A 60,708-nucleotide genomic window follows, 5' to 3' on the forward strand; every position below is an offset into this window, starting at 1 on the left:
CATTTTATCGGTGTTTCTCTGCTCTAAAAGTGCCTTTTTTTATTGCGCAGCAGGATTATTAACCTGAGCACACTTTACTACCGGACATCATAGCATTTATCTAATCTGATCTAATCTGATCTGATCTCCTGCAATTGACGCTCCTCGCCCTGAAAGCACCGTGCCTGCAGCAGCTCAATGACACCGGCTCTCCCCGGTCACACCAGCGGAAGCAGCCACGTTTTTCTCCATTTTCTGTAGTAAAACAGACATGTATCCGTAATTAATGCACCTGCACCACCTGCAAGGCTACAAGGAAGGGTTTGCCGAGGAGAAAGCGATCATGAAGGTAAGACATTCTGTATTTTAAAGTCAAAATGTAGTTGTTTAATATTCTTCCTTGCAAGTTAAACTGCATGTTGTGTCATTCATCCATGCTGCACGTTGTTTCGCCTGTAGCAGTGCAGCAGCTGCTACATTTATAAGCAGCCAGTCAGATTTGCCTGACTGTGTGTGTGTGTGTGTGTGTGTGTGTGTGTGTGTGTGTGTGTGTGTGTGTGTGTGTGTGTGTGTGTGTGTGTGTGTGTGTGTGTGTGTGTGTGCGTGTGTATATATGTGTGTGTCTGTCTGTGAGTATTATTCCCTCTCTCTCCTCTCTCCTCTCTCTACATCACCACAGAGCATCAGTATCCAAACATCCCGTCAGCCGTGCACATCGCCTCACTTTCTCTGGTGCACTCACACTGCTTTGCATCCAACACACACACACACGTACACACACATTGCTCTTTAAAACAGCTGCTATTTATTTAAGTGCATGATTATCAGTTAACCTCAGTCGGGTCGATGTATATAGACGCATTCAAACGGATCCTCTTTGAAAGGCTCAACTGCTTGAAGAGAATGTGTGTGTGTCAGCGCCAGGGCAGGTCAGTACTATTTTACCCTAAATATGAGGAAACATGAGAATCTGTTGTTTGTAACCCAAGTGTGTGTGTGAGAGTGAGAGACAGAGTGTGTGTGCATGTAAACTGGTCAGTGTGTGTGGAGGAGAGATGAGGGTTTGTGATGATGGAAGCAGAGATATGGAGATAAAGTCATTCTGTCATGAACTTTTACCTGTTTAAGTGTGTGTGTGTGTGTGTGTGTGTGTGTGTGTGTGTGTGTGTGTGTGTGTGTGTGTGTGTGTGTGTGTGTGTGTGTGTGTGTTTTCAAGCTTTGAGGTTTGTCGACTAATCGATAAGCCGACCAACAGGAAAACCCCCAACTATTTTGTGAATTTTAAGTCGTATTTTTCATGCAGAAATGTCAGAAAATGCTGTTTTTAAGGCAACGAATATGAAGTTTTTTTTGCAGATTTCTACTTTAAATCATGTATTTTATATGTTGGTTTATGACTGATACAACAAGACATTTAAAGACAACACCTTGGATTTTGAGAAACATGGATGGTCATTTTTACTATTTTATGACATTTAATCAACCAAACGTTAAAAAGAGAATAATTAGCAGATTTATCTTGAATGATAAAAGCCCTTGAGTGTGTGGACACACATTATAGGTTTAAAAAGTTGATTGAGACCTCCTGCTGCTGAAATCGTCTTAATGAAATGCAAACTCAAGCCCATCCTCTATGCACCTGCTCCCACGTTGCCGTGAGAAACAGACTGACTTGCAAAAAAAACGTTCTCTGTGGTTCACGGTCAGGTGTGTGTGCAGGCATGTGTGTAACATGCCTTGCAGCTCTCTGTGTATGCTGTGTGTGTTGTTAAGGGTGTGTCCCTGCTCGAGACAGGGAGCTTGTTTTGAAGTGATGGAGGCTTGACCCTGACACTATAGTGTGCATTTCTGTGGACTTGGAGAGCGCTGAAGGTTATGCTGTGATAATGAATCATTAAAATGTTGAAAGGGAAGGAGAGGCATGTTTGCTTTTCCTCTGCTCAGCACCTGTTTTGCACTCTAACTAAGCAAAACCTTTTTCAGAGTCATTCTGTGTTCGCTTGTCGTCCTTTGAATCCACTTTTCTTCCCAAGTTTGGAGCGGCAGTAAGTGGAAATGCATGTATCTACACGACTCACTGCTGAGCGTGCAGTGAGGAGCATCTCTTCTCCCGCTGTCTGTCGTAGTAATGCAGATCACCTGGGAGCTGTTGATTGTCTAATTATGTACCTCCTGTGTCCTTCAGCCTCATGCATATTAATGCTGCTGTTTTAAGGTGTGGTGGAAATTAAGTGAGAGTGTGAGTGTGTGTGTGGTTCTGTGTGCGTGTGTGCATGGCAGTTTACCCTTGACAGGGCTGCCGGCGCCCATCTGTGGTCCACACCTTTGCTCCCAGCCACTGCATTTGGATTCTGCAGTTGTAGCACGCTCTATTCTTAGTTCATGTGGAGTCTGGCATCGTAGTCAGCAAAAACAAAGGATGTACGATGATTCAATATGCTCAATTATCAGATTTTATTGAATAATATCATGAGGAATCGAGATGCAATGATATTTCTGTAGGCTGACGTGAAGAAGGAAACGCAAGGGCTCCTCAACAAAAAGCCAATTGGATTTTTCCATTGGATTTTGGATTAAGATCTGTGTCAAACACGTTTATAATACCTACACGTTTTGTTCAGCAGGATAATCTCCACATATTAACTAAACTTTAGGATTTTTGAAGTAAACAGCTAACATTGGGCTTTAAAGGAACTACAGCACGGTCACATGACTCCACGTCACCAGCGCTAAGCTAAAGGAGGCTAATGTTGGGCTATAAAGGAACTACAGCACGGTCACATGACTCCACGTCACCACCGCTAAGCTAAAGGAGGCTAATGTTGGGCTATAAAGGAACTACAGCACAGTCACATGACTTCACGTCACCACCGCTAAGCTAAAGGAGGCTAATGTTGGGCTATAAAGGAACTACAGCACGGTCACATGACTTCACGTCACCACCGCTAAGCTAAAGGCGGCTAATGTTGGTCGACGATTTTTAAATTCACCAGTAGGATATATACTGACGTATTTAATGTCGTAGAATACAGATCTCTTCAGTTTGTGTTAACTTTAGACCTTATTTCACGTTAACAACCAAAAACACATTCAAAAAACATTGACTTTGAAATGAAGGGACTGGAAATGCCTAATTGCTGACTCGTATCCGGGTGTAGGACTCATTCCTGAACAAGCAAATAAGAAAAATCTGATTTAACTCAAAAATCTACCAAACTAATGTCTTAATCTGATTACTTGTTATTGGTGTGCATACATGTTGACAGAGTGAGTGTAAAGCTGGAAATATGTCTTTAATGTCTCCTTATGCCTCATTATGTGTTGGGACTGTAAACGATCTGTTCCATTCTTGGGAAGCCCTGGTGGGAACTTCTTCACATCTGGTACAAACGTCCACTTGGACCCAAGGATGATCTGTTAAAATTTTGGAGGTCAAATCAGAATCGTAAATACTTCATTGATCCCCGGGGGGCAGTTGGATAAATAGATGTGAAAGGTAAATGTCACCGCGACCCTCACAGCCGTCCTATTCCCAGGAACGCCTACAGGGAATTTCCTTTTTCACTCGGACAAAAGGATGAAGTGTTATTAATTGAGTTGTCAAAGGTCACTGTGACCTCGCCAAATGCCCCATAACTTAACAACTCATGAGTTAATTATGACATTTTTGGTCAATTAATTCACACAAATGTCTCGTAGGACAAAATGATGAAGTGACGACATTTGAGACATTCAGTGGCTTTAATCGTCCAAGCTTTTGAATGGATGTCAACTGCATTTACACTCTAGTTCAGAGGCATTCAACCATGAGGCGGTAAGTCATTTCTATATAATTTCCACCTTTAAACTGCTATGCTCATTTTGCACCAAAGTTCTTTATTAAATGAAGAAAAATACACATTTTAATAAAATAAATTACTTATATCCGAGTTTGGGAGGATTACTTTACAAATGTAACCTAGTACAGTTACTACATAATCAGTAACCTAATCTGAGTATCGAATTATAGTCGTAATGTAACCTGATTGATTTTGGATTACTTCAATATCAAATGCATGTGATTGGTCAGCTGCTCAGAGATGTCCCGCCCCTTAGCCTATCACGTACAATGTGTTGGAGGGCCAGCCAATAGAAGCGCGAGTGTTACATATGTGATGTCACTGTGTTCCAGAAGTAAAGAAAGGAGTCCATTGGAGGCTTTTCAGGGAGTGTGCGGGTAAGATACTCACTCTTAGCCTTTGCACTCCATTTACATGCACTAAAACCTACACTACAGGAAAGGGAAAACACATTTCTACAGGTAACATGAGTGTGATCTGTCTTTCTTCATGTAACTATAAAGGAATACAATTACCGCTCCTTTGTATCCTGATTATCCATTACATGTTATCCCGTTATCCCCCAAGCCTGAATATATCAGGGCAGAAGTTTTGGTCGTGAAAACATTCCCATGCTGGAGCCGCGCCCGTGTCCCAGCCTCCGTTCGACCAGATTCAATTTGGGTCGGTTAAGCCGCCGTTAAGTGGTTAGACTCTGACTGAGGGAGCGAATCAATAACCAATCGATGACGGCGTGTGGAGTTATAGTTTACACGCTGCCATATTTGAAATGTCAAGAAAGCGATGAATCCATGTATCCTTGAGTCAGATCTGAGGTGGACAACTGGGATCAATATCAGGTGGTGAGACAGGCAGGCAGCAGGCGGGGGTCACCTTCACCTCCCTACTGAATCAGCAGTATCTCACACACACACACACACACACACACACACACACACACACACACACTTGAAGGCCTGCTTAGGTTACAAAGCTGCGACCTCACAAAAATGCTCATTACAGCGAAGTGAACCGCCCCTCCCTTCCCCTCATGAATTAATCATTTTGTTATTACGCTTTCTTTCATAAGCTCCTGCCTCTGTGTGAATTCTACTTTTCTTATTCCATTTTCCTTACACTCTGCCGCCGGCTTTATTTACTCCATTTCTGCCTCTCATATCCGTCATCCCTGTAGAGAAGCTGTTTTAGTTCAACTGCTCTGTGTTCCTGGGGAGAGCTGGTCTGCGATCAGGTGTAATGCGTCCTGACAGTTAACTGTGAGAGGACCTGTTGTGATGCAGTCGCGTTATTAAGCAGAGCAGTGTGTACACAACATGCCCCCAGCTTTGACCTTGATCCTGTGACGTTAGAAGATCCAGTTTCCCCAAAGGGAGCATCCCTTCTCCCAGCCAGGTGTGTGTGTGTGTGTTCTTGGGTCATGACTGGATTCAAGATCCCATCTCAATTAAGGTCATGCGGTCAGTCACGCCCATAAGAGGGTAAACACGTCCTTCATTCATCCTAAATAAAAGCAATTTAAGCACAGTTGTATTTTGAACCAAACTCTCCATCCTCTATTATTAAAACAACATGAAACGCCTGATATTTATTGTTCCTTTAGTACAGCAGGTGGTCCATGAGAGTTACTGCTCCATTATGGGTTTTTTTTAAAGATAAAGGAGAACTAAGATTCATTGATCCAACATATTTTAAGGAAAGATTAAACCTTTAGCCGTCATTAATTAATAAACGACCCATTTCATTTCCACAATATTCACTGATATTGTTTATAAGATTTATCAATTCTGGCGAGAACATGAAGCCCGTATACAAGATGTCGCCACAGACGTGAACAAACAAAGCTGTTTCTGCCGTCTGACGCTCCATTTGACACCGTCTTCATATTTCTGGACTCATTAAACCGTTTCTGACCAACAGAAGTATTGTTTTCTGGCATCTCTTTAACATTTTATGGGGGGAATCTGCATTTTGGTTTGAGGGAGCAGCACCCCTGTCACCCGGTTTAGACAAAACCCTGTTGATAATAGTCTTATTGTGTGTGTGTGTGTGTGTGTGTGTGTGTGTGTGTGTGTGTGTGTGTGTGTGTGTGTGTGTGTGTGTGTGTGTGTGTGTGTGTGTGTGTGTGTGTGTGTGTGTGTGTGTGTGTGTGTGTGTGTGTGTGTGTGTGTGTGTGTGTGTGTGTGTGTGTGTGTGTGTGTGTGTGTGTGTGTGTGTGTGTGTGTGTGTGTGTGTGTGTGTGTGTGTGTGTGTGTGTGTGTGTGTGTGTGTGTGTGTGTGTGTGTGTGTGTGTGTGTGTGTGTGTGTGTGTGTGTGTGTGAGAGCTTGACATTGTTTGTTCTTACACTGAGTCCCTTTGTCTGTATTCCACACACAGCCTTAAAAACTCACACACAAACTTGTAGATTCTGACTGCAAATTGTGCACAAACTAACTTGTTAGACTCGTATTTTGTTCACATGTTTTCTTGTTTGACTCAACTTTGATCGGGTGAGCATCATTATTGTCCATTAGCAGCGATATGGAGCCACTTTATATCAAATAACATTTAGAAGACAACAAGTTGTGAATATATTGAACATTTCAAAAGATAAGAACCTTGATTTTCTTTGCATAAATCCACTAGTGTGTGTCTCAGATGCGATTCTCAACAGTATTCTAATCTTACACTAAGTCCCTGTGTTTGTATTCAACACAAACAAGAGGAGCTTTAAAATCGAGAAGTAGATTGTGGGTTTATCGATGGCGTGCAGAGTTTTGTTTTCAGAGGGAATTGTTTCTGTGCGTGTAACTCCAGCAGGACAGAGCGACGTGTTTCCATATGATTCCTTTCTTCTTTTCCTCCCCAAGCATTTAATCTTTCATTTTTAAATCTGCCGCTGCTGTGTGTTTTGTGTTGCCCTAGATTTGGAAGTGAGTGAGCATCGGGAGCTTTGCGGTGTTTTCACAGTTTGGTGTGACTGTTTGGTGGGAGAGGGTCACGGCACAGATGTCAGATAAGACGCGGGAGTCGGAGAAGCTTCCTGTGCATTTTCCCGCCCCCACATCCGTCTCTGGTCCAGATGAGGATAAGGTCAGCGGTTATTTAAGATGCCTCTCTTGTCTGACCTCCAGCTCCACCCAGGAGGATGCTGGGGGATTATGAGCAGTGTGCCACACTACAGGTCGGAGATGAGAGGAGCGTAGTGTTCGATGAGGGCCACGACAAGATCTTCATTACTTTATTTATGATACACTGCTGGGAATGCTTTAAAGTTAGATGATGTCCAATTAGATATCAGACGCATAGTGCATTTACTATTAATCTGCAGCTGTTTTGATAAATTCTGAATCATTTTAAGACATTTTTCAGGGAACTTCCAGCTTCTTAGTCGTGGGAATTTCATGGTTTTCCCTGATATCTTGGACTTCACTCATTTAGATTGATCATTCAGATGAAATCCACTCTTACTTGTCTCACAGTTTCTGCATTTAACCCATCTTCGTATGGAGTAGTGGTTATAGTGGTGTGTGGGGGTCAAGTGCCTTGCTCCTGGGCACCTCACTGCTCAAAGGGAGGGGCCAAGAGGTGATCTAGTGGCTCTTTAAGTACCAGTCCCCCCTCCGTACTTGGTCTGCTCTGGGACGTGAACCAGCAGCAACTCACAATAGACTTATTACCCAATGTCATCATTCCTTTTTGTTTTTGCTTAGTTTTGTAGTTTAACAAATATATACATTTAAACAGAATCAAGCAAAGCCTTTCAATCAGTTGTATTATTCTATGTATCATTCAGTTCTGCATTTATGTTGATAATCATTATACTGTTTCATTCAGTTTTCAGTGCAACGACTCCAGCTGGTCAAATTTGGGATTTTCATGTATGATATTTATGAAATATCTTTGATTTTGTTCTTTTAAAAACACAACAATCATCTCTCAGAAGTTGTAATGATATTTTATATCATTAACAATTCAATTAATAACTACAATCATAATCAGCTGCATTCATTTTATTGAAACGTGTCAAAAGTTGCAGCTCTAATTATAAGTATAATAACATTAAGCAGTAATTATTGACATCTGGAAACCTGAACCAGAACATATTTGGTATTCTTTCCTCCATGAATGATTCAAATGAAGACCTAATTGTCAAAAAAGTTGACAAATACAATTCTGTGGATGACCTAATGAGCAATTAGTAAAGACAAATATTTCCCCTCTAGTATTTCTCACACTGTGTATTGACAGTGACTCTCGTAAAGCTTTCCTCTGGGTATGCCGTTCACGCAGTCACTTTATTAAATCAGCATCCGTCATGCAGACTTTGGTCTGGCTCATGCAGACTTACAGAGATGCTGAGTCTCTGCAGTTGTTTATCCTCCAGCAGCCCCAACACAGAGACGCTCACATTCAGGCCGATCAATATTCTGCAAAACTCTCATTTAGGCAGAGCAACGATTCATCTTGAGCATGCAGCGAGCATGCATAACATATGAAACACGCTCACGTATATATCCAGCTCATCGTAGCTGAGCTAATTGAACAGGATCATTTCATTATCGTGGATCTCATTTAGAGCGCAAAGCGAGCGAGGGTGGCTCCGACAGATCAAACCAACAGAAGCTTTCATGATGCCGCTCCATCAGCAGGAGAGGACTCTTTAAAGTAGACCTGAACATCAGCAGGAGAAGGACTCTTTAAAGTAGAGACACTACATACTGATATACACCTGAACATCAGCAGGAGAAGGACTCTTTAAAGTAGAGACACTACATACTGATATACACCTGAAGATCAGCAGGAGAGGACTCTTTAAAGTAGAGACACTACATACTGATACACCTGAACATCAGCAGGAGAGGACTCTTTAAAGTAGAGACACTACATACTGATATACACCTGAACATCAGCAGGAGAGGACTCTTTAAAGTAGAGACGCTACATACTGATATACACCTGAACATCAGCAGGAGAGGACTCTTTAAAGTAGAGACACTACATACTGATATACACCTGAACATCAGCAGGAGAGGACTCTTTAAAGTAGAGACACTACATACTGATATACACCTGAACATCAGCAGGAGAGGACTCCTTAAAGTAGAGACTCTACATACTGATATACACCTGAACATCAGCAGGAGAGGACTCTTTAAAGTAGAGACACTACATACTGATATACACCTGAACATCAGCAGGAGAGGACTCTTTAAAGTAGAGACACTACATACTGATATACACCTGAACATCAGCAGGAGAGGACTCTTTAAAGTAGAGACGCTACATACTGATATACACCTGAACATCAGCAGGAGAGGACTCTTTAAAGTAGAGACTCTACATACTGATATACACCTGAACATCAGCAGGAGAGGACTCTTTAAAGTAGAGACGCTACATACTGATATACACCTGAACATCAGCAGGAGAGGACTCTTTAAAGTAGAGACGCTACATACTGATATACACCTGAACATCAGCAGGAGAGGACTCTTTAAAGTAGAGACACTACATACTGATATACACCTGAACATCAACAGGAGAGGACTCTTTAAAGTAGAGACTCTACATACTGATATACACCTGAACATCAGCAGGAGAGGACTCTTTAAAGTAGAGACACTACATACTGATACACCTGAACATCAGCAGGAGAGGACTCTTTAAAGTAGAGACTCTACATACTGATATACACCTGAACATCAGCAGGAGAGGACTCTTTAAAGTAGATACACTACATACTGATATACACCTGAACATCAGCAGGAGAGGACTCTTTAAAGTAGAGACTCTACATACTGATATACACCTGAACATCAGCAGGAGAGGACTCTTTAAAGTAGAGACACTACATACTGATATACACCTGAACATCAGCAGGAGAGGACTCTTTAAAGTAGAGACACTACATACTGATATACACCTGAACATCAGCAGGAGAGGACTCTTTAAAGTAGAGACACTACATACTGATATACACCTGAACATCAGCAGGAGAGGACTCTTTAAAGTAGAGACACTACATACTGATATACACCTGAACATCAGCAGGAGAGGACTCTTTAAAGTAGAGACACTACATACTGATATACACCTGAACATCAGCAGGAGAGGACTCTTTAAAGTAGAGACACTACATACTGATATACACCTGAACATCAGCAGGAGAGGACTCTTTAAAGTAGAGACACTACATACTGATATACACCTGAACATCAGCAGGAGAGGACTCTTTAAAGTAGAGACACTACATACTGATATACACCTGAACATCAGCAGGAGAGGACTCTTTAAAGTAGAGACACTACATACTGATATACACCTGAACATCAGCAGGAGAGGACTCTTTAACTCTATGATGTTTTGCATAAGGAATAGTGTTTATGAAACCTCAACCTGAGAGTAGAATCAGACCAGGGCAGAATCTGATTGTGAGAAAAGTTTCCTGTCTTTGCAGAAGTTTGGCTGTGGTCAAAGCGGATTATGTCAGAGAGCAACGGGAGGCTGAGAGACGGTTTGATGGGGATGAGGGCAGGCGTGCAGATAGACATCAGGAACATGCAGAGGATCACCAGAGCTGACAGTCACTGCTCTCACCGTCAAGCCCTCTGATGGTACTGATACAGGGGGGCGGAGGGGTATTGAGCTGCTGAAATGAAGGGGAAAGTCGGGTACTTGGTGTATTTTCATTTGAAAACCAGTGGAATTACAGGATTGATTTGATACCAAATCCAACAGACACTCTTTACCATTTACATACCAGCTGTGTTTGGAAGTTAACCCGTTAATTTCCTGTCAAATATCTATTTCAAATTCCTGTATTCTTCACCACCTGAATCAATTCAAGTTTCTCACCACAAACTTCATTTCTCGAGGTCTTTCACCCTGCTGGATAAATCTGTCAGGACCAGTTGTTGTTGTTGTTGTTGTTGTTGTTGTTGTTGTTTCCTTCTTGGCCTCTCAGGACCAATTCAATTATTACCCCGTCTTAATTGATGTGTTTTTCCTCCTTCTTCTTCTCCTTCTCCTCCAGAAGGTCTTTCAGGACGTTCTCCGCCCCAATGTCATGTGCTATTCCCTCGTGTCCTTGATTCCTCGCCTCGAGTTGACTTTGAATTATTGAGATCCCTGGCAAAGCTTGTCTGTGTAACTTTAATAAAAGATCAGCCCGGAGATCCAACCTGAAATAAGTGCTTAGCTAATGCTTCTGCTAATAAAAACGTTGAGCTGTCGGGGGGGGCGGGGGGGGGAACAGCCACAGCCACAGCCACAGCCACAGCCACAGCCACAGCCACAGCCACAGCCACAGCCACAGCCACAGCCACAGCCACAGCTTTTTTAGAGTAATCACTGGGAAGATTTAATGAACTGAAGTCTTAGCGTTCGCACCGCTGCAGTACACGTGTTAGTATATTAATATTATCACTGAGCATCAATCAGGATGTTTAAGGTGAGGCTGGAATTACAATTTGTCTCTCTTAAGCATCACCATTTATACCAGGGTGAATTGGGTTTTGTGACAGTTGATGATATAAAATAAAATATCAAATAATAATTAAAAAGTTGTATACATGTACATACGAAGTTTTGAAGAATTTGCAGTCATTTTTCTTTAAAAAAAAAGAAAACAAATATTAATATAAACCAAAAAGGTAAATGTCCATAAATAGAATAAAAACACATATATACAATAATACATAAATAAACACATATTTAAATAGAATAAAAGCATAAATACAATAATAAATAAACAAATATATACAATAATAAATAAACACATAAATAAATACATAGAATAAAAGCTAGATTGTGCAATAAGAAATAAAACAACATATATATATTTATTTATGTAAAGGTAATACATTAAACTAAAATGTCCATAAAAGACAAAATAAAATATGTAATAATAAAATACAAATATTTACATAAAGATATGACGTAAAGGTTAATTAACTTAGAACAATAAGAGTTTTCTGGATAAAACCAGCAATATTTATGCAAGTCGGGGCTCAAAGGCACAGCTGTTATACTGCACACTGACTCCTAAACGCCTTGAGCATTTGTTCTATGCTTTATAATTTAAACAAATAGGGTGAGTAAATAAAAAACAACCCCTAAGAGTAGCCCCCGGTCAACAGGATGTGCGTTTTGCTATTGACAGATTGCTGCGGTTTGAAATTACACAGAAGACTGCAGAGAAGTCAATGAAACTGGATATGTGTTGGTCAGCGCTTCCTCGACCCAAAGGTCAGAAATCTCAATAGAGACTTCTTTTTATAGGGCGAGTTATCCTTGAGACCGTATTGTGTCCTTCTCTAGAACATATAGTTATACAGCTGGCTCTTGATGATGCAGCTGGAGTGATATATCAGCTGTTTTAGCCGTAATGTTGACAGTCAGTCTTAAATATCTCAACTGTTTCCAGGCTTTTCATGAAATGATAACCAGGCATTCATGGTTCCCAGAGGATAAATCCTACTGGCTTTTATGATCCCTTGTTTTTTCTTTATCGCCTCCATGAGGCATATATTGTCACGTTGCTCTCAAGATGAATCTCTATTTCTTTATTGATGCGCTTACTTTTCATCTAGCGCCATAATCAGCTCAAACCTTGAATATTTTACGACCAAGTACCTGCAAAATGATCCCATCTGCTTCTCTTTTTGTGGAAGATAAACTAACGTTACCATGCTAAGGTTCTAAACTCAGATAGTGAAGCTTGTATACATCGTACCTGCAAAACATCAACAACGTTAGCATTGAATTAGTTGACTTATTGATTGGTCAATCGGCAGAAAGACTAGTAAGCTTTTTGTCTCACACCCTGAAGAGTTAATGTCATCGAGTTTTGGACAAACAAAACAAAACGTTTCCCCTTTTTCTGTCATTTGTACACACATTCTACGGTTCGTTGTTAAAATAATTACAATCAAGTGATTATGACAATTACCGTTAGTTGCAATTTAATGTCATAGGGATGAGAGATTCACGTTTCCTTCTGGATGAATTATTTTATGCTTGGTAAATGTTCTGTACTCATACAGCTCTTCATCATCGGGTCTTCTGGACCCCTCAAAGCACTTTACATACTACGAGTCATTCACCCATTCACACCTCATTCATGCAGAGTAGCACCACTTGCTCTAGGGAAGCTAACAATCACACACACTCACACACATCTCAGGGATCAGTATCTTACCCAAGGATACATCCACATGTTGACTGAACGGGGCTGGGATCGAACCCACGACCTTCTGGATGAATGACGATTACTCTCCCTCACAGCCACATGTCGCCCTTTCACCCCTTAGCATCATCATTGAAGTGCCCAAAACTTCCTTCAAAATGAAAGCATAAAACAACTACTACAATGAAATTAAATTACACAAAAACAAAAGCTGCTTTCAAAATAAACAAAAGCAGCAAGAATAAAGATGTTTAATGAATAAATAATAAGCAATATACAGCTCCAACATTCATTTGTCAATACTTTAATTTGTCTAATACTTTGGTTTGAGGGCAATAACCTGGAGAGCGAATGACATTTCATTAGCTTCTCTTTTTATTGATAATAAGTTAGCATGCCGACGCGCTAGGTTTAGATGAGCTTGTTAGCATCGTGTCTTACTGCAGCGTCACAGAGCTGCTTGCAATTTGAAACAGTGCAAGTTAGCTAAGAAAAGGTCATCCTGGGTGCCACTTTGAAATAAAAAAGAGCAACATGACAGCATGAATTGTTCTCAAACCGCTCTGTTTGAACACAGGAACTTTACATACAAAATGCATGCATTGCAAATGACCGGTTACTTATTAATCCACTGAATGTAATGTCTGATCTGACTCGATCCCTTTTGTCACAAGCACATTCTGGCCTCCCCATGCAGCCGCAATGGCGTTGTAGCTCTGTGTTTTGAGTGCACACAGTGAGATGTGTAGCATCAACACCAGCAGCAGCAGAGTGTGTCGGGTTGTGTCTGACAGGCCGAGGCTCATTAAAGCGCCGTCAGACGAGGGGGTCAAGACAACAGCTCGGTGACAGTCCGCATGCATGCAGACACACACACACATGCCCCGTGCAACAGAGTTTTATTTTTAGCCTTTTAATCATTCTGAGAAATCTTTAGATAAAGCATGAAGAGACTTAAAGACAGCTTATGGATCTGATGTTCAGAATGGATGGGAGTTTGTTGCGTGTGATTGGATGGAAAAAGATGCTTCTGATTGTGCGTGACACACTTAGGGCAGGCTGTGTTGCTGCAGGTGGACCGTGTTGCTGCAGAAGGCTTCACAGTCGGGGGGGTAGCCAGAGGGTTGGGGGCGTTGTTTGGCAAGGGTGAAGTGATGAACCTAATTTCAGGTGGAAATACACTAGCACTACTTGTTGTAGACCTACCCTTTTTTCATTTTTATCCCAGGGGTCCAGCATATTCAGCCAGTACAGGTATACCTATTATACTGGATTACAAATGAGTATTAACAAACATGTACCTGTTTATACTTCTTTAAATTAGCTGTGGACTCTTTGGATAGTGACAGTGTATAAACAGCTGGAAGGCACAGCATGCATTAAGCAGTACGGTTTTTGCCCTTTTCTCCTTTAAATAAATGATGGAGAGATTTCACACCAGTGAAAGCATTCTTTGAACCATAGACCACGATGATGGTCTGGGGGATTAGCTATGGTTTCACTAGAGGCTCTTTTCACTTACTATTGTAAGACTCATGAAGTGTTGAAGCTTATGCATCATAATATATATCGTTGTTTATAGGGTGCTGCACGGATGATGTATTTTTGTAGGCCAACTTGGAAGTTAGCATCAAAAGGGTTCTCCTTCGACAAAAAGCAATGGATATTTCCCATTGGATTTCAGGTAAAATTAGATCAGTGGCAAACAAACATTTATCATAATTAAAGGTTTTGTTCAGCAGGATAATCTCCACATATTAACACCCCTTCATGGTTTGTGTAGTAAAAATGCTTGGCTATAAAGGAACTACAGCACGGTCACATGACTTCACGTCAACACCGCTAAGCTAAAGGTGGCTAATGTTGGGCTATAAAGGAACTACAGCACGGTCACATGACTTCACGTCACCACCGCTAAGCTAAAGGTGGCTAATGTTGGGCTATAAAGAAACTACAGCACGGTCACATGACTTCATGTCACCACCGCTAAGCTAAAGGAGGCTAATGTTGGGCTATAAAGGAACTACAGCACGGTCACATGACTTCACGTCACCACTGCTAAGCTAAAGGAGGCTAATGTTGGGCTATAAAGGAACTACAGCACGGTCACATGACTTCACGTCACCACCGCTAAGCTAAAGGAGGCTAATGTTGGGCTATAAAGGAACTACAGCACGGTCACATGACTTCACGTCACCACCGCTAAGCTAAAGGTGGCTAATGTTGGGCTATAAAGGAACTACAGCACGGTCACATGACTTCACGTTACCACCGCTAAGCTAAAGGCGGCTAATGTTGGGCGTGATGACGTTTAGTCGTCTCATTTAGACACTTGTTAGCAACCAGGTTTTTAAATTCACCAGTGGGATATTTACTGAGGTACTTTATGTTGTGGAACAAAATCCCTTCAGCTTGTGTTAACCACATATCTTATTTCAGGCTCACGACCAAAAACACATTCAGAAAACCATTGACCTCGAAACAAGGAAACAGGAAGTGGTAAAAAGCAGACTAATTTCCAGGTTTTAGGACTCATTCCTGCACCACTCAATATTAAAGGAACTCTCCCACTCCCGTTGTTTGTTTGCTTTTCATTCAACATGTCACAACAACACCGACCTTCCCTTGGTTTCTTATCCGAGACTGAAATGGAAGTTGTGCTTTTTTTGGGTTCTCGCTGAAACTCTGACTCATGTCGCCCGAGCTGAAGGTCAAACTCGTGAGTCCTGTGCCGACCTCAGGCTGTGTGGCGCCTCTCCATCTACATCCGACCTCCTCCCTCTTTTCCTCTCAGAGTGTGGAACAAAAACACACACCCAAAATCCATCTGTATTTAGTTACAGTCTATTTCTGTTTTTCATCCTCTAATCTCCAGGGACCCCTTCTTTTTGGCTGAGCAGTAAAGAGGATCCCTGTCAGATGTGCCAGTCTGCTGTGAAAGGATTAGTTATATCCTGTCTGTCTGTCCCTCTTTAGAGCGGCTTCATTAGACCCAGAGGTGGGAAGTAGTAAAGTACAAACACAAATACAAATCTGGTGGCGTGATCATTATTATTTAGAGTCATCGGCACGTATTTCGACCAATGACAGTATAACAATTTGGAATAGAAGTTATTTAATGTTCTTCTGATGTAAAGTGAGGTCCAGTTCCAGCCTTACTCTATAAAACAGGTGGCTACTTTTTACTTAACTCCATTTTCAAAGCGCATAGTTTTTTACATTTACTTGACTAAAGATGTTCAGTCAGTACTTCAACTTACTCAAACACGGGTATCTGTACTTCTACTTGAGTGAAGGATCCAGGGCGCCCCTGCTGAAGGTGTTTGGGGCGGGGGGGACAAGGTGTTTGCAACCCCCCAAGAGGATTGCATGTTGTCGAAGTGTAACGGCTAATCTCCGGACCAGATCAGGACTGTCCATTAGGAATATTGTGTCTTAGCGTGTTTAAACCAGTCCTGAGATACTGCAGGAACATGTCTGCTTTTCCCCTTTGCAGTTCAAAAGTGTGTGTGTCTGTGTCTCTCTGTGTGTGTGTGTGTGTGTGTGTGTGTGTGTGTGTGTGTGTGTGTGTGTGTGTGTGTGTGTGTGTGTGTGTGTGTGTGTGTGTGTGTGTGTGTGTGTGTGTGTGTGTGTGTGTGTGTGTGTGTGTGTGTGTGTGTGTGTGTGTGTGTGTGTGTGTGTGTGTGTGTGTGTGTGTGTGTGTGTGTGTGTGTGTGTGTGTGTGTGTGTGTGTGTGTGTGTGTGTGTGTGTGTGTGTGTGTGTGTGTGTGTGTGTGTGTGTGTGTGTGTGTGTGTGTGTGTGTGTGTGTGTGTGTGTGTGTCAAGGTGACAGCGTTGCTTTGATAATGTCAGTGGCATCGCCCGCTCTCTCTGGACATCAGTGCTGTCACGCCACTGTCGACTCAAACAAATCTTCACCATGTCAGCCACACACACACACACACACACACACACACACTCAGCTGTTCCCTGGGACAGTAGGCAGAACATAGAGGAATCTGTCCCGGAGAATACAGTGTGGAAACAGTCTGTGTAATTATTCGTTGTCCCTGGAAAATCCTTTAAAATCTATATGAGTTTGGAAGTATACTGTGCATCGGTGTAGCTGCTCCGGCGTCGGTCTGCAGCACCTGTCGAAACGTGTGTGTGCATCCAACGACCCGTACCGTCATCGAGCGCAAACTAGATGTTCCCATGTGACTGTGGATGTGCAGGACTGTGCACTAACTCCTGTGTGTGTGTGTGTTTACATGAAAACACGGCGTCAGTGTGCAGCGAGGGAATTTATTTCTCTTGGTTGGAGAGTCCTGTTCTGTGCCGCTGTGTGTTTGCACACAACAAAGAATTAAACGGTTCCCATGTGTTTTGTTGCTGCTGACTTTTAAAGCTGCCAGAGTAAACATCCATTATGTGGAATTATTCATGACTTCAAGCCGATTCCGAACACTGCAGCGCCACAGACTTCAGACACTGACAACTGATAAAGGTTAAATCACAGAACAACCTTCACAGGGTTTTCCCTTCCATCTTGTTATGTCATTTATTTATCGACTTTTCCAAACATAGATTAATTAACAGGGGAGTACAGGTATAGTTTATGCAGAATACATATAAAAGTTACATCTAAATTAGCGAGAAATGTTGTTTCTGATGCATTTTTCAGCAGGAAGGCACTTCAATGTGTTTTCAAACAAATATAAAAAGCATTAAGACGAGGTGCATAAAACTGCATTTACAATTACACTCATTAGAAAACCAAACTAATTATTAAAGAATACTAAAATGTGAATAAAACCGGTGATGATATCAAGCGATCAGAGAGAGGAAGACACTACAGGGGAATGGCTGAAAAAAACCACTCCTGGATAGCTCCATGAAACTTCTGCAGCTGATTCCTTATATTCAAACAATCGTTTTTTGAAATGCTGTGTTTGAATGTGCCAATGAGGCATTATCTTAGTAAATATGTGCTAATTTGCATAGCTTTCCTGGGCAGAAATGTGAGCATTGCATAAAGCCAGATTGTTTCATTTGGTCGACATATTAGATTAAAAGGTTTGTACCGAGGGGGGTTTTGAATATCTGTTCATCACTCCATGAATCAGAAAATACTGCCATGAAAAGCAACTTCTGAGAGTTATTAAAGAATACTAAAACAAGATAAAGTTGAATAAGATAAGTATAGTAAAAGGCATCAGAAATATTCCAGAAAAAGGAGTGAGAGTTGCAGTATTCTATTTCTATTTACTACTTACTTTACTGTCCATGTTTTGTTTTAATACTCGTATTACAAAGTCTCTGACAGACAGGAAGCCAGTGCAAAGGGAATCTCAAACCCAGTATGTCACCTGTTCTGTAATCAACACCTTCCTGTCTGACACCTTGTGCTCCTCCTGTTTGATTTCCACCCCCCGCAGCTCCTTCGCCATGTCTAAGACGGCGGTGAAGAAGCTGCACTGGCGCTCCAAGGTGCAGGACAGCTTCGTGCCCCTGCTGGGCTCCTTGGGGGACCTGGGGGTCTCCGTCGGGGGAGGGGCGGACTATGGAGAGTTCCCGTTCGTCACGTCGGCGCCCGGCGGAGGACTCACGGTGGGTGACATCATCCTGGAGATCGGGGGCACGCCGGTGTTGGGGATGACGTTAGGGGATGTCCGTGGCGTTCTCAACTCCTGCCCACATCCCATCCGCATCAAGACCGTGGCTCCAGGTATCACAAATCACTCAAATCCTTTACTTAGTGGAAAGTAATTAAGTATATTTAGTTAAAGAGGAAATATTCTTGTCATTTTCAGGTTCATATCAGTATGTAGTGTCTCTACTGGGACATGTCTCCATGCTTCAATGTTCAGAAAGCTCTCTTATTTTAAGCTGGCCAGCTCTGTTGTGATTGCTTAGAGATTTCCCGCCCCTTAGCCTATCAAGTACAATGTGTTGGAGCGCTAGCCAATACAAGCGCAAATATTCCGTAGTGATGTCATTATGTTTCGGAAGTAAACAAAGGAGTCCAATGGAGGCGTTTCAGCTGGGGGTAACTATAAGTATACCTTATAAAATTACTTTATTTTGTATGAATAATATGGATCTGGGAAACAACCGTGACAAAAAAAAACAACAAAAACAATAATTTTTTCTTGCAATATTACCGCCTTACCCTGGCTTCTTATAATACAAATATATATATATAATAATATCAATATTTATTACAAAAGTAATAATGATAATAAAATACTTATTTTTATTATTATTTAAAATGACACAATTTAATGTAAATAAATTACAAATATTTCAATTCAAACGTTCACTCACTTCCTTTGGATTGTAGTGGAATATGTGTAAAAAGCAGCAGAAAATAGTAATACTCAAGTAAACTACAACTCCAGTTGCACTCAAACACAGCATACACCGCCAGTCGTAAATAATCTCAAATGCTAACTCATTCCAGGGTTTTAGGACTCATTCCTGCTGCATTACAGACCAAAACAACCACCAAACTCCAAAGGAGGCAGCCCTGCTTCTGTAAGTGAGACGATGAGGTCGTGTGGAAGTACTATTCCCCGCAGCCTGGCGTATTCCGATGCTGATTTGCACTCGTCAATTAGTCCGTATGAGTCAAGGCGACGGGTCGATATGTGTGTAGGAGGTCAGATTTCTGATGACACATGACAAGAGTGTGGCGATACAGATGTCTGTCACCCACCAGAGGCCTTGATGTTTAGTACGGGGGGGGCTAACGGATGTGTTTGTTGGCTCCGAACAGTGCAATATGTCAGCGGGTTGTCACCTGACCGCCACTCCCGATGGCCTTGCTTGCCAGATTGATAGCTGATTTGGCCGCGGAGGTGTGAATGGGGACCTTTGCTCCCAGTCCCTCCGCTGCTGCTGGATCTATTAACATTTCTGAAGCCCGGACCGCCCCCCCCCCCCCCCAACAGGCTGCAGGTAGTGTGGACAGTGATGGATGATCTGATGCAATGCGTTGCTGTATCACACCTCCTCCTACTCCTGCTGCTCCTACTACTGCTGCTTCATCCTCTCAAATACAGGACACCAGGCTCCCCACAGGCAGCCAGCAGTTTAAAGGTTTTAGCGTTAATACTCCGGCTCTGTGGACACATTTACAGTTTCCTAAAGTGGGTTCTGACATCATAGCCCTAGGAGCTCCTGTTTGTATTGCTATAGAGCGCTGCAGGGATGACCTCTTTTTTTCTTGGACACAGAGAGTTAGCACCACCCTCGTTCCCTCGACAAAAAGCCAATAAGATTATTTCAAAACAAAATCTCGGTGGTAAACAAACGTTCATGATACTTGGACATTTATTCAGCAGGTTAATCTACACACAGAACTTTGTGATTTTAGAAACGTAAAGGCATTTTCAAGAAGGAAATAGCTGATGTTGGGCTATAAAGGAACTACAGCACGGTCACATGACTTCACGTCACCACCGCTAAGCTAAAGGCGGCTAATGTTGGGCTATAAAGGAACTACAGCACGGTCACATGACTTCACGTCACCACTGCTTAGCTAAAGGAGGCTAATGTTGGGCTATAAAGGAACTACAGCACGGTCACATGACTTCACGTTACCACCGCTAAGCTAAAGGCGGCTAATGTTGGGCTATAAAGGAACTACAGCACGGTCACATGACTTCACGTCACCACCGCTAAGCTAAAGGCGGCTAATGTTTGGCTATAAAGGAACTACAGCACGGTCACATGACTTCACGTCACCACCGCTAAGCTAAAGGCGGCTAATGTTGGGCTATAAAGGAACTACAGCACGGTCACATGACTTCACGTTACCACCGCTAAGCTAAAGGCGGCTAATGTTGGGCTATAAAGGAACTACAGCACGGTCACATGACTTCACGTCACCACCGCTAAGCTAAAGGCGGCTAATGTTTGGCTATAAAGGAACTACAGCACGGTCACATGACTTCACGTCACCACCGCTAAGCTAAAGGCGGCTAATGTTGGGCTATAAAGGAACTACAGCACGGTCACATGACTTCACGTCACCACCGCTAAGCTAAAGGCAGCTAATGTTGGGCTATAAAGGAACTACAGCACGGTCACATGACTTCACGTCACCACCGCTAAGCTAAAGGCGGCTAATGTTGGGCTATAAAGGAACTACAGCACGGTCACATGACTTCACATCACCACGTTTATCAGAGACTTTTTGCGACTCATTCCTGCAGCTCTCTATTGACTTTGACATCTGGCTGCCTTGCTTTAACGGTAGACTATATATATTTATGTGACCAGCTAGTCCCATTGAGATTAAAACCTCTTTTACAAGTGGGACCTCGTCACCACAGGGTCAAATAACAACACATGACAGAAAATTCAATATCATTTAAAGAAATAAATCTCTCAAATGTAAACTTGGTCTGCAATTCTTTCGAGGATCATGTGGTGATACACTCTTATTTATTTTGATGATTGATGCCTTTATTGGTGGTGCTTAAGCTCAGAGTAATCAACCGCTTTTTCTGCTATTCATAATTTATGTACTGTGTGAACATATTCATTTATTTATACACCATATTTAAACCAACAGCTGATTTAAAGTGCTTTACAAAAAACATTCAAGACACACATTATGAAAGAACTTTGAATGCAATTAAAAACAGACATTAAAAGGCCGAGAAAATTGAATAAAAACAGAATAAGACAACTTATAAATACAAGAATAACAAATGTATTCAATATAAGAAGTTAAGTAAAAATAATTAAAAGATAAAATAAATAAAGATATTTATAAAAAAATAAGTAAAATCTCCAATAAAAGACAAATAATAAATACTTCAATATATAATATATGAAATATATATTAATGAATAAAATATTCAGCCTGAATTGCGCATGAGTCAATCAAAGTGCCAGGAGATTTTTTCTGGTGACATTTTTTCCATTTCGTCCTGTGCCTAATCCCACCATAGTCCTCTCATCTAGTCCACGAGAGATGATGTTCAGATATGAATTTTTCTCTGCATCCGACTGGAAACCAGCAGCTGTTTCATAACGTGATGAACAAAAGCTCATCATCTCAAACTAAGAGGCAGGAGATTCATTTCCCTTTACAGGCAGACGCCATATGTGGCCGGGAGAATGCGCAGATGACTGCCTGCAGTAATAAAGTTACGCCACTGTGACGCGTTTAATAGGGAATACAGTCCGTGTGTGTGTGTGTGTGTGTGTGTGTGTGTGTGTGTGTGTGTGTGTGTGTGTGTGTGTGTGTGTGTGTGTGTGTGTGTGTGTGTGTGTGTGTGTGTGTGTGTGTGTGTGTGTGTGTGTGTGTGTGTGTGTGTGTGTGTGTGTGTGTGTGTGTGTGTGTGTGTGTGTGCAGGGGGAGGGGGGGCAGAGTGGTCGTCTGTCAGAGTGACAAGCTGGCGATGCTTCCAGTCAATCCATAACAGCAAGTGACCTGTCATCAGAGGCCGTAAAGCACTCGAGATGATATGAAGAGATCAGAGAGAGGAAGCAATGATGAGGAAGACACCACAGGGGAATGTGGGGGGGGGGGGTAACTAATAGATATCCCCATGAAACGTCTGCAGTCCATTACTTGTATTAAAATAATAGTTTTTTGCATTGCAAGTTTTCTGTAATGCTGTGTTTAAATATGCAAAATGAGGCATTATGTTTATTTCCTAGGCAGAAATGTGAGCATCGCATACAGCCAGGACCAAAATTCTTGATTTTAACGGGTTGACTAATTAGAGTCAAAGGTTTGTACAACATGGATTGGAGATATCGCTTTTTATCACACCATTAATTAGAAAATAATGCCATAAAAATGAATTTTCTGCATGTTTTAAGAACTAAAGTGTGTATAAAGGAGTGTGTAACAAGCTTCAGAATATAGAGAGGAATGTAATTGGAGAGTTTGGTGTGTGTAAGAGCTACTGAAGTGGAGATTTCTGCTAAGAGAGGAGGAGAAAAACGCCCTTTAAAGACATGTTGTACACGCAGGGTAAAAAATATAACTTATAGACATCACCATGAAACTTCCCCACGTCTTTACTGACATAAATACAATTACTTTTTATATTGCAAGTGTTCCTGAAATGTAATGTTTGAATATGCATGTGGAGCATTTTGTTTTGCTAACTTGTGGGATTTAGGAGAATTCTACAAACACAAAAAGAGAAAAGTTGGGTAAAAAAACGGCTAAAAGTCGACCATAAATGGAATATAGAAGCAAAATTGCCTGAAATCTTTGCCAGAATAAGTAGGAGGGAGTCTGTAAAATGCATTTAATACTCAGGATGTATGTGAGGTGATATAGAGAGATCAGTGGGTGTGAAAGTCTAGATTGTAAAAGTGTTAAATCAAGTCTGTCAGCAGCGAAGATCCAACTTAATTTGAGTCTCTATCTGACAGGGCTACACACAGTGGATATACAGCATTAGTGTTTGTGCTTACTAAGCTGATTTCTCTCCCCCCCCCCCCCTTCCCTCTCTCTCTCTCTCTCCCTCTCCTGTACCTTTGCCCTTCCCTCAGGCTCCTCACTGTGCAAGGATCTCAGGTTGTATCTGAGCAAGTGTTTCACTCCCGGCTCGGTGGACAGCCAACTCCAGCAGGTCATCCGAGAAAACCTCTACCTCCGAGCGGTTCCCTGTGAGTCCCTGCTGCTCTCTGTACCTTCATTACACTTCCTGTCTCTATGGAGCTCAACAGTGAGTGTAGGGAAGGGAAAATATCATTCAAATACTAAGTAGAACATTTGACTTCAAGTTATATTGTCATGTAGAGCACTTTTTATACACAGGATTCAGCTTACAGGTCTTTAAAGGGTCCATATTCTACTCATTTACAGGTCAATATTTGTACCTCCTGTCTCTCCTGGGACATGTCTCCATGCTTTAACTTTCAGAAAGCTCTTTATGTTTCTCATACTGCCTGTGCTGCAGCACCTCTTTTCACCCGCTGTCTGAAACCAGAGCCCAGTCTGCTCTGATTGGTTAGATGCTGGCCAGCTCTGTTGTGATTGGTCAACGGCTTACAGATGCCCCACCCCTTTAGCCTAACACGTACAATGTGTTGGAGCGCTATCCAATAGAAGTGTGAGTGTTCCATAGTGATGTCACTTTGTTCCGGAAGTAAACAAAGGAGACCTATGGAGGCGTTTGGGGCTAAATTTAGTATACTTTGGATTAGGGACTGACAGAAACACATTTAAAGACATACCGGGATGGACATTTTCCACTATTTTCCGACATTGATGAGTCTGGAATATACTTGTTCGTTAGTCGCACCCCTTATCTATTGCCCATATATTTTATCTTCATCTAATCAATCCTCCCCGACAGACCTCTCTCAAGTTACGGCCCTCATTAATTCCTCGATAACACGTCTCATGTTTGCCTCCATGTGATTAACTCGGTGTTAATTGGCTGTTAAGTTAAGTTTCTCACACTTCCTCTTGTAAATGTATGGCAGCAGAACGGAGGTGATTTTATGAAATAATGAGAAAAGCCCACTATTCCTCCCTCAGGAGCGTTCGAGCGTCCAAAACTTCATTTCCTGCCTTCATGGTATTTATGCCCCACACTATGAGGGAATCGTCTTCATTTATTTATGCCTGTGATCACCACAGAGTCCTGGCATTAGCTCATGTCACTCACCATTGACGTTATGGAGCAAGGTGTTAGCTTATGTTGCGACTGGATATCAAATCAATGTTAATGGGACCTCGGCTTTCTCTGTTGTTCCCCATGGCGTAAATATTGCCAAATTTGGTCTTCCCACGGCCTTCAAACGCCCCAAACATGGCGCTTTAAAGAGATCTTGATCCCAGTGCTCTTTCTCAGGCTCATTTACATAAATGAAAGAAGACACAATAAGTCATAATTCAGCAATTAGTGCATTTAAGTGGATTTCCCTTGGAAATGCTAATTATCCTGATTAACAGTCTCTTTCTGAATGTGAGTCTCTGGGGGAAAGGCCATGAAGTTGTTATGCTTTGCACGAAAGTCGTCAGCACCGACTATCGCAAACGTCTTTTACACACCTGTGCTATTCTAGGGTTACCTTATAGGGATGACGTGAACATTTGCTTTAAAGCCAGGCCTTTACTTCTAGGCTTTGACTCAAATAATTCTACTTCCTGTTGATCATTTGTGTTTGTATTTATGTCTCTGTTGAACAAGGACCATATACCTAAAATGCTTTAATCTCAAAAAGGGAAGAAACACTTTATGCCAGATCTGCAGTCCTTGGGCAGAAACACACGACCATCAACACACCCTAAAAACGTGACCTGGTGTCTATGAAACTCACAATTATAAAGCAGATTGAAGTACAGAGCTATACAGTTTAAATACCAGCTCATTTTCTAATTTATTGGACGTGAATTGAGTCATTTCTCAAATTTCGAGGGGGCTCAGAAGAGTAAAACCTTGGATAATGACTACCACGTGTTTTATAACTAACATATTATGATGCCCTGATGAGAAAAATGCATTACAATTGTAAATAGAGTCACTTGATAGCCCAAAAAGGACTTCTGAAGGGTTGTGATGATTGTATTTCAAAGTGTAGTGAGGCTGACATCCTTCCTTCTTTCCCCCCAGTGTTCTAGGTAGTTTGTATTCTGGTTTCCCCGTGATGTAACTTCACATGTGATGCCTGTGAAGCATGCACAATGGCAGCCAAAGGCGGCTAGTTGCAGTACATCTGTTGCTCTGCTAATCCTCTGTAGCGTGACGTCACAGCCCGTCCGGCCGGCTGCTGAATCCTCTCGCTCTGTGCAGAGATTTCTCAGAAAGATCTGCTCTCCTGTCGTCGTGCTCTGACCCGTCGCGTTGCTCTGTTGTTCTTATTCTCCCTCCTGGTTCAGGTGTAGGCACGGAGGAGACGGACCACCTTGTGTGTTCGCTGTCTTCACCTTGCTGTGGCAGTTTGGGGTCGCTGCTAATCTCTCCTTTAGTCCAAGAAGTAGGTCATGTGGGACAGTCTGCCACCCTGCCACACGCACCACTGACAGGTCAAAACTCCCCAGAAAAGATATCTTAATAGACTGCATGCATATTCATATTGTGCTATAATTGCATTTTAATTCCTATCAAGCTTTCTCATTACTCATCCGTGCATGCGTGCATCTGCAAGCAGCTGCTTATTTAGAGGATGAATAATGCTTTTTAGAATATGAATAAGGAGACAGGAGGAGATTTAAAGAGGACATTTTAGATAAATCAGAAAACAGCTATTTGTCCAGCTTCCTAAAAACACTGTGTTTAATCACAATCAGATTGCTTCATTTTTTCCCAGGGGAAGTTGGATTGCGAGCATTAATATTACATAATAATAAAGTAATACAATCAAATAATAAAATGAAATAAATACAAATATAAATATAAAAAAGAAAATGAAAAATGTGTAAAAACAAAGATTTGTTTCCATAAATAAAATAAATAATAAATACAATATTTTAATTAAATTAATTGAATTAAATAAAAATAATTTTTAATTAAATAAAATTAAATATAAGAAATATATAATTTAATATGATCACATGAAATAAAATGCTATATTTGTTTTATTATTGCTCAAAATGTAGTTTAACAGTAATAATGCCATACTGCTATGAGTTGTGCTCATTTGAATAATTCCCCAGGTTACACAGCCTGAGTGTGATCATTATCACACAATGAATAAATAAAGTCCAGCGTTTTCTTGCCGGTGGTGTCAAACTTTTGGAAACAGCTTCCCGTATTGGAGCGTTTCTTTGGGGAGAGTGACACTGGGCTGAGCCGGCTGTAATCCTCTGACCTGCAGGAGAAGTCACAGTAAGATGCTGTTGTTCTCATGCCGATACCAACACACGCATGCTAACCTGATCCCGGGAGGGAAACCATCACTCGGTGCAGAGACACAGGAGCAGATCTTTATTCCTTTTGTTGTTTTGCATCGAGGAGGCAGCTGTGTTTAATGCTGAGGAGGTTTCACCAGCGGCTCATTGTGGCCCCCTTCAGGATCACATGTATGTTCCTGCTCTCTTTGTTGTTGTTGTTGTTGGTAACGATTGAGTTGCATCAGAGGCAAGTCTTAAAGGGAAGACACTACAGGTGGAAAGGGTAAACATATTGAACTGATAGATATCACCGTGAAACTTCCCCAGTTCATTTCTGACAATAAGACGATAGTTTTCTGTATTACACGTTTTCTGAAGTGGGTTGTTGTTTTATGCAAATGAGGCATTATCTTGGTAAATATGTGCTAACTTGCATACCTTTGCAGAACAGGAGGGTGGAAATCCTTGTTTCATTCTTGGTTTTTGGGAATGTATCTCTTCATGTCAAGCCTTAACAAATAGATTTTCTGTATGTCTTTAGTAGGCAGTGTGTATACAAGAGGCCTTGAATGGTGTCTGAACATCTGTAGAAAGCTTTAGAATACAGAGAGGGATGAGGGTGGACAGTTTGGTGTGAGTAAGTGCTACTGAAGTGGAGATTCTACGGAGGCCGACAGGTGCAAGTGCATCACCACGGCCCAATATTCATTCAGAGAAATGTGCTGCAGTTTAAACACTAATGCGCCAAAACACATGGAAACGCTGCAAATCTGAAGCAATGATACACTCAAACATACTATAACATCTTTATTGTCCGACTTTATTAACCCTGAACGTCCCCAAGCGCTCCTGTCCCTGCTGGGTGCGTCACTTTTTAGTGTCCCCCTGGTTTCCATTGTGTTTTCAGCTTCTTGCAGCTTTTTGTTTTTGCGCAGTTTCATCAAGTTCTTTATTTGCACGTGTTTTGGCACATTTGTGTTGCATTGTTTATAAAAGCTGCAACGCGTTTCTCCTCGTGGAAATGTTTTGTGTCGTTGTAACGAGTCTGCGGCTGTCGGCCTCTGTGGCATTTTCAGCTGTGTGCACACTACAGGTGAGTAGGGTAAAGAATGTAATGTAAAGATCTCACTATGAAACTTCCCCGGTTGATTACTTACATTAAGACAATAGTTTTTTGTATTACAAGTTTTCTGAAATGGTGAGTTTTTTAATGCAAATGAAGGATTTTGTAATGCTACATTTTGGTGAATCTATAGGAGAAATCTGCAGACACAAAGAGACAAAGCTGGTGGAATAAACTCCTGAAGATGGATTTTAGATGTCGTCTTTCCACTAGTCTAAAAGAAAACATTTAACGGATGCAAAATAGCCCTCAGTTTGGGTTGCATTTCTTAAATCCAGATGCTATTTCCTCTTCTCCATTTGTGCTTTAGTACCCGCCGTGCTATTTAGAGAGAACACATCAGTCCCTGGATTTCCGTTTGATGAGACAATGTCCTCTGATGTCGGCGCCGGCACTGAAGCGAGAAATATCGTTACAGTCAGAAGGGCAGCACACAAAGATGGAAATGAACGACAGAATTAAGTAAATGCTGGCTGTAGCAACAACTATCTAAAGGATGTGGGGGGGGGGGGGGTGTTCATACATTGGATTTTATACAACACGTTTTTGTTTCCTTTTCATATCATCTCTGTGCAAGACTTCACATTAGCCTCCTGAACTTTCCCATGCATACTTGTATAATCACTCTAACCATTTGAGCATTGGATGATTCAGAGTCTGACACCCCCCCGCCCCCCCCCCCCCATGAAAGACTCTTTCTAATTGTCTTCGGCTTGAGTCAGAGATAAGAAACATCATCATTCAGTTATTCTAATGCGTCTCTCCAGCGTTGTCTGTGGCCTTTTCCCCGCCGCTCTTCCTCCCTCCGCTCTTCCTCCCTCCGCTCTTTGTGTATGTGAGGCTCTTGACAGACAGCTCTCTCTCTGGGTGTTTCAGTGTAATTACCTCCTCATTCCCCCACCCCTCACCCCTGTCTCCCCCTGGATCAGTGTGCAGCGCCTACAGGGAGAAGAAGATGTCAATAATCCATCCTGGCCCCCCTTGCTGACATGTCATATATATATCCTAGGAGGGTGCATGGGTAATGAATCCCTGCCTCACACTGAATCAGCTGGAGAGTTACTGCCAGTCCTGGGGGGGTGGGGGTGGGGGGGGGGGTACCAACATGTAATTTCTGCTATACGATCTTTAATTAGACACCTCTCATTTAGTGGCTTTCTTATAATCTTATAATGTGTTTTTTAAGTGGTGCAAACACAGTGATGGTGCAGCATGGAGCAAAGTGCATTAGGTCAGAATAGTAATAAATAAGAATGTAATAAAAATATTGGTTTAAAAATAAAATGTCAAAAATAAATCAAATAAAAATAGGAAGTTAAAATAAAAAATAATTTAAAATGTAAAATAAAGATATTTAAATAAACAGGATGTAAATAAATGTCTAATAATACATTAAATAATAAAATATAATGAAATATATATGAACATAAGAAGTTAAAGCAAGAATAAGGAATAAAATTAAGAATATTTATGTAAATATTAGAAATGTGCATCAACGTAGATTGCATCGTACGGCTTCAACAGGTGGAGTCATAATGAAAATGACAATGAGGTATAATGACAGGCAATCAGACCTCTCTAACTGCTGTCAAGCCTCAGACAGTGTCCTAATGATCCGGGGGGAGAGGGTGAAACTCCTCTGGAGGAAACGCTGCCTCTGGGAATCTCAATGAAAGGCGAAGTAAAACTCAACATGATCTGAAACGATTAATCGATTAATAGAAAGCGTGTCTGCAGCGGTTCAATAAACGTTTGGTTTATTAGTCCTTTTATTAGTTCAGCAGATATTCAGTGTGATGTTTGCTCATTCTTTATGGACTTTATAAACTAGATTGACAAATCAAATTGCAAAGAGAGAGTAAGAATTTGCTTTAGTGCGTTATGGTTTTTCTCTTGCTAGGAAATTCTCCAACGTCACGTCTAGAGAAAACCCTGAATACATTAAAATATGAACAAGATAGATCAGGAAAATAAAATAACATAAATACAGATCTGAAAGACGTTTTCCCAGGGGATGGTTCTGTGCAGAAACGTGCAAAATAAGATGAAGAAAAATAATATGTAACGTTCAGAGAGGATCGTTCGCTGAGTGCATTTTAACGGATCATTTTAGTAATCTGTACTTGCAGCCATTATCTCAAAAGACAGTATTATACTTATATACTTTATAAGTGTGTGTGTGTGTGTGTGTGTGTGTGTGTGTGTGTGTGTGTGTGTGTGTGTGTGTGTGTGTGTGTGTGTGTGTGTGTGTGTTTTTGTGTGTGTGTGTGCCTCTTCAATCTAAATCCATGGAGCCTTTTTTTTTAGAGAAAAGGTCGGTCTGATGGAGCCTCTGCTCTCTAACGTCTGTGTCCACATGTGTGTGTGTGTGTCAGTGTATGTGTGTGTGTGTGTGTGTGTGTTTGCGTGCTCTCTTGCATGTGTCATTGTGTCTGCTCCCAGCAATGGCCGTGCATTAATCACGGGTTTTATGGGGATCTGGGTGTGACTCCCTCCTGCAGAAGGACGGCCATTCGTCCTCAGTTTGGGCTCATGTGTGATTTTGTCTCGGGAAAGGAATTATTGTCTCAAGGTCGAAGCGGACGGCTCGCGGTTCAATCTGCAAATTAAAATGACTCCATCGTGGAGAGTAAAACACAATGGGAACACAGACACACACACTGGTGATTGGGGTTAAAGATTATATTGCTGTAGGAAATTATAAAAGCCAGCCAAGAGCGTCTGAAGAGAGCTTTATGCTCCCAGTCACACAAAAGGAAAGGATGGTGAAAATGTAGATTTCTTTAATACAAAAAACATTGTCAAAAATATATAAGTTTCTGGAGAGACGTAGAGGGGGAATTTCAATGAATATAAAAGTGAAGAAATCCTGTAAAAATATTAAGAATGTAAATGAAAGCTGTGTAGAAGAAAATCACAATTTAAATATAAAAAATATAATAAAAAATGTGTATATATAATAGAGATAAATATAATAAAACATGTTAATATATATAATAGAGATAAATATAATAAAAAATGTTAATATATAATAGAGAGAAATATAATAAAAAATGTTAATATATAATAGAGAGAAATATAATAAAAAATGTTAATATATAATAGAGATAAATATAATAAAAAATGTTTATATATAATAGAGATAAATATAATAAAACATGTTAATATATAATAGAGATAAATATAATAAAACATGTGTATATATAATAAAGATAAATATAATAAAAAATGTTTATATATAATAGAGATAAATATAATAACAATGTTTATATATAATAGAGATAAATATAATAAAAAATGTTAATATATAATAGAGATACATATAATAAAAAATGTTTATATATAATAGAGATAAATATAATAAAACATGTGTATATTTAATAGAGATAAATATAATAAAAAGTGTTTATATATAATAGAGATAAATATAATAAAAAGGAACAAAATAGGTGGAAAATTATCTATAATTACAATCAAATCTGTTTAGAAGAAAATGACAATAAAAATGATAGAGAAAAATAAAAACATTACAGAATATATTTATATATACTCATTAATGTTGTGTTTTATATATATATATTTCTTTATATGTTTTGTTTATATTAATTTATTATGTGGGAAGTGTCTTTGAGTTTTCTGGAAAGGCTTTCTATAAATAATAATAATAACATTAAAAACTATTATTATTGTTATTATTATTATTAATAATGTTATTGATAATAATAATAATAATAATAATAATAATAATAATAATAATAATTATTATTATTATCATTATTATTATTAATTCAAATGTGCAACAGAAATAAATCCTGTTGTTGAGAACTTTTTTAAATGTTGAAGAAATATTCAAATAAAATAGAAATACATTTAGTAAATACAATAAAAATGTGCACAAAAAACAAGAAAATCTGATGGAAGAAATGACAATAATAATATTTCCAAATAAATGTTTGCAAAATATTATTTAAAAATCAAACATTCACACTGGCAGTGGAAATATGTTCCTTCGATGGTTACATGTGATCTATCAAGTGTCCTAGTCCCATAGGATATGCCATCTTCAACAGGAAACACACTTATAATACAAAGAGAGAAAAGGGTTTCCTCTCTGAACATATGATTAAATCCCAGATACAAACTTTGTTCAAAAAAGGGGTGATTTTACCAAAAACAGATCTGACAGATTAAGAAAAAGCATAATGAGCTGGGTCAGAACAATCAGATCTGAAATTATAATGTGATATATTTCACACTGCATGCCTGCACATGCATTTAAAGGCTAGTAAATGTGGATCAGAAACTCTTCAGACATTAAGACGTGTGATTCTGTGAGGATGCTTCTCTCTGCTGCGGTTTGGACCCAAGGTCAGCGAGGATCCTCCTGATGACAGAGCATTGATCATCGGAGCCCCGTCTGTGCGATGGTGACAGAAAGACTTTAGGACGTTCACAGCGCCTCATTAAAGTTTCATTCTGCTCTCATTGATCCGCTCATCATAAAGAGGAGCCGCTTAACGCTCTCTGCAGACCTGAGGACGCGCTCAGGTCCACCGGAGGCTCCCTTCCTACACCGGGAGCCAAATGCTGTAATTATACAGGTCACTGGTTTATTGTTATGATTAATTCATGTTCGCATTTATTATTAATTATGAGATTATTTACGGCCGGTGGTGTTTGAGTTTGTGCTTTTGAAGTACTTTTTATTAGAAGGTATTAGAGTAATTTTAAGTGAAAATCTAAATTACAATAATAAAAATAACAACACAAATAATAATAATAATAATAATAATAAAAGTATTTATAAAATAATAAAAAATGACACTAAAAATAAATATAATAATTGTAAAAGTATTTTATTTATATTATTACTTTTATATTATTATTAATATTTTTATATATTTTTTGTATTATGATATTTTTTGTTGTTTTTTTGTCAACGAAATGCATTTTTGCAACCTTTGCGAAGTTGTTTTCAAGATCCAGGTTATTAATATGAAATAAAGCCATTTTATAATATATAATTATTAGGGATGCACCGACTGCAAAAATGTCGGCCGATGTTAAGAATAACAATTGCTGCCGATACCGATGTTTTACTATTCAAACTGTAGTAGTAGCATAAGGCAGCCTGTCCCTTTACGAGAGAGAGTGCGGGACACGTGTGCATGTGTAAGAGCGGGAGGGAGGTTGAGCTAGCCATAGTAAGTTTCTGGAAGTTAACGAGAGTAGCAGCAAGTATAACAAAGTCACAAATATAAACGACGGCCTCCGAAGAACACTGAAGGATGGATTTAATTTACAGATCCTGCAGACACCCGCTACACGGGGCGGAAGTCCGTGTTTACTTCCTCAACATGGCGACATCACTATGAGACACTCACTCTTCTATTGGCTATCGCTCCAACACATTGTACATGATAGGTTAAGGGGCGGGACATCTCTAAGTGGTTGACTAATCACAACAGAGCCGAGCAGCTAACCAATCAGAGCAGACTGGGCTCTGGTTTCAGACAGAGGGTGAAAAGAGGTGCTGCAGCACAGGCAGTATGAGAAACATAAAGCTTTCTGAACATTAGAGCATGGAGACATGTCCCAGGAGAGACACTACACACTGATATGAAGCTGAAAAAGTGGAATAACGGTCCCCCTTTAAGTGAAATATCGGAGTACGTTCTGCTCTGCTCTTTGAGACCGAACCAGAAATGATCCAGGAGGTTGTCTCCTCTCATTGAATTATTTTTAAACAATTTGTCAAACTGTGATGCCTGGGACTATTTATAGTTTGCTGAGTTGTCGCTTTATTTAAACACTTAACTAAGATTCATGCCCCCCCCCCCCACAGGGTGTGATTAATTGACATGTCATCCCCGTTAGAGCTGGCAGTATTTCTCTCGCTCTGACCCGATGTATGAAGTCATATTTAATACTTTCTCTCTCAGGTACCACCAGACAGCCCAGAGACGGGGAGATCTCCGGGGTGGATTACAACTTCGTCTCCATCGAGGAGTTCTTCTCCCTGGAGGAGTCGGGAGCGCTGCTGGAGAGCGGGAAGTTTAAAGGTAATAACTTAGAATAGAACAGAAAGCCTTTAATGTCGTTATACAAAAATATACAGTGAGATCAGTCAGCAGGGCTCAGTCAGTAGGGGCTTGGACTGGGAATCGTAGGGTCGCCGGTTCAAGTCCCCGAACAGACATGAAATATTGAAAGTGGACTGCTACTTGGAGAGGTCGCAGTTCACCTCCTAGGCCCTGCTGTGGTGCCCTTGAGCAAGGCACCGGACACCTCCAATCCCCCCCTCCCCATTGCTCCCCGGGCGCTGCATAATAGCTGCCCACTGCTCCTAGTACTAGGATGGGTTAAATGCAGGGGACACATTTCACTGTGTGTGCTCTGCTGTGTGCATGTGTGTGATTCTATCTATCTATGTTCCATAAAGTTTAGGATGCAGGTTTATAAAACTAAAAAATTGGTGTAACAGCGATGACTGTGATTGTACTTCCTGTCCAGGTGCATCACTTCCTGGAGTCCCTGCTGATGGCTTTAGAGATGCTCCTCATAGGCTCCTCATAGGCTTTAGTTTAAGACTAGCAGTAATAAATAAGCAGATAGCTATTGGCCGGTTTGTGTTGTGATGAACGAGGTTAACAGAGTTGGTATCAGTCGGTCGCTTCTCTTTCTGCTCATTAATGCTCTCAGGTGTTTCTCCCCCCCATGTGAGGGTCAGAGTGCTGCCTCTGATTAAAAGCCTCCATACATTAGCATCCATAATTCATCAGAGTTTAATGGCAGCCATGAATGTCATCCTCACTTCAGGATCAGCAGCTCTGGGGCCTGCAGAGCGCCAGTGCATGGGGGGGTGGGGGGTGGGGGGGGGTGAGGGGGCGGGGGTCGAGCAGCAAATGGTGGCGGCGGCTGACGTTGTTGTGGAGTTCAGTAATCTAAAGCTTCCTCTCTGAAACAGATGCAGGGTGGAGGTAATTTCATTTCTACTTCAGCAGCTGCAGCAGATGCTTTGACTGGGAATATAGAATATATAGAGAGAGTATACAGTGGATTATCCCTGGGGAGACGTGGTGCACGTACATACAGAAGGACATGGGTTAGAATATAAAAATAGGAAAAGAATAACATAAAGATATGTTTAAGAAAAACTGAGTAAAATCTACAAAAAGCATGTACAATTTACAATAAAATACCTTTAAATAAAAGCTGTGAGGAATTAAAGTACACTGGAAATATGAAACAATACTTAATTTAGAAAAACTACAGAAAACTGAAAAATCCTCAAAAGAAATTGACAATATATATATGTGAATTTAAATAAAAGAAGAGGAACTAAATTCAGTCAGAATATTAAAAAGAACTATGAAATATGTAGAGGTAACAAAGAATACCAAATAATCTGAAACTAAATGAAATACTTTCTTTTGTGCAGAAATGTGAGAGGCGGTCCAAGAAATGTGAGAGCTATCAGATGGCTTTAATGAGAATATAGAATATATACAGTGGATTATCCCTGGGGAAACATGAAGCACGTACATACAGAAATACATGTGTTATAACATTTAAAAAACCGAAACAGTAAAATAAAAATATGTTCAAAACTAGAATAAAACCTATAAGAATATTTACTATAAAGCTAAATCAAAATGAAGCTGAAAGGGAAATATATGATTGTTTAATTAATAGAAAGATGTAATGACGGTGAGATGGTGCGGAGGGCAAAGGGCGCCGTAAGAAAGACATGATTAATGCAACAACCACTTCCAGTATAACCATTAAGACGTCATTTCTCAAGATGCCTTTCCCGTGTCCTCCTCTGTCTCAGGGAATTACTACGGCACCCCCCGGCCTGTGCACATCAGCGCCGAGAGCACCCCCATCACCTACCAGGAGCACCGCAACCTGCTCAGGAACTTCCGCACCCGCAGCAAGTCCCTCAGCAACCTGGAGAAGACCGTGGAGGACGGGGCGAACAGCGAGGACGACTCGGGACTCTCAGGCCAGTGGAACGGTCCCTGCGTAAAGTGGAGTTATAGTACAGAGGGAGGGGGTCCAGCACACTGACTGTGTTACATTAAATACTAGGCATCATTTCATCTTTATTTTAGAGTGCAAACCTGTGTGATTACTCAGTCAGAATACTTTGTTTATCCCGGGGGAAATTGGGCTTTCATTTGATAATAAAAATAGGTTTTTAAACCGAAGAAATACAAATTCAAATGTGCAATAATAAAATGTCAGAATTAAAAATAATAAAATATGAACATTAAAATAAACAGTCAAAGTAAAAAATAAGAAATAAAATTAAGAAAAATATAATTCAGATATCAATATAAATAAAAAGTCAAATATAATGCAATAAATATAACATGAATAAAATAAAATAAACAATAGAAATATTATTATTAGAAATAAGACGTTAAAATCAAAATGTGCAATAAAAATAACATTAATACAAATATTCATAAAAACATAGAAGATAAAGTATAACTGTGCAGTAAAAACTTGAATAAAAATAATCTAAATAAAATATTTATAGAAACAAAATGAGTCAGAGAAATAAGGGTAAAAGAATGTAAGCATTTATAGAAACACATCAAGTTAAAGTGAAAATGTTCTTCAAAAGAGTCAAATAAACACACATTATTATCATTAATGCTTGAGTCATGTGTGACACTTCCACTCCACTGCATTTATTTTACAGCTTTAATTAGAGTTTTTTTAAGTTATTTTTTGGGGCTTTTTGCCTTTAATCAGATAGGAGAGTGGACAGGAAAGTGGGAGAGAGAGTCGGGGTGGGATCCGGAAAGGACCACGGGTCGGGAATGGAACCCGGGTCGCCGGCGTACGGTGCAGGTGCCCCAGCCAGTGGCGCCACGGCCAGTTTAAAGATCTTTATCACATGGAGGCCATTTTTTTGTGCAGAATGATTACTGCTGCAGACCATTTCTTTGCTTAAGTAAGATTTGGATAGGAGGTTTATTTTTACCTGACTGTATTGGTACTTACTGAGGGTCTCCTCTGGTGTGAGAAACCCTGCACCGCTCCATCTGCAGCTCCAGCCTGTGATACTCGCATGAATCAATCATCTGCAGATTAGTATGCTCTAACTCTCCAGGGGGCGGGGGGGCATCGATCGCTGGATTTCCTCCAGAGGAAGGTCGCTGCCTTCGGGGGGTGTGACAAGGACAGAGGAAGAGGAAGTATTCAGATCCTTAACTCCAGTAAAAGTACCAAAACAATCATTTTTTAAATACTCCATCACAAGTAAAACACCTATATTCCAATTTCCTAAAGCTTTAAAAGAAATGTAGTGGAGTAAAAATACACTATTGACCTTTTATATGCAGTAGATTAGAAGTTCTACTTTGGTGATGCAGGTTATGTAATGTTGTTTTTGACCTATATTGGAAAAGTGTGCAGGAACTGAAGCAGTAAAATGAATTGAATGGAGAAAAAGAACCATATTTAATTAAGCTGCAATGCATCACCACCTGAAAACGGGATTTTTCCACCCGACTTCATCAAAATGTGTGCAGATAAAATCCTGAAGGCAGTGTTTGAGAGTCTCACAACTTCACAGGAGCCGAACAGAAGGCGAGTCGGAGATTAGGAGGTGAGGGAGCGAGGGAGGGTGTAGACGGGGCTGAGTGTGAGGAAAGGTGGAGGCAGAGCGGTGCAGCCGATAGGATGGAGGCGGGCACAGATCCAGAGAGTGAGAGCCACAGGCAGGCAGGTAGGGCAGCAGGCAGCATGGAGCACACTGATTTCTGCTGAGTCATGTACTGAGGTGTGGGTGGGATCCCCGCGTTACGTCCTGGATCAGGAAGGACAGATACAAGGACGGCGAAGCAACTGCATGCACGCCTCGCTCTTTTGCTGGTGGTGTACTGCATGCGACGGTCACACACTCACACACTCTGCCTGCTCAGAGAAACGCTGACCTCAGGGTTTTTCTCCTCACATCTGATTGCACAGCATCAGGTCGTTAACACAGGTTTCAGCAGGAACCTGTTCACCTCCTGCCTCTGTTAAAGGAAATAGAGTGGCCAAGATTTTAGACGATGCTGGCTTCTTTTAATCCGATTTAAAGATTACATTTTTTTTTCAATACAATTTATCTGCTTGTTTGTTTTACTGCATTTTTTTCTGTGTTTTTTTACATTTTTTTGTTTTATTTTTATTTTATTTATTTATTTGTTTCATTTAAAACTGGCCGGCTCTGTTGGGATTGGTCAACCGCTTAGAGATGCCCCGCCCCTAAGCCTATCACGTGCAATGTGTTGGAGCACTAGCCAATAGAAGTGCGAGTGTTCCAAAGTGATGTCACCATGTTTCGGAAGTAAACAAAGGAGTCCAGCGTGTCAGGCGGGGGGGGGGGAGTGTAGGAGACACAGGGATTTTCGCCTTTGCAGACCATTTACATGCACACAAAAACATCCCTGTTTATTGTAGATTTCTAACTGTCTCTCTGTGCTCTCTGTCATTGCAGGAGGCTCTGCAGGTGTCAGCAGCAGCGTCCCCCCTCCCCAGCGATACCCCAGCCGGCCCCGGGCCTCCAGCAGCGGGGGGGAGAGTCGAGGGCTGGAGAACGGGATCATCGGCAGGCGGCCCCGGCTCAGAGGAGTGACCCCCGATCACTGGGAGCAGGCCTTCAGCGACCCCGGGGACTCGCACTACTCAGAGTGAGTCTCTGCACGCTGTCCTCAAACAACATCACATCCACACCAATAAGTTCACCTGGTAAAGGACTAGCCCGAACCTCTGAAATACCCCCTTCTGTTCCGTCAGCCTGAATGCTTTCCTGCAGAGAGTGAGACCTCCATCATATCTGTTTATTCAGTATGAACGCCTCGAGGGATTCGTTCAAATGTACACAATTTGGACTTAAGGATGAGCTAATACCATGTTGTGTGCAAAGGTCAAAGGTCTATATGACCTCACGACACACAACACTAAATAATTCATATGCTAATTCCACATAAATGTCCAATAGGATAAAATCAAGAAGTTAAGGGTTTTGACAGAAAGGGACGTGTACATTAAGTAACATGAGCACAAGTCCATCATGTAAAGGAGCCAGATGTAGCTATAGAAGCTACATTTCATCTGCAGCCCCCGGCACATTGATGGCATTGAACGGAAACCTACGATAAGCACAATTGAAGCATGATTGCAGCACATATTAGAGCACATATGCCCAATTAAAAGCACTTGTGTACAAACCAGTTAACACACAACAGACACAAGAGCACATAGTACATATACTTGACTTCACAGAGGCAGGATCATAGTTTTAAGATTGATTTGGGCTTTTATTTGATAAAGGACAATGTAGAGATGTGGGAAGAGAGAGGGTTAGGACATGCAACCAGGATCCGAAGGCTGGAGTCGATCCTGGGGCTTTGAGGTTATTCTGCATGTATGGATTAACAAACTACAGTATGTCATTAGGTGGGATTTAAAGATTGTCCTCCTTCCCTATTCTTTTAACACATGATCTGAATACGGTGAGTCTATCAAGGGCCCACGTCTCTGTTCTGACTGTCTCATGTTCTGATGCTGCCAGTTGATATCCAGCACTCGTATGTTTCTGAAGAGGGAATCTTTCCTTTTGCTTTGTCTCTGCAAGTCGTCACACAAAGAGGACCAACTGGCAGAGCTCTCGAGCCCCGAGCAGGGAGAGCGTCTACACGAACGAATGTGAGCCTCTTCCTTTATTTCCTTTCTTCAGATGAAGTCTCTGCAACACTGGTGACACATTTAACCGCCTAAATGAATCCCTGTGTTTGTGAGGAGCGGAAGTAACAGACAGAGGCAGCTTGTTGCAGTCGAATGAGCTTTTTTATCAGAATGGAGTGAGTGATTAAGGCCTAAAGCTCTGCTGGCTCTCCGCCAGGCTCTCTGCTGCCTCCGACATGTGACTGCATTTCATAATTTGGTCACATGACGCGCTGTTAAAAGAACAAGGACCTAATCTAGTTTTGGATGTTTGTCTCACACGGCTGATTGCAAACCCATCTGTTCCAGTGCTGTCCCAGTATGGTGCAGTACGCCTGTCTCACCAGCAGAGGGTGGTGTAGTCCCCATTATGGACACAATGACCTGCATGTAGAAACAGAACAACATAGAATACAGACCTATAAATATAATGTTAGGATTAATTAATGCAATCAGGAGGATAACAAATGTATTTTCTTCTTCACAAAATAGTTTTTTTATTGCACAAAAAAAGGTTAATACTTTGTTTATCCCAGAAGGGAGTTGGGTTTTATGATATCTGCTTTATTTCAGATTAAATTCAACTAAAATATTGATATAAATGTAATGTTTTTTCAAACGTGCAAGAAAAGGATTAAGACAAATACAAATGTATGTATTTTTAAACATCATAAATGTTTAGGTAAAAATATTGGAAGAAAAGGATAACATAAAAAATGTAATTAAATAAATATTTATCCCAACATAAGAAAAGTAACATTTTGTAAGAAAAATAGAAAATTCTTAATATTAAAACAAATATGACAAGTGTAATAAGTAAAAATGTGCACATTGTAATATATATAACAATTACATTTCATTTTATATTTAATAAAAAAAACATTTCCCTTCATTTTTCATGAAAAATGCAAATACATTGAAATAAAATATTCAAGGACTTTTATTTTTCCACTTGATTCATGTGTGCAACCACCGGCAATTGTTTAAATGTGTGACACTTGAAATAGCGGCTCCGCTTTACAAACATTCACCACTAAAATAATAGGAGAACATATGAGGAGAAATGTCATCCTTCACTTTTTCATTTGATGCTTTTAATGCAAAGTGAAATAAAGTATAAAGACGACCCAGATTGCAGCGCTAAGTTTTGTAGGTCTAATGGATTATGTGTCTGATTTTCAGGAGGTAATGGATCCTGCTTTAATGTACTTGGTGTGTGTGTGTGTGTGTGTGTGTGTGTGTGTGTGTGTGTGTGTGTGTGTGTGTGTGTGTGTGTGTGTGTGTGTGTGTGTGTGTGTGTGTGTGTGTGTGTGTGTGTGTGTGTGTGTGTGTGTGTGTGTGTGTGTGTGTGTGTGTGTGTGTGTGTGTGTGTGTGTGTGTGTGTGTGTGTCTATAAGTATATTTTGTTAAAAGCCATCTGGCAATTGGTTTTTCCTCTGAATCTCTAAACCCTGAACATTTCAGTGTTCTAAACTAACAGGACTCCTCTCTTCCTCTGATTTTACTCTGGGGAGCATCTCACCCTCTCTGTGTCTGTGTTTATCTTTTATTTCCGGGTGATTTTCAGGGTTCACGGACCAGCCCTTGGAGCTGCGAGGTTTCCCCGTGCAAGCTCTGCTCACAAAAGGCCCCCGAGGGTTTGGGTTTAACATCGTGGGAGGCAGCAGGCCGAGGGAGTTCCTGCAGATCTACAGCGTGACTTCCAGTGGACCCTCCGTGCTCAAGACAGGTAAAAACACAGCGAGCAAATACAGTTAATGCAAGAGACGGGTCATTAAATAAAGAATCAAATATCAGGTGGTTGAAGAGAGCAGTTGAGCAGGTGGTTGAAGAGAGCAGTTGAGCAAAGGTTAAGTAAAGGGAATTGATTGATGTAGTGCTTTAACCCTTAGATGCACGAGTGACTGGACCCTACACTCGTTCATAAGTGGGTCAGAAATGATCCATATTAGACTAATAAGGGTTTTTATGCCATTTTTTTCGCCTAAATGTCCAAGTTCCTTAAAGTAAAATTGATCAATTTGATGACATATGACCGATCCCTCTTCATCTCCCTCCACAACCACTCCTACGCTGTGGCCTCAGTCACCCAAGGTGTTCCCCAGGGATCAGTCCCATCCTCTTCATCATCTACATTCTCCACCTCGTTCAAAACCTCATTTTACCACGTCAAAATTTGGAAACAAATCCAGAAATTTGACAAAAAGAAAGATTAAAATAAAAGCGATCATTTTGAAGAAGTAATCGGAAATTCCAAAAAGTCGAAAATAAGGAAAAAAAAAATCAGAACTTTGAAAAGAAAATAGAAAAGAAACAAAATTGGAGACAAAAAGTGTGAATTAAAAAAAAAGATGGTTAGGGCCACATGAAGAAGGAGTCAGAATAATGAGAAAATAGTGGGACGTTTTGAAAAAACTTCTAAGGGTTTAAAAAAAACCGACTTGCAAAAGAGGAACATTAAAAAAGGACACTCAAATTAAACTAAAACAGTCAATAAGAGGCAATAAATTGAAAGTTTGGCGGTATAAAATACAACAATAGAAGTGACAGTGCAGTGTAAGACTTAAACAGCTCTTTGATTTATTAAACCGCAGCGGCAAAGCAAGATACGTTTATTTATAAAGCACCCTAAGACTAACAGACGGATCAAAAGAGCTTTAAGAAAACCTTAAAGCAGTGAGAGAACGTGCAAAAGAAACGCATCAGGAGAGTATTTAAAGCGCCATTAGAGTAGAAAATAAAAGCAGGCTAAGATGGAATAAGACCGGGGTAAAACACAAGAATAAAAGGTGCATTGAAGTGTTAAGTTAAAGGTCAGGTACATGCAGAAGTGAGGGCCAGGGTGGATATTAGGAGAAGTACATTGGTTGATAAAAGGTATTCTGCTTGGATAGCATTCTAATTCAGGACTTTTATAAGCACATAAGTATTCTTAGACAATAGCGCTTCAACTTTTCCTTAAGTAAAAGATCTGTTTACCTCTTCCACCACTGGTTCAGGTCCATACCATGATATATTAATTATTAGCCACAATGCACAACATGTCTGCAGACTGAGAGCTGTGCCCTGCAGGAAGGGACAAGAGGAACATTAATCAGCGTGTGTTTGAGCGTCCCTCTGCTCCCTGTCTTTGGTATGAAACCTCTCTGATCTCAGTAAGAGTGTATCTCACTCGGCACCTAATCCTGAATCCTCAAAACACACACACACACACACACACACACACACACACACACACACACACACACACGGACACACACGGACAGGGTTTCATCTGCAGACTACACTTATCTGCACACTATATGAAAATGTATGAAAGTGTTCAGCAGTAATCACGTTGTTTAAGAAATAAAGGGAGGTGATTTTCCCGCAGATATTCTGAGTACTTCTACTTTTTACTCAAGTACAAGACCTGAGTACTTCTACTTTACTCAAGTACAAGATCTGAGTACTTCTACTTTACTCAAGTACAAGACCTGAGTACTTCTACTTTACTCAAGTACAAGACCTGAGTACTTCTACTTTACTCAAGTACAAGATCTGAGTACTTCTACTTTACTCAAGTACAAGATCTGAGTACTTCTACTTTTACTCAAGACCAGAGTACTTGTATTTGTACTTGAAGTTCTGAGTACCCCTCCCTCCTCTGAGTATTAATATTTATTTGTGTCCACCCTCCCCCTCCCCAGCGGACATCCTGGTGTACATCAACGATGTGTGTGTGCTGGGGGTGTCCCACAGGGAGGTGGTGGAGATGCTGAAGGCGGTGCCGGCGGGGCACAGCGTGGACGTGGAGGTGAGCCGGGGCTACCCCATGCTCTACAACCCCGACGGCTGCCCCAAGCAGCACCCCCCCAGGCTCCTGGACAGCCCCCCCCCTGCCCACCACCACCCAGCCTCAGCCTCGCCTCACGACCCCCACCCCCCACCACCTGCACTTCAACTACAACCACAGCGAGGGCAGCTACACGGAGCCGGGGGGGGTCGCTCTGGACGCCAACGGGAACACCATGTCCTTCTCCTCGGGACCCCCCCCTATCGTACAGGCGCTCCAGCATGAGCAACGCCGCCTCCCCCCCGCCCACGCGCCCCCCCCGCTCCCTGAGGAGTCTGGCCCGGCTGCAGTCCTTCGACCCGACGCTCGCCAGCCAGAGCGACAGCGAGGTGGTGTCGGCCATCGGGTCCCACAGGTGACGTCTGCAGCTGACGGGGGGGGGGGGGCTTTATTTTGAGCTTGTGATGCACTTTTTTTTGTTGAATTGAAACAGATTTAATTATGAGTTGAGTTTAAGTTTGATTTCAACGTGTTTTCACACACCGTCACGGTCATCTTAAACTTGCGATGCACAGCTTTATTTCTGCTCTGTTTTCTCTTTCACTGTTTTCATTTGTCTGGTTTGTTTTATGTCCTATATATTATCTTGCTTTGAGCAGGAGCCGGGACTTCAGTTTTTCATTGTCATATCTGCACTGTAGCTACTGTGCACGTGATAACAAAGGTTTTGTAAACTTCAGCAGTTCATTTCATTGATTTGGAAAACTTCATTTAAGTTATAATAGTTATATCAGTAGTATAATTATAACCGCCTTTACAAAAGGTTACAGGTAACTCCTGCACACACAGCTGAGGAGCATTCAATTTGACTTTGGGAGAGCACTCGTTAACTCTTTGACATAATAAGCCATTGATTGCAGTGATTCAACTTCTCACTGTTTTTGAATATTTAGAAAATGGTAAATATTAAATTCAGATGTTCCTTGTTTATCTGCCCTGTAGCTGTAAACATGACAACGAAGCCTTTGAACTTTGTTGATTCTGACCGTTTCCCCTGTTTCCTCAGGGCTTCGATGGTCCGTAACCACAACAACAACTCTCTCTCCACCCCCCCCCCTCCGACCCGCTACACCTTCAAGTCTTCAGAGAGCGACCTGTCCTCAGTCACGGTGTCTGCCTCCCGCCTGCCGCTGCCTCTCTCCCCCCGGAGACCCTCGTCCTCGCCCCACAGCACTCCCCCCCACCTCTTCCGACAGCAGAGTTCCCACCTCAGACCCCCCGACACCCCCAACCACCAGTACCACCACCACCGGGGCATCAACGGCTTGTATGCAATAAACACACTTCTTGTTTTCACAGTTGTGCAATAACCATCCTGACTCTGACTCTGGTTCTGACTCTGGTTCTGGTTCTGGTTCCTCAGCAGCTCGCTGCCCTCTCCTGGGGGGGCGAGTCTGGGCAGCATGAGCGGGGGGGAGCTGGTGCCCGTGGTCCTGGCTCAGACTGGGGAGCAGGGGCTCGGCTTCAGCGTGATGGCGGGGGGACCGGGGGGCCGGATGAGCGTCGTGAGGAGGGTGTGGGACAGGAAGCAGTGCGGCTCCCTGCAGCCGGGGGACGCCATCGTCAAGATCAACGGAGCCGACGTCCAGAGCCTCATCTTCTCACAGGTCGGTGCATTTAGTTGAAGCTTTTGACCAAAGCGTTGTTTTTTTAAATTATTATTTACTGGCGAAACAGTTGTCTGTGTCTGACGTACACACATGAAATTAAATGAAAAGGAGAAGTCTGAAACATTGATTATTGATTACAAGTTAAAACTGTGTTTCTTGCCCTCTTTTTTGCTTCAAATATGGCAAAGTCTGCTTTCCACCTCTACATGAATTGAAAGATTTGCAGGCTTTATAATGTGTGATGTACTGAGTAGATGAGACAAAAAAAAAGAAAATACACAAAAGTATTTAAACAATAAGAAATAAAACATTTGAAATAAGGAAACCATTAAAAAATATTAAACTTGACATTTTTAAATAAAAAAACGATATTATAAATAACTTATAAAATATTAAGAAATAAAACAATATATATATATATATATATTTTACTTGCAATATATATATATATATATATATATTGCAAGTAAAATGCGGTTTTGGGATGCAGAAGGTGCATTTGAATATTGTACTGGCTTGAAGAAATGTTCCCCCAAAAATTCTTAAAAACAATACAAAATTAATCTTGCTTTGATTTGATTTTTTATTTCCATTGTAGGAGGAATAAAATATTTTAAAAGCTGTGAAATGATAAAAAAACAGACCCTGACCTTTTGTTTTTGAAGAAACCGTTCGAACACAGTGTATGGCTGAGCTGACGGAGCGAACAGTTATCCCTTTTTCCTAATACTACCTATATTTAACATATTGATTTGCTTGTCGACAGGTACAAACGATTCTGCAGGAGCACACCAAACAGGCGGAGGTCATCTGTTGGTTTACAGAGGAGGTAACGGCTCGCTGTCATATACAGTTTAATATATTCCTCAGATGCTCTCTGTGTCTAAACTCATCTCTCTGTCATCAGGCATCTACCACTCCTCCGTCTCCCCCGTCTCCCTACGAAGACTCCCCCCTCCTCTCCTCCACCCCCCTCCTCCCCCTGTAGGCTCTGACACCTCCTCCTTCCTCCCCGATTCCCTCCCTGTTCCCCACACCTCCATCAGCGCCCCCCCGTCCCCGGCGCCCCACCTGCGCTCCTCCCTGGTCCAGAGCACCAGCTTCCTGGAGTCCATCCCGGTGACGCTGACCATGGAGCCCCGGGACTGGATCAACACGGGGCTGGAGGACGAGGCGGGGGCCGTCACGACGCAGGACCTCGGTCTGGAGAGGAGCGGGAAGACGAGGCCCCTCCGAGGGTTCGATGTGGAGCTGAGGAGGAATCCGGGGGAGGGCTTCGGGTTCGTCATCGCCTCGCAGGACGTGGAGAATGGAAAAGGTGAGGGGATGTAACGAAGTACATTTACTCCTTTAGTTTGAGGAACTTGTACTTCACTTCTGCTACCACCCTGAAGGGGAATGAGTCTTTGATTACGGACCGTTTTTATTTATTCTTATTAAAAACGATGGGGGCGGGGATGGCGATGGGGGACGATAGCTCATGTGAGAGATTTCAAAGGTCTGTTATTTTGAAACTGTGCATCAGAATTTCATGTTATCTTTGGAGTGACTTTCTGTGTTGGCCTTTTATCAACACCAGTTGAAGTTAGTCACCCAGTGGAAATGGAAAGTTTCGATATGTCTTCATAAATGTACCCTTAAGTTTTACATTTGAGAAAGTATTCACTCGGTTATGATGTGGTTTCATCATCATTGAGTACATATTACTTAATTTAAGCTCCAGTATATATGAATATTTTAGGTATGTTTAAGGTATATTTGTTATTGACAAGTAAGAGTAAGCGCTTTTATTTTGAAGGCATCTTTCCAAAGTGGAGGCTGGCTTGACCGCTGTAAAAAAAAAGCAAGTTGTTTCCCCTTTGAATTCAGTAGTAGTAGAGTAGAAGTGAAGTAGAAGTAGACGGACAATGTGTAATATTAATTTAACTTTTTTGGCCCCGTATTTGGGAACCCGCCCCGGTTTCATTTGGATGTCCTTGTGGATGGACGCTCCATTATGTAATTACAAATTAAAGAGTGGTCCACATGGCCCGCTGCCACCACATGAGTCAGGACGCATCATCAACCCTTTCCCCTCAGGCGGGTTTTATTTAGTTAGAGGAAACTTGTTTTGTTGTGCATTAGACTGGTTCATCATGGAGTTCACTTTGGGATAGGAAGCCACATGATAAGGTTATGTTTTCTGTTGTGTTGTTTGTCCGCCTGCAGCAGGATGACAGAACAACTACTGGCACGGTTTCCATGAAACTTGGTGAAGCGAGGGCCAAGAGAGTCCCATTCAATTTTGGAGCCGAGCCCAATCACACATTATTTTATAACTTGAGTGAACTTTGCAGGATGGGGCTCTGAAAGTGTGCCCTTCTACGTCTCCATTTATTATAAAGAAGCTGAACTGGTTTCAGACAGAGGGTGAAAAGAGGTGCTGCAGCCCAGGCAGTATGAGAAACATAAAGAGCTTTCTGAACATTAAAGCATGGAGACATGTCCCAGGAGAGACACTACATACTGATATACACCTGAACATCAGCAGGAGAGGACTCTTTAAAGTAGAGACGCTACATACTGATATACACCTGAACATCAGCAGGAGAGGACTCTTTAAAGTAGAGACTCTACATACTGATATACACCTGAACATCAGCAGGAGAGGACTCTTTAAAGTAGAGACACTACTACTTTAGAGACACTACATACTGATATACACCTGAACATCAGCAGGAGAGGACTCTTTAAAGTAGAGACGCTACATACTGATATACACCTGAACATCAGCAGGAGAGGACTCTTTAAAGTAGAGACGCTACATACTGATATACACCTGAACATCAGCAGGAGAGGACTCTTCAAAGTAGAGACACTACATACTGATATACACCTGAACATCAGCAGGAGAGGACTCTTTAAAGTAGAGACTCTACATACTGATATACACCTGACCATCAGCAGGAGAGGACTCTTTAAAGTAGAGACCCTACATACTGATATACACCTGAACATCAGCAGGAGAGGACTCTTTAAAGTAGAGACTCTACATACTGATATACACCTGAACATCAGCAGGAGAGGACTCTTTAAAGTAGAGACACTACATACTGATATACACCTGAACATCAGCAGGAGAGGACTCTTTAAAGTAGAGACACTACATACTGATATACACCTGAACATCAGCAGGAGAGGACTCTTTAAAGTAGAGACACTACATACTGATATACACCTGAACATCAGGAGAGGACTCTTTAAAGTGGAGAAACTATGGCCTCTTTAATGTTGTTGAATAGGTTACTGGATATTTTTAAGTAACTGAGAAGGAAAACTGTGACTGTGTTTCCCCACAAATGTTAAAACAGCCTTTAGGAAACGTTCTATATTCCCATCCCCAGTATCTCTCTCACGTTAAGGCTTGTATATTCTCTCTGTGAAGCGAGCACCTCCCGCTCTGATTGGCTTTTAGTGAAGTGGTCATGATAAATCACCCCCCCACTCCTCCTCCTCCTCCTCATACTCTTCCTCCCCATGTGTTGCATTGCCCTCTGCTCAGGTTTGATGCAGTCCAATTTGCTTTATGTCCCGCAGGAACACACTACCATGTTTCCACGGGGAGATTGCGGATGTAGGTGCACCTGTTTCCGTAGCACCTCTCCTTCTTCATTATCACTCCCCCTCTCGATATCTTTATCCTCCATCACTTTCCTCTCTTCCTCTCTCCATCGCTCTTATCTCCCTCCCTCTCTCCCTCTCTCTCCCGCCTTTGCTCTGCAGTGAAAGCGTCCAGCGTCTGGTTTTTCCAAAGATTAAAACTGTCTCTCCCTCCTCGCGCCTCCCACCTTCCTCTCCACTGCTCTCTGGATGCTCATGCCTCGCTGAACCTCCTCAGACGTTGTTGGTTTTCAGTTACACATGAACGCTCGCCTCTCCAGGAATATATAGGATTATTCTTTCTTCTTTCCGTGTGTGTGTTTGTTTGCTGCACATGCTAATCAAAGAGCCATGCTGGAGAGACTACAGTCCGCTTTGAAGACTGTCAAGGAGTCCAAACGTAATTATGCCTTCGTGTTTACCTTTAAAAAAAGGAAGAGGGGGGTTTGGTGCAGTGTGCAGATGTGTGCAGGAGGTTTCATATTCTGTGTTGCACGCTAAAGTTTGCCTGCAGGAAAGTTAGATCCGCATGCTCTGGATGATGGGTGATGAAGCGGATGCTGTTGCGTTGTGAATTTGTACAGTTATTCTGCAGAAACACCGACAGAAGAAGAGACCCGACAACACACATATGAATCTGTGCTTTGAGTGTTTGAAGCATGTGGAATGATCAACAGTGCTGCACCGGCTCGATGCACCGGGCTGCAGTCAGAGGAGGGGGGGGGGGGGGGGGTTTACTATGGTGGGGTGGGGGCTCCTCTCCTGAACGGTGATCATGCAGAACGTCAGAGGCGGCCGGGCTCACTGCAGAGGGATTACTGAGGGCATGCAGAGCCGGAGGAAAGCAGTCCATTTGGATGCTTCTGTGTTTGTGTGTGTGTGTGTGTGTTGTGTGTGTGTTTGTGTGTTCCAATCCCTCTGAGTCACCGCGTGTGGTTGTGCACATGTGTGTGTTCTGCACATGTGTGTGTTCTGCATGATAGGAAGACTGTTTGCAAAGCTGCCTCGGCTTTGATTTGACCTGATTGCCACTCCTGCCCGGCTCGCTCAGATTACACCCAGATTGCAGGATGTGTCCCTGGATTTACGGGCTGTGCCTTTTAGCGGGATCATCAGTCCAGCGGGGTATTAGTGGTGTAGAATGTATCGATACAGAATGGTATCAGGATATTCAGGGATGTATGCATCTATATATACCAGGATGGAGAGGTTGTGATGCTGTGTAATGCAGAAAAGAGAGGTGATGTTCTGCAACCGTCTGCATAAAACTTGGCTGAAGAGAGTTTTTGACTCAAACCCTGTCGTTCAGATTGCATGAAAAAGTTCACTTTCTTGTGTCTTCTTACTGTGTTTTAGATTTAACTATTGTAGCGTATCGTAGCTTCATGTTCAGGGGCTTTACACATACGATAAACATTGAGATACGTGGAAAACTATTGAATATATTCAAGGGTTTTTTTTTGCAGAAAAGTAAAATTCTTAGACTCCGATTTTATACATATGGTGGAATTAATTATTGAAGTGTATTGTTATTGCAATAGTTAGGGCTTTATGCAAGATACAAATCTAAAGGCAAGTTTATTTATATCTTTTCAACACAAGGCCATACAAAGTGCTTTACAACAATGAAAGACATTAAGAAATAGTGCAGCAGAAACACATTATAAAATGGCATTCAAAAGCAAAGAGAATCAACTTAAAACACGAATAACAAAGGTATCAAATACAAGAACAAACGTTACACTGCAGTGTGAGATATGAAGAGTTCCGTTATCCAGCAGTCTGGATTTAAAAGTAGTCAGAGTAGCAGCGGACCTGCAGGGTTCTGGGAGTTTGTTCCAGATGTTTGGAGCAGAATAGCTGAACGCTGCTTCTCCATGTATGGTTCTGACTCTGGGGACAGAAAGCTGACCCATCCCAAAAGACCTGAGAGTCCTGGATGGTTGATAATGTAGCAGGAGATCATAATCAACCATTCAATGCTTCATAAACCAGCAGCAGTATTTTAAAATCAATCCTTGACAGACAGGAAGCCAGTGTAAAGACCTCAGACCTGGACGGATGTGATCTCTCTTGGCTCTGTGATAAAGGTATTACAATGATCTTAATGTATGATATTAAGATGTTTATGGATACATGATAAAGGGTTACGTTTCAATAAAGCATCGTATTTAAAATCCTGTAAGAGAGGCGATATATTTCCGGCTTTAAAATTCAAGGAACCCATACAGTCTGAGTACTAAATGCAATTCTGACTTTTCTGATTGCAAGTGTTCTGTTTCTCCTAACCCCTGGATCAGGATTGTATCGCCTGATTTTTGCCATTATACAACACAATCCGACATGCAAACACTTCTCAGATGCTATCACTATGTTATGTCCCGCTGCTCCCCATGAGACTTTAAAGTGTGTGTCCTGCAGGGCTGTGGACCGAGGGGTGTGTGTTCCCCAGCTGAGCTTAAAATGATTTGGTGACATCGGGCCAGCGGCAGACCTGGACGGAGGCCAGCTGTCACCCTGCCTCACAGAAGGGGTCAGGGGGAGAGCAGGGGGAGGAAGCTAAGACTTAGAGAGGGGAGGGGAGGGGAGGGGAGGGGAGGGGAGGGGAGGGGAGAGGAGAGGAGAGGAGAGGAGAGGAGAGGAGAGGAGGGGAGGGGAGGGGAGGGGAGAGGGGAGGGGAGGGAGAGGAGAGGAGAGGAGAGGAGAGGAGAGGAGAGGAGAGGAGAGGAGAGGAGAGGAGAGGAGAGGAGAGGAGAGGAGAGGAGAGGAGAGGAGAGGAGAGGAGAGGAGAGGAGAGGAGAGGAGAGGAGAGGAGGGGAGGGGAGGGATGCTCCTGCAGGAAGCTTTTTTGTTTGGGTAGAGGATAAATGATCAGAGGAGGGAGAAGTACTCAGGTCTTGTACTTGAGTAAAAGTAGAAGTACTCAGGTCTTGTACTTGAGTAAAAGTAGAAGTACTCAGATCTTGTACTTGAGTAAAAGTAGAAGTACTCAGATCTTGTACTTGAGTAAAGTAGAAGTACTCAGATCTTGTACTTGAGTAAAAGTAAAAGTACTCAGATCTTGTACTTGAGTAAAAGTAGAAGTACTCAGGTCTGGTACTTGAGTAAAGTAGAAGTACTCAGATCTTGTACTTGAGTAAAGTAGAAGTACTCAGATCTTGTTCTTGAGTAAAGTAGAAGTACTCAGATCTTGTACTTGAGTAAAGTAGAAGTACTCAGATCTTGTACTTGAGTAAAGTAGAAGTACTCAGATCTTGTTCTTGAGTAAAGTAGAAGTACTCAGATCTTGTACTTGAGTAAAGTAGAAGTACTCAGATCTTGTACTTGAGTAAAGTAGAAGTACTCAGATCTTGTTCTTGAGTAAAGTAGAAGTACTCAGGTCTTGTACTTGAGTAAAGTAGAAGTACTCAGATCTTGTACTTGAGTAAAGTAGAAGTACTCAGGTCTTGTTCTTGAGTAAAGTAGAAGTACTCAGATCTTGTACTTGAGTAAAGTAGAAGTACTCAGATCTTGTACTTGAGTAAAGTAGAAGTACTCAGATCTTGTTCTTGAGTAAAGTAGAAGTACCAGAGTGTAGGAATACTCTGTCACAGTAAAAGTATTCTAAATGTTCCTCCAGTGAAAGTAGAAAGTACTCTCCTCTAAATGTACTTAAAGTAGCGACAGTAAAAGTAGTCATTGTCTGATTGGTCCATTTCAGAATAATATCTCTGATATGTTTTATAATGATTGATCATTAAAGTGTTCTCAGAGCTGGTAAAGGTGCAGCTAGTTTGAATGGCTTTGCATACTGCTGAATTTTGCTCTGTGTGTGTGTGTGTGTGTGTGTGTGTGTGTGTGTGTGTGTGTGTGTGTGTGTGTGTGTGTGTGTGTGTGTGTGTGTGTGTGTGTGTGTGTGTGTGTGTGTGTGTGTGTGTGTGTGTGTGTGTGTGTGTGTGTGTGTGTCTGTGTGTCTGTGTGTCTGTGTGTGTGTGTTCGCTTGAGACTCATGCAGCATGTTTGTTGATCTGAGTTTAGCTGGAGAGTCTTTAGCGCTGTGTCAGCCTGAAGAGGAAAGGGAAACTGCTGGATGTTGTTCTGGAAGAGGAAGACTAATCATTAGAGGAGAGAAACAGAGTGTCAGCGCAGATCTGATCGATGGGAGGATGAAGCCGGAGAGGAGAGTGTTTGAAGGAGAAGAGGGGGAGGTGTAGAGAAGAGGCTTCTGCTGGAAGACATTTATAAAGAAACCTGTGCCAAAAACCATCCGGGGTTTAATTACGGCTTGCTTTAGAAATCCTGGCAAAGACAGCGGTGATATGAATCATCCTGCTTTTAGAGTTATCTGCGTTTGACCCCACTTGTTACTCACCGGCTTCAGTCAGGAGGAAAGTTTTGGAGCTGGATGAAGTTTCTGTTCAAACTTAAACTCAAGCAGGAGTTAATCAACACGTAGTCAAGTGGTTTGAAGTGGTTTGAACAGATTCATTTGAGCAGAAATAGAGATTAGAGTCACTGTTTAGATCCCTCGTAATGTCCCTTTAAGGAAAGAGAAGCAAAGATGGCTGCAGGGTTTCTGATTTAATGTCTGGTAACTTAAAAAAAAGCTTGAAGCATGATGGCTTTAATCACTTGGCTGTGGTACGTTTTATTCACGAATATCAAATATAATCTAATAATTCATCTTTAATGTTATTTACACTGAACATGTCTTTGTAAATAAGGATTTTAAAGCGTTTTAAAAGTGAATTTAAGGGAATAAAGTAAGAAAAAAATGAGCTCAGTCTACTACAATCTCTACTTGCCCAAAAAGAAATACCTTGAGTATCATACCTCTTAAGTCTCATGGGTTTTTTCCCCTCCCCTCCCCCAGCCGCCTCCCTCCTCCCTCACCGGTTCGTGACGGTGCGTCGCGGCAGCCCGGCGGCGAAGAGCGGTCAGATCCGCCCCGGGGATCGTCTGGAGGCGGTGGAGGGTCGGTCCGTGGTGACGCTGCCTCACCGGGAGCTCGCTCAGATCCTGCGGCGGGCGGGGAACAGTCTGCGGCTCACCATTGTCCCCCGGCCCAGCACCTGTGAGCACACACACACACACACACACACACACACACACACACACACACACACACCCTGGTTATTGACTCACATTCTTATTTTAAATATTGTCTAATTTCAGATTCTTCAAGCCTTTCAGAAACCACCGAGTATGACCCCGCGAACAGGAGCAAAAAGGGTCAAAGGTCGCGTCCAAAGGTAAGAGCTGCACCAAGATTAAAGAGGCCCTATTTCCAGGCTTTTTGTTTTTCCCCCCTTGTTGTTTGTATAGGTTTTAGTGCATGTAAATGGGCTTCAGAGGCTAAAATCCCTGTGTTCCCTTCAGAGGGAGTTTCTCTCCCACACACTCCCCCCCCCCCCCCGACTGAAACGCCTGACCAATATGTTACACTTGCGTTCCTATTGACTAGCGCTCCAACACATGTACGTGATAGGCTAAGGGGCGGGACATCTCTAAGCTGTTGGCCAATCACAACAGAGCAACAAAAAGCTCTTCAATAAAATCCAGACATTTTGTTTTATAATCCCCCCCCCCCAGCGTGACTCCAGGTATTACAGCGTGGATTTGGACCGCGGGCCCTCAGGATTCGGCTTCAGCCTGCGGGGGGGCAGCGAGTACAACATGGGGCTCTACGTCCTGGGACTGATGGAGGGAGGGCCGGCGTCAAGGAGCCAGAAGATGCAGGTGTGTTTATCCTCAATGTTGCTGTTGTTATTTGCACCTCTTGTACGTGAGCATGTGTCTTATAATAATTGTGTGTGTGTGTGTGTGTGTGTGTGTGTGTGTGTGTGTGTGTGTGTGCAGGTGAGCGATCAGCCTGGTGGAGATTAATGGAGACAGTACCTCAGGGATGACCCACAGTCAGGCGGTGGAGCAGATCAGGAGAGGAGGACATCGCATCCACCTGATCCTGAAGAGAGGCAATGGATACGTGCCCGACTACGGTGAGGACACACACACACACACACCCACACACACACACACACACACACACACACACACACACACACACACACACACACACACACACACACACACACACACACACACACACACACACACGCACACACTCCAATATATAATCAATATGGTTGTTAATCGTATTTTAATGGGACTAAATGTTTTATAAAAAGCACATACTAACTCACATTTCTGAGAATGAACAATTTCTACATATAAGGATTACATCACACTTTACATCTTTTATATATATTTACAATTATTTTATTTTACTTGAATCTGTTTTGTTCATTTTGCACTTTAAATTCCTAATTAAATAAAAAATGTATAAAAAAGCAAATATTTCTCAACACAAAAAATAGGTTTTACTTCAACACACACATTTAATTTAAATATTGCACATCATTGTATTTTTTATATTTTGTATTTATTGTTAAAAAGGTTATTTGAAAATAATAGCTTTTAATATTTCCAAATGTTCTCTTTTATCCTACACTTTCATTTGTATTACCGTAATCTGCAAAGCGAATTGGAAATGACTTCGATCATGAAACAATATTTGGGAAATAATGTCCAGATTTTATAAATGAAATCTCTTGCATGTGAAGCTTTTTTCTCAGGTGTGTTTCTTCTTCTGCTTCACCTGTGGGACTGACTGTGACTAACTCTCTTCTCTGTCTTTGTGGTGTTTCCCACCTTTAAACCATCCATTTGTTATTTCACTCCCACGTTACATCCGGCCCTGCTTGGTTTTCCTTCTCCTCCAAATATTTCCTCTTCCCCTCTTCCTCTTCCACCTCTTTCTCCTCTTCGACCTCTCTCCTTCTGTTTCTTCCTCTTCCTCCTCCTCCTCCTCCTCTCCCTCTCTCAGTGGAGCTCTCCAGTCTCTCTCTCTGTATGACCAACTCTAAGCTGGGCGAGCCTTGCTTCTATGTGATTGGACGGACAGAGAATACGCGGTTGGTAATGGTTCCTGTTAGTCCTCCCATTTTCTGTCTCTCTACTCACTCACCACTGCTGCAGTGACGTGCACAAACAAACAAACAAACAAACAAACAAACAAACAGGTCTCATGTCCAAAAATGTTTGTTTCATTAAACGTTTGATATTTTAGGAGGAAAATGCACACATCTTTCTGAATGTATATGATGACTGGTGATGCTTTGAAGCTGTCTCATATTCATTCATTATTACCACGTGTCACAACTCTGTAGTCAAAGTTTATCGTCAATCTTTCCAGTAGTGTGAACACACAGTAAAAGTAAAAATATACAGTATATATAGAATATGTATGTACATACACTCCTATACACCCAACTTATATATAAACATACATATTTAAATACACACCTGAAAGGGAATAAATAAAAGAACAGTCAATATATACAAAACAAGACAAGAAATAAAAACAACACAAGAAAACCTCCCTCTAAAAGTCGGTCGGATATATTAAGAAATGGAGCAAAGGATGGTCCATAAGATTAGAAATGATTGAAACTACATTTATATCTAAAGATGTGTGAACATTAAAGAATCAGATCCTGCATCAAAGATATTTTAGGACTCATGTGTAAGTGATCTTGTTTTTCTGGACGTGGCCATGAAACATATTTGAGGTCCCATTTAAAACATGTCAGGTCTCAATAGAAATGGCTCTTTTTTTCCCAACCGGTTTGAAGTTGACATTTCAATAACCACGGTCACTTTTAGGGAGAGCTAGCTGACCGTGTTGGACCTCAAAATATCTTTTAAGGTCTCAAATGAACTTTGTATTTTCTTGACCCTGACCCAGAACCTTGCTCGAACAAAAACCTGAATCCCTTTGTGGATTTCAGAGATCTTAACTCATGGATTACTGTGAGAAATGTCCCTCTTTTTTACCTGTGATTTGAGTCTGTTTTCTCCCCCTGTCTCCCCCATTTCCAGGCCGTGAGCACAGGATCGCCTCCCCCTCCTCCCTGCATGACCCCGAGCAGCAGGGTCTGGCTGCAGTGAACTCCAGGCAGAAGAAGAAGCCGCGGAGCAAGTCTACGAGCGCTCTGGAGAAGGAGAAAGGTCGGAAAAGCAGCAGGAGGAGGAGACGCGACTCGGAGGAAGGAGGAAGAGGAGGAGGAGAGGTTCACAGAGTCCTGAATCTGAGCCGAGGAGGAAAAAGAAAGAGTCTCGGAGTTTAACCAGAGACGCCCTCAGGGACCGTGAGGACAGCGATGAAGGGAAGAAGAGGGAGCGAGGGAGGAGTAAAAGCAGACGGAGGAAGGGTAGAAGTGAGGAGAAGGTAGAGGTTGAGGAGCCTGAGGAGGAGGAAAAAGAGGAAGAAAATGTGCAGGAAAAGAGAGAGGAGGGGGAAGAGGAGAGAGTGAGTTCAGAGGGAAACGATGATGTTTTCTTACCGATTCCAAGTCCTGTCCAGAAGCTCCCCTCACCCAAATACACCTGGGAGGAGAAGGAGGAGGCGAGCTGGTCTGCAGAGTACAGGGGGCTGAGGAGGGAGAAGGAGCAACAAGAGCAGGAGGGAAAAAGTAGAAACGTGGAAGAAGTAGAGGAAGAGGAGGATGCTGGGCGTGGCGCAATGCCGGAGATGGATCCGGTGTTCCGGAGGAAGGTGTTCTCCTTCCTCTCCTCCTCGCTGACCCTGGATCAGCAGCCGGAGGACGAGGAGGAGACCGAGTCTGGAGGGAGTCTATCGGACGCCGCTAGCATCTCGGGCCTCTCTCTGGCCGTCGTGCAGCCCAGACCCTGGCTCACCCCCAGCCCGCAGAAAGGGGGGGAGTTTGGGAGGAGGAGGGGAGGAAAGAGGAGCTCCTTCTTTGACTTTTTTAACAGGAAGTAGAGCATGGAGGAGCAGCTGGAGGATACTCTCTTTGATAATCTACTGTCTGATATTCTTTGTGCCTTTTTGACAGATGACCTCTGGCTAGTTTCACATCCTGTAAATAACAACAACAACAACAACAACAACAACAACAACAACGTAGAGAGGAAGGAATCCTGGAACCCAACACATGAGTCAGCCTTTTATCACATTTTGTTCCCACGTCTGGAAGTCTTGTTTTACGACATAAAGTACGTCAGTAAATACCCCAACAAGTTTCTGAAGGAGATGACTAAACGCCCAAAATTAGCTGCCATTAGCTCAGCATTGGTGGCATGGAGTCATGTGACCGTGCTGTTTCAAGGGAAAAATACCATTGGCTTCATGGAGATGCTGCCTTCAGGGTCGGCCTCTAAACATACGTCATCCCGGCATCACTCAGTCTATTAAAGCGACTATACTTACATTAAAAAAGTTGCTTAATCAGGATCACATTTAAAAGGTTTTAGTGTCATTTCAAGATGTGATTATTTGTCTCAAAAAGTCTGGGATATATCAGAATAGGTAGACTCCTGGTGATAAAAATAGATAACCATTATTTTGAGCGATAGAAGCCGGGATATCTCTGCAGCTCCATCATTTAAAAAGGTATTTTAACACATATTCAGCCTTTAAATAGCATTGGGCTTCATGCAATTTGAATAGGGCACTGACTTTGATGACCTTGTGCAGCCGTAGTGTGCGGGTGTAATCAAAAGTTGGCATTAAACACAGATTCAATATGCATCTCGGCTCCTAAAAACATCACACATTACTGGTTTTTTTATTATTATTTCTCCTTCGTAACGTCTGCAGGTGTTTCCAGGACAACACTGTCTCCATGCTGTTTCTGCAGAGTGATCCTCCCCCTGCTGTACAAAGACTGCAAAGACATTCACTTACCTCACGGAGAAACTGAGCAATAATAATGCAAACTGTCCGAGACTATCAGTCCACACTGCAGCAAGTCCGTCCGGGCTGAGAGGAGACTGGCTGCGGTCGAATAGTCCCAAAAAATGATGAATTAAGTCTGAAAATGGCATGAAGTCAAGGGTGTACTGGAGGAGAGTTTATGAGGATGGACAAACACGGTGCTAAGAGATCATACGGTGCACTTTCATGAGCATACTGATGTTCTATATACAGCAATGTCAGTCATAACACAGACAATTTGTTTTGTGACACATAAGTAAAAGGCAGAATTATATTTCTCTTGCACTTTTTGGTCTAACTTGCTTCCTTAAGATGTATTCTTTCAGACCAGTGTAAGAAAACATGACAGAAATCCACATTTAGGAGTTTATTTGGACCATCTTTGTCTTTTTGTGGCTGCAGATTTCTCCTGAATTCGCCCAATTAGCATCACATAATGCCTCATTTGCATATTTAAACATAACATTTCAGAAAACTTGTAATACAAAAAAGAATTGTGGTAATGTCATTGATGAAGTGAGGAAGTTTCATGGTGATATCTGCTTGTCATTTTTTTTACCCTATTCATCAGTAGTGCAAATGAAGGCCGTTTTTTCTCCTCTCAGCAGAAATCTCCTCTTCAGTAGCTCTTACACACACCAGACCGTCCACTTTCCATCCTCTCTATATCCTGAAGCTTCTCACACCAGTCACACACTCATTTATACACACTTTTAGTCAAAACAACATGCAGAAAATCACTTTTTTTGAACAGTTTGAAGACATATCTTAAATCTCCCTCTGCAAAAACCGTATTTTGATCCTGGCTTCATCCAGTGTGCTCATTTCTGTCCTGGAAATGGATGCAAATGGCACATATTCAATAAGATAATGCCTCATTTGCATATTCAAACTTGACATTTCAGGTAATTCCTGAACAGAAAAGACGATTTGACCGCAGCCCGTGTGTTTGAACACCATCCTCTTGTTTGTTTCATGTGACCTCCATTTCATATGAATACCTATTAGATTGTGAAGATGCAAATCCCTTTTATCTGCAGGTGTGAAATCCATATTCTGTCAATATTTATAGAGAATTATTGTAAATATAATTGTTATACGACATGATAAATCTATATATAAATGCAGTATATCTATATATTACATACAACAGGTACCCGACATGATATTTATTAACGTGTGAAATTAGGTGAAATTGGTATATAGCTTTCGTGACGGCTCAAAGTATAAACACAGTGTATATTATATATATATATATCTATATATATTGTACCTGCCCTATTTATGAATGAATGTTTTGTAATTTGCTGCTGGAAGTGAATTAGGATGCCAAAAGTGTGCATTCAGCGTGCATATTTCACGTACTGTCGATATCGTTTTAATGTGGGGTCAGAATAAAGACACTCCTGGTTTTTTCAGAGAGTGCTGTGCCCGTCGTGCCACGTACAGTTGCCTTGGTAACATAAACCACTTTATCCTAACCGCTGATTTTTATTACTGTGAAAATTCCTGCAGCGAGGGACGGAGAGCAGGTCGTTTTATTCATGCCAAACCCTCCATCGTAATAATAATAATAATAATCTGAGCTCTCGCAACACCATCGTTTTTCTGTTGTTGTTTTCGCCCTCCTCTGTTTTAAAGACTGTGAAATGTTATTTTTCTATGAAATCTTTTGAAATACTCAGGTTGTTCAGATACTTTGCTCTAGATAAGCCATTAGGAAGAAAAGCTACGACGTGACTTCACACCATCATCATCAAAACACAAAATCATGTTATTTAAATGTTATTTATGGAAGCATTAAAGGGGCCCTATTATGCTTTTCCTGTGGTGTGTTCTTTAGCTTTCTGTGCATGTAAATGGTCTGCAAAGGCTGCCTTTAACCACCCTTTGTTTACATCCAGAACATCAATATGGAACATTCGCTCTGCTATTGGCTAGCGCTCCAACACATCGTAGGCTAAGGGGGCGGGAGATCTCTGGGCAGTTGACCAATCACAACAGAGCCGGGCCAGCTAACCAATCAGAGCAGACTGGGCTCTGGTTTCAGACAGAGGGTGAAAAGAGGTGCTGCAGCACAGGCAGGATGAGAAACATAAAGAGCTTTCTGAACATTACAGCATGGAGACATGTCCCAGAATACAAATATGAACCTGAAGATGAGCATCATAGGGCCCCTTTAAGAGACACAGACTGTTACAGATGTTTGT

The 60,708-nt window shown here is 41.8% G+C and overlaps 1 protein-coding gene across 1 annotated transcript; it reads left to right on the forward strand.

Moving 5' to 3' along the window:
* The first annotated feature begins 679 nt into the window (after nucleotides 1-679).
* On the forward strand, nucleotides 680-60,321 carry LOC134870885 (membrane-associated guanylate kinase, WW and PDZ domain-containing protein 2). Its single transcript, XM_063893390.1, is given in 21 exon segments — nucleotides 680-908; nucleotides 18,403-18,692; nucleotides 23,492-23,608; nucleotides 33,849-33,968; nucleotides 35,741-35,914; nucleotides 38,408-38,600; nucleotides 39,548-39,618; nucleotides 41,204-41,365; nucleotides 43,326-43,516; nucleotides 43,518-43,673; nucleotides 43,675-43,826; nucleotides 44,478-44,738; nucleotides 44,835-45,078; nucleotides 45,848-45,887; nucleotides 45,890-45,910; nucleotides 45,989-46,399; nucleotides 53,573-53,773; nucleotides 53,875-53,951; nucleotides 54,292-54,442; nucleotides 54,564-54,698; nucleotides 56,641-60,321. Coding segments are annotated over 21 exon segments (3,498 nt in total). The 5' UTR covers nucleotides 680-825; the 3' UTR covers nucleotides 56,889-60,321.
* The last annotated feature ends 387 nt before the right edge of the window (nucleotides 60,322-60,708 follow it).

Source organism: Eleginops maclovinus, chromosome 1 (assembly GCF_036324505.1).
Source record: "Eleginops maclovinus isolate JMC-PN-2008 ecotype Puerto Natales chromosome 1, JC_Emac_rtc_rv5, whole genome shotgun sequence".
In the NCBI taxonomy this organism is placed as follows: Eukaryota; Metazoa; Chordata; class Actinopteri; order Perciformes; family Eleginopidae; genus Eleginops; species Eleginops maclovinus.